Raw genomic sequence first — 57,564 nt, forward strand, 5'->3', positions numbered from 1 at the left:
TATGTGTACATATATACATATCTCTATAGATATCTGGGACATTAAACTGGATGGCACACAAATTATCGGAATGGTGCTAGGCTATTCCGATAGAAACAAAATGTATAGCCACATACACGGATATGATCTTTGCAGGTTAGTTTACAGAGAACGTCAGTCTCAGACAAGTTTCTAAACTGTGCTATATAACTAGATACAATTGAGAAACTTTCAAATGAAAAAAAACATAGTGTCGTTTCAATCAAAACAAAAAAAAAGGAAACTAAGAATGTGTCACTGTCTTAGGATAAAGCAATGGTTATGGTTTCAGTAACTACAGGAAGATGGAAGGGCTGCAGCACTCACTCTATAACAGGTTACACTGAATAGGAAGCATTTGATTTTCTCTGGTGCTTTCAGACTTGGGTCAAGTCTAATGCCTGTCAGGCACTGCTGTCCAGTGTCTGTCCCTAAAGGTTTGAGTTAGCCAGTTTGCGAAGGGGATTGCTTTCCTTTTCTGGTTTCACACATCTATACAAACACAAGACAAAGCACTGAAGAAGACCATGTGACTCCAGGATGATGAACAATGACTTCCTAGTTGAGGCAGGAGGACTTAATGCAGGAGCCCGAGGGCTGATCTCCCTTCCCTTGGCCCTCCTTCCCCAGGACCGTGTCCAAGCAGTAGCTTGTGCATGGTTTCAGCTCTTGTCAGAACTCCCCCCTGCCACCTCCTGTCTGGCCCCACCAGAAGAAACCACAAGAGTTCACAATCAGCCTCTTCCTGTTTGTCTCCATTCTCATCACTACTGCCTTCTCCATTTCATCATTCACCACATCTCTCCGCCCATTGTAGGCATCAGAAATTCCAAAATTGCAAAGCAGTTTCAGTATATTCAGTATATATGTTGAACTTTTAAAGTGGTTTGTGGCCAGAAAAGGTTCAGCACCTCCCACACCTTAAAAGAAAAACAAAACAAAAGAAGTCATGAGGCACCAGTAATGAAACATGATTCATTTAGTTCCTGAGCAAAAAAACCAAAACAACACAACACAACAAACAAACAAAAGAAAACATACAGGAAGACCAGCAGTTAGGCCTGGGCTCATGGTAGAGGCTGATTATAGCACTTTCTACTTAAGAAGGAAAAGGACTCTCTAGGGAAAGGGAGAAAGATCACTCCCCAGCAGATGATCTGATAAAGCCCAAGGAACTATGGGAGTTAGTGTGAGGGGAGCAAAGGCTGTTTCCCATAGTAACAACTCACTCACACAGACATTGGTCCATTTCCTGTTCTTGGCATCTCTGTACTTTGTTGGTCCAACTCAGACAGCAACTTTAAAATGTTCAGTGCAGCCTGTGGAATGGAAGAGAGAAGGGAGAGGAAGGATGTTTCTCATTAACTATAAGGCTTAATAACCTTCAAATAGGGAATGGTAATCACTTCAAACTGTGACTGGTCAGGTTGGGCAGCAACCACTTAAGATTAGTTTGCGAAAGAACCTTTATCACTCACCGTTTTCCAATTTAAAGGTTGTTCTACTGTGATCTTCATGGTGGTAAGGAGGTGGCCTGAGACTGTTCAAGATGGGCCATAAGCTCTGGTGGGTCTTTTGCTTTGGGATGTAGGCCTGACCAGCTCTAAGTTCAAAGAAGCTCATCCCCAGGGATTTTATCACTAGGATTTTTTCATTTTGTCACTGTTTTTGGCAGACATGTCAACTCATGAAAGCTGTCTACCAAAGTGTGGTAGGAAGGACACTCACACTAAGGAAACCACAGATTCTTCAGGCAAATTAAGTACAAAAGGGATTTCACTGGCAGCACCAGGTATTCCAGCTGATGCCACTGCTAGGAACTGACTAATTCTGGTAAGAGTTAAGAGGTTCCTAAGGGTTAACAAAGGGCTAGACACTGGTCTAGGACCATTATGACTCAAGACAACTGATTCCAAAGTCATAAATGACAGGAGAAGTAGTGTGTGGAAGGAAAAGAAACAGGTATATAAGGAGGAAACAGCAAAAAAATAGTTCTCATCCAAGTGCGAGGCTTGTACCAAGAGGAACAACTCTCCCCTCAGAAATGTTTGCATTTTAGCCAGCTCAAAAGTGGATTAATTCTGTGTAGGAAACAGAATCAGAATCTGAACAACCAACTCAGGAGGTACAGTGTCCTTGGGGTAATGTTCTGCATGAACAAGGAATCTGCAAAGAGATGGAATTATGAAGAGAATAGACTTTCAAAGTAAATGTGAGGTCAATTACTAGCTGAAATAAGTGGGATAGCACCTGGCCTTTTTAATTCACAGCTCTACACTTATTTAATATTCAATCAAAAGGGCCATCCAGAGAACAGACAAAGCCACTTAAATATTTAACATACCATATCATGGCAGGATTCCACATCCTTTCCAATTCCATGGCTGATCAGAGGTGGCTGAGAGGAGCAATTTATAAGAGAGACAAATTCATTCTTGTTGTTTTTGGGGAAGTCTTTGTATTCCACCTAAAAAGGCCAACAACAAAAAATTACTGTCATTCCTAAGGACAACTAAAAAATTACCTGTGCAGGTCTTAGCTAGTCGCACATAAGAGACTAAGAAAGATGAGACAAGTGCTTTGGGCCAGAGAGATCACAACTGCATTACTCTGGCTACATCTCCATACTGTCACTAAGGCTGACTAGGTCAGGAAGAAGTCAAGAACAAGACACAAATATTTTCACCCACCATCATATACACTATTGCAACCGTCATTAGCACCAAATCATTCCCTATAGGCTACTTTTGCTGTTGCTGAGGAGAAAGTGATTTCCTCTTCTCTTTATTCTTTTTCTCATACCACACACCTCTTCTACCATATGATTCCTTAATGCAAAAGAAATTAATGGATTTCCCATTCTTCTGATAAGGTATTTCCTTGAGTAGGAAATCTCTACATTCTTAGATGAATGTTCAAATCTATCATTTTAGGACTTAATATTTTTATACAATACTTAACTGGAAGGTATTTATTTCCTTCCTTCCTTCCTCCTCCCTCCCTCCCTTTTTTTTGATGAGGCAATTGGGGTTAAGTGACTTGCCCAGAGTCAAAGAGCTAGTGAGTGTTATGTATTTGACGCCACATTTGAATTCAGGTCCTCCTGACTTCAGGGCCAGTGCTCTATCCACTGTGCCACCTAGCTGCCCCTACTATTGGGTATTTTCAAGAATTTGTGAGCAGTTTTAACTACCTCTAAGTTTCCTATTATAGTAGGAGCTTCACTGAGAACAGTATAGCTTTGTTACTTGTTCAATAAATTAACTTTCAGTTCAATTACGCCATCTCTCCCTATGCTTAATCCTTTCTAGACATACTCTTGGTCCTCAATGAGACCTGCAATCCTTCTATACTTCCTCCCTACTTGGCCAGGCCATTACCCCTACTCTGGCTATACTCTCCTCCCTGAGAGAGTGATTTCCTCAAAGACACAATCACTCCTGGGCCTAGAAATACCTCTCAGGGATCCTAATATCTACTAATTTCTCCAAGTCTGAAAGAAGGAATCATTTCTTCATTTCAGTGAAGGAAATGTCATATGCAAACAATGTCAACATTATCAAAACTGCTCCTTTCAAAGGGCTAAGTTGTAAGAAGGCCAATAAATCAAAGGCTCAGTTTCTCCAGAAGGCCTGTCTATTTTTTCAAAGGCACTACACTCCCTCTCAGTAACCAAGTGATGTGACATTTTTCTAATTCTTTCTTTCTCAGACCCAAAGTACTTCCTCTAAAAGCTGAGCAAAAATTCTTAAGAGTCTAGGCCAAGGCAGAAGTTAAAGTTAGCTCAGCCTTTCCCCTGAAGAAAGGAATCTTTATAATAAGTCCTTGTGGTACCAAAACAGCTCCATAAACTTTAAAAAGTTCCTCTTCCCTAACAAGCTGGGAAGATAGGACAAGACAATTACATGGGGTGTGGTTCAAAAATAATTACCTGGATTCCCTGGACATTGGAAAGGTAATCCAGTTGCTCAGAGGGTCTGGTGAGTGGCCCGTGGGGGACATGGCCTGAGGAGATGTTATTCTTTAAAATGGTCTCCGCTGTGGGGGAGGTCCCCCCATACAATAGCTCTCTAGCAATCATGGCTGTGACTGTCGCCTTGGCGGGATTTGGAGCTACCCTGGTAAACTCTTTGGTATGATGTCCTTGATTGACTCCTACCGCCTGTGCCACTTCAGGCACCATGGGAAGAATCCCTGCTGGAAGTTGCTGATGACTGAGATAAGGCATCCTAAATTCATCTTCCTTATTACCTAGGGTGACACATACATAAGTTCAGAACATCCATCAAACTTGAATGCATGATAGACACACAGAAACATCAAAGTGGCAACATGCACATAAAATCATATGGAATAAAATGTATATGTGTTATCATATATAGACTGGGCACCAATAAATATCTAAGATGTTATACAAACCCAAGGATCAGCAATGCTACTTGCTTGCCAAATTGACTCACAATCTCAAATACAGATATAACAGAAACAAAGGAATGGTGGGAATGAACTCGAGAAAGAGAAGGCAACAAATCCCTGAAAAATCACTTCTTGTTCCTCTCTGAGATATAGTACATGTATGTATATATGCACATGTGTTATAGCATGTCAGAGTCTGGATGAGACCTTAGAACACAGAACTTATAATAGTATAGCTGGGGAAGAGATTCATTCATCTAATCACTTCATTTTATGGAAAATGAAGTTTGAAAAGGGAAGGGACCTGCCCAAGGTCACAGGCCAGTTAATAGGAGAGCCAGGACTAGACCTCAGGTCTTCAGATCCCTAGTGCAAGGGAAAAAAGGGTGAAAAGAAGGCAAGAAGAAACAACAGGTATTCAAACTATTCTTTACAGTATAGCATGTAAGAGAAAATGAGGATAAAGACAAAGAAAGAGGCAAAGGAGACCATTGAAACTGATGCTTAACTAAAGTATAATCAATCAATGAAGCAAAAGGTCCCAATGACAAAGGCCAGCACGAGGTGGTGAGAGTCTTGGGGGAGGGTGGGGGGTAGGGGTGGGGAGAGATAAACTTAAGTATAAATCATAAAGTAATTCTAACTGATGCTTCCTTTTTCCCCTCCACAAAATACAATATTCACATAATCAGGCCAATCCATTTCAAAATTCCAATGAGGTCACACTTACTGGTCACATTTTCATCACCAGAGTTGGGTTCAAAAAAGGTAACTTTTCTTCCATCACCTGGTTTCTTTACTGGGGTCTTAAAAAAACAAAGTCAGAAACACAAACCAATAGCATTTCTCTGTAGAATTTGACTGTACAGAGGAAAAACTAGCTTCTGGTATTTACATGTCAAAGTTTAACAATGTCCCTTGGGTTCATATTTGGAGTTTTAAATTACACAGCTCTCTGTCACCACCCAGAGATATGCAAGAGCTTAGGGTCACCACTATCATATGCAGTAAAACCCATTATAAGCCATCTCACTCTCCCACAAAATGTAAAGACCATACATGCCTTAAAACATTTTCTCAATATATTCTGCATTTCTCAAATAAATACAGAAAGCCATTAAACTCACATTTTCTTACATGTCCTCAGACATCAGAGCTATATATAAAGTAGTTTTCTCTTAACCCTGAAATGCTAAACAATGGTATTCAAAGAAAGAGCAGTAAGAAATGGACAACTTAATCTAAAGGAGCCAAAAGATAATCAAATAATGTGAAGTCACACTAATGGAAAGGAAAATTTTAGGTTGATCCTTAATTTATAAATGAAAGAACATTCTGGGACTAACATCACCATCCCAACTGAGATGAAAGTAAGATACTGTTTCAAACAGAACAAGGCAGTGTGGTGTAGTGGAAAAAGCACTGGATGGGAAGGCTAGAAATTAGGGTTCAAGTTCCAGCTATCAGTAATTTTCTGTGTGACTGGACAGGTCATTTCCCTTATAGGGGCCTCAGCTTCCTCATCTACAAAATGAAGTGATTGTACTAGATGATCTTTAGAGGCCCTTCCAGCTCTGACAGTTTATGTTCTATGACTGAATTGTCAAAGATACAGATTAAAATGCAGTCAAAATGGAAGGGCTCCCACCTTCTTGGCAATTAATGACAAATCAATCCTTACAAGTTTTGGCAGGAAATTCTTAAAAGCAAAGCCAACATTTAGATAGGGTATATTATAATAAAGCAGTTTGGGGCCTCTGTTCTTGTAAAGCAGCAGGTGATGACTGTTCTCAGAGCTGTGCAGAGCACAAGTGAACCAAAACGGTGTTTTCAGGGTCATCCTGACAAAACCATTCAAACATTTTAAAGGAGAAAACTACAGAGGTTTTCACTAGGAAGTGCAGCTTGCCCATTCCTGTGAACAACTGAAAATTTCCAGCATGACTTTATTTTCACCTGATACTTCTGAGCACCAGGCAACCTGCATTAGGGGAGAAAAATTCCACATCAAAACACTAGAAATCTGTGCCTTCTTTTCCAAATCTAACATCACACTGTATTTGTGTTCTAGAAAATCAAGTCTAGCTCATTCACTAATTTAAGCCTCACGTTAATCAGTCTCCTAAGCACACTTTCCTTTGAGGGACAGGGATTGGTACTGGACCTGTGACTTCATTGATAGAGGGAACCTCCTTTGTCAGTGCAGGACACAACCTTCTCTGCAGTTTAGTCTTAGAGAATTTCCTAGAACCATTCAAGGTTAAGTGATTCAACTAGGGTCACAAAGCTAGAGTGTGAGGTAGGACTTGAACCCAAGTCTTTCTGGCTCTGAGGCTAGTTCTTTATCCACTTTGGCATTCTACCTCTACATGTTAAGAAGAGGCTAAATCTCACACAAATTTCAAGCACAATTATCCACCACTTTACAAGCAAAGGAGAAGAATCTCTTTTAAACAACTGCCTGGTGCCTTTAAGATACTAAACAAGGATAAGAATTCATAAACAATTTTTCACAGTCAGTTTGTAGACACTTGAAAGATATCATCCTACTTCGGACTACATTCTCATGCTTGAGATGTTAAAACAACTGTTTGACCATGTTTCTGATTTTTTTTATGACTTCCTCAAGGACTTTATTTGATATTGGTCCCTACTGATAAGTCTCCTTAGAGATGGAGATTACATGTCTGTGGATGACAGAAAGAGATATCAACATACAGATGGTTACCTTTTCTTCCGTCTTTAGCGCGGGCTTGGGGGGCTGGGCTTGGGGAACTTTGAAACCTAGGATTTCTAACATATTTTCAGCTGCATTGCGCTTTGCCACCTTCTTATTTGTGCCCATTCCTTCGGCAGTGTGGCCACCAACTTTGACCTGCACAAAGTCAAGTAACATAACTGCAGTTAACTGTTTAGTGCAAAAATCAAACCATGGTTGGTTTGAGAACGAATCAAATAACCAGAGAAAGTTGAGCAGGTTTATATTTTTATCCAAGCTGTTCTCCATTTTATGAAGTCACAAACTCTAGACCACATCAAATACAGAAAAAATGAAAGAAGTGGTGGAAAAAACTTTAAGGTCCTTTCTAGTTCTAACTTTCACACTGTTCTGTGCCAAAGTCCTTTCCCACTTTGACCTTTTAAGAATGATTATTTCATTCATGGCCTATCAGCCCTACCTCTAAGTTGTTCTGGGTATAAAAACAGGGCGATTTAGAGTCTACCAAATGCCCTGGTAAAAACAGCCTGAATGACTTGCTGCTGTGGCCATGTAAGAAATGATACAACAGTTTCACCTAATCTGAAACCATGTATGGACAAAAGGCTCAAGATGGTGTGGGGGCAAAAACCTACTGAGTAAATAGTAAAGAGTGTTTAGAACTGTCAACTAAATGAGTTTCAAGAGGTATCCCTATATTGGGACTTTCAAGGAGACAACATAACATTAGAGTAAGGTGTTTCAAAAGTGAGTAAACATTTCAAAGAATGTTTTCTCCCAAAGAGTGTCTAGTCTCCAAACATAAGGTAACATTAGGCTGCCCACATGACAGAATTTCACTAAGCCCAGTGAAACCCTCCTATATACCATCAATTTCAGGAACAGGACTAGACATGCAGGGAAGCAATAAACTACTAGGTAACAAACTCTAAACAAAGACTAAGGAAAATGTAAGAGTGGTCCTTTTTAAGGGCCATGTGGCAATGGCAGCAAACCTATAAGGGACAAGATACAGATCCAAGTTGTCATCTATATGTTAAACACTTTATGAAAGACAGAAGAAAGGCACCAGGAAGAAGAATAAAGAAACCTACCTCTTCATTAACAACTTTTTCATGTATTAAAATTGGTATCCTTAGGGTAGCCAAGCCCAACCCTTCCCTTCACCTACCTGCATAACAAATTCCCTTCGCCGTGGAAGGCCTCGCTCAGTGAGAAGCATGTATTCAGGCTCCTTATCTTTTTTGGCCTGCTGGATCTGGGCGAGTCGGCTAATAGGATTCATTCCCTGACCATATTCTGGGCTTGTCTGTAGCTAAAGAAGAAATAATGTTGGGGAAACTGGCTGTCACATTATTGGTGGAAATAATTTCAGGCTCAGAGTGAATATTGATTTCAACTTAATAAATTGGTTTAAGATCTAAAAATTTTTTAAAATTTTAAAAAGGTTTGTGAATATTATGGCTTTGAAAACATGGATTAAAAATTTGCTCCTCACCAAATAACACTACTACTTTGAAACAGATAACCAATCATCATAGGAAAGTTTAATCAAACGATTTCATTGAATGCCCTTACTCACCACCTTTCACCAAAAGGCAGTATGTTTTCAGAGGAGGAACATTTAGACCAAAAGACAAGAGCCTAAGTTCAAATTTTAGCTTTGACACCAGCCACATGGATAGAGATATATCACTTAGCTTCTCTATGTCTCAAATTCTTTATCTGTAGCATAATAGAATACTTGTCCTGCTTAGTTCACAAGAGAATAATGAGGTAAGTATTTAATAAAGTACTCTAAAATGTGAACTGTTATTATAATATAAAAATGAATTTTAATAAGCCAGAGTACAAGAACACAGAGGTGGAAGACATATACAGATCATCTTATCAATATCAAACCCAAAACGTCAGGCTTTATAAAATGGACTTTTTGCACAGATGAATTTCTATATTATTGGCAGGTATACAAATTGTAATCTGTTCAACTGACATGATCAGTTCTTTATTTCGAGACTAGCACTTTGATAAATATGTGGAAGATTAACAGGATAGGAGAGAGACTTGAGGCAGAGAGCCAAATGAGAAGTTACTATAATAGTCCAGGATAGGCCTGAACTAGTGTGGTGGCTTGTGTGAGTGGAAACAAAAGAACTGGGGCAAGAAATGTTAGGGAGGCAGAATTGACAAGACTTGGCAACGGACTGGATGAGGGAGAAGGAAAAGCTGAAGATAACTCAAAGGCTTGGCTGACTTGAAGGATGGGGGCACCACTGACAGAAACAAAGAACCACAGTAAGAGGGGCTAGCTGTCTGTTTGTAGGGAGGAGAATATGATGATGAGTGAGATATATCGAGTTTGAGGTGCTGGCCAGAGATCCAAATGGAGATGCCTAGTAAGCAAAAGGGGATAATATCTAACATTTATACAGTGCTTTAAAGTTTGCAAAATGTTTTACACATATTATCTCATTTGAGCCTCAAAATAACCCTGTGAAATGGGTGCTATTCTTATCATCCCCATTTCACAAATGAGGGAAGGTAGCACACACGATATGCCACCTAGCTGCCTAGTGTGGCCCTGAAGTTCAGAAAGATTAAGAATCAGAAATATATAAATTTAGAAGCAGATAGCCTCTGTTAAGAAATCAGAACTACATACATTAGGGGTGATTTCTGCAGAGGTGATCATTGAACCCATGACAGCAGATGAATTCACCAAAGGAAGAGACTAGAAAACTTAGGATAGAGCCTTTGGGAGCACTCCTGCTTAGGGTGCAAGAGGAAGATTATAATGAATTGGAAGAGACTGAGAAAGAACAGTCATATAGGAAGAGGAAAACCAGTAAAACAATGACACGAAAGCTCCTGAAGAGAGAAATCAGGTGGAAAAGATAGTTAAAAAAAAACAACAACAAACAACTCAATATTACAGAAAGGCTGACAGGATGAGGACTGAGAAAAGGGCATTAGATTTAGTTAGTTACTGGTTGTAAGAAACAAGAAGAACAAAAAAATTAAAAGAGACTTGAAGGAAAGGTAAGACAACGCATACCTCACTACTTTCTTTGCACAGGTGCAGGGATATGAGTATAGAACACAGCATATGTATATAATGTCAAACTGGCATGACATGGCTAGTGTCGCTGAACTTTCTTTTTAGCAATCTTTCTTATTTTTTGTTGGGAAAAGGGAGCCACAAATTAGGAAATTAAAGTCATATGAAAACAAAAGATATCATCAGTAAGATTTTTAAAAAATCACTGATGACCTTTGAAAGAGACGGTTCAGAAGGAAGAACTGCAGGGGATGTAATCAACAGTTATTAAGAGCTCAGGAAGGTCGAGATGGAGGGTATATACCATTCTTTCTAGAAGAAAAGGAGTATTTATTTGGTGGTGGGTTATTTTTTATTTTATTTTGTTTTTGTGAAGGTAGGAGGAGGGAGAAGAGATGGGAAGGGCAAACTGCTGAACTAAAAACATTCTTGAAGTATATAATGAGGCAGTACCTATTTAGCATTTGCTTAGTTCCAGAGGGCAGAACAAATGGCAGAAAGTATAAGAAACAGTTTTCAGCTCAAATTTAAGAAAGAATCTGTTATTAATCAGAGCAATCAAAAAACAGGTGCCCTGTCACTGAAGGGCTTCAGAAGAGACTAGACAACCATTAGCTATCCTCTCCAATCTACCCACTGCACATATCCCAAAGTGATTATCCTAAAGCACACAACTGACGAGCATTTCTAAACTCAATGAACTCCAATGGCTTTGTTACTTTTAGGATAAAATACAAACCACTGTCATTCAAAACTTTTCATAACCTACCTTTCCAGGCTTAGTATACAAGATGACCCAAAAGTCTTATGGCAATTTTAAGATAGTAATGGAACACCTTGTATATTAACTATTTCTTCCTTTCTCACATTCCATAGTCCCCTGAACTGGTCTTGCTGATGCTCCACATGCAAACTCTTCCTCTTCTGGCGCTGTGCCTTTATAATGGTCATGCCCCATCTTTGGTATATTCTTCCTCCTCATCTCTGCTCAAAGACTCTCTAATTGCCTCCAAAGCTTAAGTCAAACACCACCTTCTACACAATGTCTTTGCTGATTCTTTCTGTTGCTAGTATCTCTGCCCATTACTTTTTATTTATTTATATGTGTGTGAGCACGTACGTGCATGTGCATGCTTCCCTGACAGGATGGAAGCTCCTTAAGAGCAGGGACTGTTTTATTTTTGTCTTTGTAATTCCAGTGCCTTGCATGCAGCAGATGCTTAGTGAATGTTTGTGGATTGTTCAAAATCACAGGATCGCAGATTTAGAGCTGGAATAGGCCTTAGCATCCTCACATGCAATGCCACTTCATTTTATAATTCACAAAACAGAGGCCCAGGGAGGCTGGGTCAATTATTCTTCTGAAATTTTTTGGACTTTGCAAAGGTTAGAGGGGATTCAGGCTTCTGACAGAGATTGAACTACATTATCTCAGAAGTTTCCTCTAGCTCTAAAATTCAGTAAATCAACTAGTCTTGTTTATGAAGGAATGGCTAAACATGTTGTGGCAAATGAACATAACGGAATATACGTTGTAAGAAATGTCAAATAGAGTAACTACAGAGAAGTTATGTGAAGATTTATATGAACTGGTAGGAGTGAGTATGGTACACCTGAATGAATGGTTAAACTGAAGTCACATGGCCCAGGTATGATTTCTGGCACTGCCTATTTACTACCCCTGTATGACCGTGGGGAAGTGACAACCCCTTGGCCTCTGTTTCCTCATCTGTAAAATGAAAAAATGAGAAAAGAGACTACGAATGTTCCTTTCTAGATCTACATTTATGATCTTATGATGCAAAGCAGAACTAAGAAAAATTTTATATATATATAAATATATATAAACATACACAATATTTTACACATATAGATTATGATAATGTAAAAAGGCAGAACAACAAAACTATCAGGTAAGGGATTATGGGCATGGAATTCTGACTGCATATAACGTCAGCCTTTTTTCTGAAGTGCTGGCTAATTTGCTGAATTGGGGTTTTTTCCCTCTTTTAAATGTTTCACTATATGGGATAGCTTTCTAAGAGGGGGAAGGAGTAGGGATATAATTTAAAATGTAGGTGATGTAATAAAACAATAGATAGCAATAAAAAACTTTTTTTAAAAAGTTAGTGGTGGGGGCACCTAGGTGGCACAGTGGATAGAACTTCAGCCTTGGAGTCAGAAGGACCTGAATTCAATTCTGGCCTCAGACATTTGACACTTACTAGCTGTGTGACCCTGGGCAAGTCACTTAACCCCAATTGCCTCACCAAAAAGCAAAAACAAAAACAGTAAAGAAAAAAAGTCAATGGGTACAAGATGATGCAAAACATAAAGAAAGGTCCTCTATTTGCAAATATCATTCACAATATCTTTTTTTTTTGTAGTAGCAAAGATTTTGAAACAAAGTAGGTACTTTTAGAGAATGCCTAAAGAAAGAGTAGTATACAAATGTAATGGAAATTATTGTGCTCTAGGAAACAACACATATGAAGAATTCAGAGAAGCATTAAGAAGACTTACATGAAGTGAAGACTTCAGTAAGCATAATTGAGAAAAAAATCCACAATGATTACAACAATGTAAATAGAATGAATGAACAGACTCAAACTGAATGCTGTATATTATAACAACCAAGCTTGCCCCCAAAAGAGTTGAGAAAATGTACCTTCCTCCTTTCATCAAAGAGGTGAGAGACTATTGGTGTGAAATACTGCATGTACTACAATAGGCATAATAAATGTGTTGGTAAGTTTCATTCATCTGCTTCTTACTGCTCTTTTTATGCTTGGTTAAAAATGCTTGCTACATAAGAGTTGGAAGGGATATTTTTAGAAATGAATGTGATGTGAAAAGTTTAAAAAAATTGAATTAATTAAATTAAATTTTTTAACATGACATTTAAAAAATTAAATCAAGCAGCAACTTAAAAGTCTTCTTCATTGGAAAGCATTTTGAATAAGTTGTAGTATATGAACTAATGCAGAGTGAAGTGAGCAGAACCAAAAGAACAATTTAAACCCTAACATCAATACTGTAAAAATGAACAATTCTGAGGAATGTTGTAAACTGATAAACAGTGAAATAAACAGAACCAGGAGCACAATTTATACATGGACAACAACATTGTAAAAGCAAGCAACTGTGAAAGCTGCAAGAACCATCATCAATAACAATGGCCATTCATGAGGCCAAAGTACTCATGATGAAGCCTGGTCTTCAAGAGAGAGAGAGAGAGAGAGAGATGACAAATTTGGGGCACAGAATATGATAGATATATTTTTGTATATAGCCACTGGATATTTGTTGAAAGAGTTTTTTTTAATGAAGTGACGCATAAGAGGGAGAGAGAATAGATTTGTTAATTTTTTTTTTAAAAGAGGGGTACTACAGATGTGAGATTGCATGCACTTTCAGATGAGGTCATTGTACTGTGGGAGTAATCTGTATATGCATGTAATGTAAAAAAAACATATCAATAAAACCACAAGTGACAAAAAAAAGAAAGTGTTCTGACCTTAACTATTGATTTTGTTTTCTTTTTTATTCGTGGCTTCATTTTTTCAACTGTTGGAAGGGGGGGTAATTTCTTTAGTTCCTCAAGGACAGCTATAGCAGCATTTTTCTTTGAAATCTTCTTGCTTTTTCCTTCACCTTCACCCATGAATTCACCAACTGATACTTTTGTCACAAAACTCTTCATGTGAGGTGGGCCACTCTCCCTGGTGACCTGTTTCAGAGGGAAAAACTGAGTGAAAGCGTGATAAACACTTATTAAAAATGGTAGGGGACACTGGTTATAGCAAAGTTCATTAACACGAAATACAGAATGGGGGTTAAAGGACAGAACTTCTAAATGAGATATATGACATCTCAAGGAAATGTATATAAAGGAACATTTTTCTCCTTGATCTTTCAAGGCTATTTTGTTGTTTTCCACCTTTTTTGTGACCCTTCACATTTGCATCTTTAAAAGCTCTCAAGAGAACTCAGTCTCACTCTACAGGTTGGCATGCAACAGCAGGGAAATTTTCCTCATTTTGCAGACAAAACAACTGAAACCAAGAAGTGACATAACTTGCCCAAAGTCACACAGTGGAGCAGCATCGTAGCACAAAAGAAACAACACTGGATATGGAGCCAGAAAACCTGAGTTCAAATCCTGCATCGGTCACTCCCTTGAGCAAATCACTTTAACATTTCAAAACCACAGCGTCTTCATCTGTATAATGAGGGGGTTGGACATGATGGCCTCTAAGGCCCCTTCTAGCTCCTCTAAAATTCTATGGACTAGACTACAGTACAAAAAGATAATAACATTCTTAGTAATTCCAAAATCACTAAAATCCAAGTATTAAACTTACCACTCTACCACATTTTATACCACAACTACCCCCAGTCGTACAGGGAACACATCAAATGTGTGATATTATCTCTTCTCCAGAGTAGATCTGGATAGCCAGAGGAGAGAGACGGAGGGCACTAAAGACAAACAAGTGACCTCACAGCAAGGCTGAGAGCCAAGCAGCTGTGGCTGCAGAGGACACTGGACATTTAATTCCTTCCTAGTATGGTTCTGCTTTGCAAATATGGCACATGTATAGAGAGATACAATATAATGTATACGACTTTATTAACTAACACAATTACTTGTAACAAAAATAATGTCTGAATATTACAACACATGGTTTGAAGAAGCAATTCATCATTAACTTCTGTGAATTTCCGATACATTTCTGCGTGTGTTTTTGTATTTCCTCTTCATCCTATCTATTTCTAGGTATCTTAAGTATTCCCCACAAATTCTATCTCAACCTCATCATGTTACCCCCAAATGATAAAAACTGAGTGGCATAATGAGACCAACAGTGCCTTCAGAATCAAAAGACTTAGGTTGGTGTTGCAGCTCTGTCATATGAGCTTGGGAAAATTCATTCCCCTCTCAGGATCTCCATTTTCACCTCTATAACATGAAGGGGTGGTGGGCTCCATCTCCAATGTCCCATCTGGCTCCATAATTCTTCTACTGTAATTTCATGGCTCCATTTGTACATCTCGGGAATATTTTCCAGTGATGTTTTATATATAATCAACTTATTACTCAAACACCAGATGCAATTTCATCATTTTGAACTTTTACTTTTTAAAAATCTCTACTGGTGACTGGTATGAACACATGACACTGTACTAATGCCCACTAGTGATCCCACCACACAATAATATCACATTTCTAACTACATTTGCAAATGTATTATGAACATTTAAACTCTGTATAAATTTTACTAAAGCACCAGATATGTAACTCTCTCTAGTCTTTCCTACCAAAATATTTTATTTAGCCTAGTTTTCTAATTTAGTCCATATTTGCATCAAAAATTAATTTAGTCAGGAAAAAACTGTCAAAGTCGTTATCAGAAATATTATAGAGTATAATGCAAATGTAAACTTTCAAATAATTACACAGAAACACTCAACACAGTACATTTTGACTTAAAAAAAGTGTTTATTTAAAAGATGTATTAACCACCGAGGGAGCTCCTACAATTTCACAAATATAAATAAAGTTAGGGTTAGAGTTAGAAGTAGAATTAGGGTTAGGGCTACATTCACAGGTAAAATACCAAATCAAGTCTGTCTATAAAAATGCTACATTTTAATGGTTAAGACCTAAGTATTTTACAAGAGAGTGAATTATAGCTATCCTGTTTAAGGGGGAAAAAATATATTCAGAAACTATACCTTTCCTTATCACTGCAATAACAAGAATTTTTTTTTGGCCCAGTATTACAGTATTTGATCAAAGTTGAGAACTCTTTTGAAAGTCTACATTAGCTGTTTTCAGTCTTAAAGGTGAAAATGGGAGAAAATGTGGAGGTATCTAGCTATAATTTCTAAAAAATAAAGCTCTGAAACTTTGTTTTTGAGACTAGTAGACAAATTGGGAAAAAGAGAAAGTATGCTTTGCACATTCAAATATGCAAATCAAAACCAAATATATTTAAAGTATCTTTGGAAAATAAAAATCCTTTTCTCTTTGCCTTCCTAAACTAATTGGATTTAGTCCTTTTCAGGTAATCCAATACAATATTGAATGTATTTGCTTTCTATTTTGGATTTCTTACAGGGAGATTTGCTTGAAGTATATGCAGTTGGAAAGGTAGGGTATAATTCTTAAAAGCAGTATATAAGTAGCTTTTAAAAACATAATTTCTCAAAAGGATCTTGGGAAACCTCTCAAAGACATCACATGAAATCCTAGAGAAATAACTAAACTCCAAGGTTAAATCAAGGGTCTCAAACTACAGAAAACTGTAGAGTTCACACTCACTTTCTCCAAAATGTATTGAGTATTTTACTAGTACTTGAGTATTTCTTAGTATAAACTTCATTCTTGCTTATTAATGAGCTTACCTCAAAATTCACAGGCAAGTTCCGTTTAAGTGCAATCTCAAACACTTGGCTTATTTCAGATTTATTGAGATTTTCATCATCTGGTTCTCTTCCATTCACCTAGAAGATTAGTCATTTAAAAACGATCACATATTAAAGCTGTCAGGAAACTTGTCTGATGAGACCACAAAACCAAAAGCCTTCAAACCTCTGCCTTATGGGTATCATTATTAAAGTGGCCAAAATAGTCACAGCCTATTAAAATCAAGTTGTATTATGCCTCAAATCCACCACCGGCAATCAACCAGGTAAGGTAAAAGTGTAAGTAAATCTCTTTGGATATTCTTGGCACTAAATTCCATTGCAGACATGTGCCACTCCTGATGAGGGCTATGGCTTGACCATTAAATCTTTAATGGGCAACAGAAAACCAAATCTTATTTTGGAAGATTCGTAATCTACTAAAAGACTGACAGGTCAACATGTGTTCAAAAATAAGCCTCTCAACACATAGAATATTAGGGTTTTGGAGGTTTTTATGGATTTGAAGTAATCTTACACTGATCTGAAAAGAGGGCATGGAGAGTACAGTGGACAAAGAGGTTGTGATGTGATGCTGACAGACTTCTTTTGCTAATGTTCTACCAGTTAACTTCGGGATGCAAACTAACACTAACCTTTTTAATTCTATACATATTTCACAAGCCTCTAGTTAAACAGAACTAATCAACAACAATGTATTATTTTTTGGGGGGAATGGGGGGGCTAGGCAATTTAAGTGACTTGCCCAGGATCACACAGCTAGTAAGTATCAAGTGTCTGAGGTCACATTTGAACTCAGTTCCTCCTGACTTTAGGGCAGGTACTCTATCCACTGTAGCACCTAGCAGTCCCCAACAACAATGTATTTTAAAAGTTTAATGATGACGTAAGAAAATGGAAAATTTAGTCTAACTGGAAAAGAGATTGAGAGAGCAATGATCTTGGAAAAGTTCGCCATCAGAGTATAAGTGTATAGTTTCCTTTACCCAGGGAAGTGATTCAGCAAAGGATTTGGAAAATGTTTGGGACTTTTGGGGACCAGAAATGTAAGAATAGAAACTCATCTGTAAAATGGTTATTTAGTTCTTATCTTAATTGCCAAGCGTAATGGCCTTTTATCAGACTTTATCCTTCTTGACTTCTCTAAACTTATACTTTTGATCATCATGTATTGCTTTAGTGGCAGGAGAATTTTAAATATTTTATAAGACCATTTTCCTTCTCTTGAAATGCTTCTAAAAGCAGAGCAGTACTGGACTAAAACCCAAGATCATAGATCTTTAAATGTGGACAGGACCATAGCATCACACAGAAGTCTGCACAGGCTGTTCAATACTGTATATGTGCTGTACATTTCACTGTGTCCATCAAGTAGACAATGAGATAATTAAAGGCCAGAGAAGTTAAACACATTGCCAACAGCAAACAAACTAGTAGCAGAGCTAGGATTAAAATTCAAGTGGATAAGGTATATCTTACCCTGAAAAAAAACAAAAGCAGCAAGTGTAAGGGTACAGCTAAATGAAAGAAATTAAATTCTAAGTAAAAAATATCACCTTAATGTTGCTGAGACCATAACCATGCCTCTAATTATGTTCTGTTATTAACTATCTAATTTCCCTCTCTTTGCTCCTAGCATTCTCATTCATATCTGATTTTCACTGTACTTTTGGCCCAGTCAAAATTATATCATATGGTATTTCTGGTAGTTTATTAACTTAAACACATGCTTGTATTTTTGTTGTTACTGTAAACTCTTAGGAGAAAGAATCTGTACAGGGTGAACGTTTTTTTTTTTAATCAGAGGAGGATGAACTCTAAGTCAAAGCTTCCTAAAGGAGCTGGGGTGGGGAGCATTAGTAGCAAAATTATTTTAGTTATCTAGAAGAAATAATTTATGAATTCTTATCTGGGCTTTAGAGAAACCATAATGAAGTTACTCTGCATAGTATTCTTTAAAAAGTCAATCAGAATTCAAAAAGAACTGGATTTGGAGTCACAGGACCTTAGTCTGAATCTCTGCTCCCTGCACCAACACTAACTTGCCATGTGACCTTACATAAGCCATTTAGTTTCTCTGGGCCTCAGTTTCCTCCTCTATACAATGAGGCAGTTGTATTAGCACTTCTTAAAACTGTGGGTCCCCCATTTGGGATCGCAACCCCAGTTTAAAAAGTGCTGAAGGGGTCACAAGTGGAAAAAGTTTAAGAAACCCTATACTAGATGACTTCTGAGTTCCATTCCAGCTCTAGATACACCAAATGTGTATGGCTCCTTATACACCAAATGATTCAGATAGATGAACAAGGCCTAATGAATATCTTTAATTCAACAAATTAACTCAATTCAACTCAACATTATTATCTACTACTTGGAAGAATCAGTGCTAGGTTATGGGAACTTAAAAGTACAGATACAACAGCAACCCTGCACTCAAAAGAGTTCACAATCTTAGATGTGGAAGTCAAGTTAACTAGCATTCGCTAAGCACCTATTAGGTGCCAGGCACTGTGCTTAGCTCCGATATACAACATACACAGAGAAACAACTATGATAAGAGAAAGAGTATGAAAGGCTATAAAAAAAAAGGCTGATAGCGTATAAAAAAAAAATTTTAAGGACAGAGAGATTGTTTTTTATCTGGGGTGACAGGGTAGAGAGCGGTCAGGGAAGATTTCATGAAAGATGTAGAATCCTGGGCTTTTAAGGGAGATGGTAGCTGTGCTTCTAGGAATGGAAGTTAGAGTGAACAAAGACAAGAGGATTAAAGAGGAAAGGATGAAAATAGGGGGCAGAGAATAATCCAGTTTAGCTGGAATGTGGGGCTGAGTGATGGAAGCTAGTGTGAGAAAAGGCTGAAAAGGTAGAACAGAAGCAGATTACAGATAGCTTTGAATGTCAGGATCAGTCTTTACCACTTATCTAATGAAACATTAGTCTCATCACAGTTCATCTATAACTAAATCCTATTCTGACTGGCCTACTTCAGCAAGAAGATGACATATCACGGGCATCTGAAAGACTTACCTGTGTCAGCAGTGAGACCCCCATGTAGACTATTTCTCTTCTACACTCTTAAAGGTAGAGTGCTGACTAGCTAAGGATAACACATTAACAATCTCAGGATAACTGCCCTCTGAGAACAGGATGGCAATTATCATCTTGAAGATGTAATCCTGTTGTAGGCACAATGATATACTGCTGATGAAGCTGTAAGGTGCTCTCACTATCCTGTATTTCAATTGGGAATTATGCAAGAAAAGTAACTAAATCGTCCATTACGCTTTATCTAGCTAGCACTCCGACAGAAACAAGATCTACTATATAGCAAAGTTTTCATGGCAGCACTTTTGGTGGTAGCAATGTCTTTCTATTGAGGACTGGCTGAAAAATGAATAAAATGCAACATTTTGTGCAGTAAGAAATGACAAATATGAGAAATGTGGGAAGTGATTCACATGAAATGATACAGAGCAAAGTAAGCAGAAGCAAAAGAACATCAAATATCATAATGTGAAGGAAAAGATCATTAAAAGATGAACTGTGAGTAATGGACAAAAAAAAAACACAAGGAAGGTCCAGGAGAAGAAATAATGAATTATACCTCCTCCTTCATGGCAGAGAGGAGGTGGGAATACTAGGACCCAATATTGTATATACTGTCTGACACAACATGCATGTTGGATGTTTTGTCTTAATTGTTTTCTTTGTCAAAAGGGAGAGCTCAGTTTGGATGGGAAATGACTATAATATAAAAACAAAAGGCATCATAAAATGTATTTTTTTAAAAAAGAAATAATCATGGTTCAACTAAAGCCAAGGATTCTGTGGAAATATGGGAATAGTGGAGAAAGCACTGGGCTAGAAGACATGAGAAGCAGCATGGTGAAGTATTAAGTGTGTTGCACATCCCACCCTATGACATAATATAGTCAGGAAGCCCATGGTTAGTCCTATGCCTTGAATTACCTGTGTGGCCCTGGGCAAATCACTTAATTTCTGAACCTTACTTCCTGCAACTCCAAAAGAATGCTGTTGGACTCCAGAATCCTTAAGGGGATTCAGCGTAGTAAAGTAGAAAAAATGCTAGATTTAAAGAAAAGAGAAAATGGGCTTAGATTCCAGTTCTACTACTTTATATATATATATATATATATATATATATATATATATATATATATATATATATATATATAAAAAACCTACATTTAACCTTTTACTTTGTTTCTTCATCTATAAATTCAGGGAGCTGAACTAAATGATTTCTAAGACACCCTTCAAGCTCTAAATATATGATCCTATGCTCCGTGACTCCATAAAAGACTCTGATTTATGGCTAAAGTTTTCTGTTTTATGCTTTTATATCTGATTATATCATCTTCCCACATCAAAAATCTATCTTAGAGGGGGCAGCTATGTAGTGCAGTGGATAGACCACCGGCCTGGGATTCAGGAGGACCTGAATTCAAATGCGGCCTCAGACACATAACACTTACTAGCTGGGCAAGTCACTTAACCCCACTGCCTAGCCAAAAAAAAAAAATCTATCTTACGCAAGGATAATGATTCAGCAGTAGGTTTTTTGACTAACAGAAGAAAGGCCAAGCCTATAGCCACTGGCAATTATTACAATTCTATCAGCAACATATGAAAACAATGGGAAGTAAATACTCTTGGCCTTCACCAATAGTCAGCTACAGTCTACCTACCTAAGTTTTCATGATTTAGCTCCACTTTTTGTTCTAAACCATTTGTCAATGTTCCCTACGGCTGTTAAGCAGCTGCCTCACTCCTCCATATAGGTAAATGTATGTGTCACATTGGTAGTTAAAGTGATCCCTTGATACAGATTAAGTTTGAAAAGTGAACAGAGAAGAAAAGTGTTAACTTCCATAATTACTAAGAGGCAGTAAGGCAGTGGACCTAGAACTGGTCCCAGAGTCAGGATAACCTGGATTTAAGTCCTGCCTCTGACACAAACTGGTTCTTGTGGTCCCGGGGCATGTCACTTAATTTCTTAGTGTCCTGAGCAACTCTCTAGCACTTATTGAATGCACAGAAGTGGCTGATCTGTATTGGTTAAAGGAGTTCCCTCACTAAGAGCTGCTTTCATCTATATCAACAAAAACACAAGCCTGGACCTCCTCCCACCAAAAAAAAATAACATATAAAAAAAATCTGTTTGTTTCTCTGAATGAATGGATCAGTGACTTAATAAAATTGGGTATCAGTGACATAACATAAATTTGAGATTTAATAAATTGAAAAATACATGAAACCATACAAATTACAAACCATATGTAAGATTCCTGCAAGTCACTAATAAAAGTGAAAAATAAAACAACTCTCAGGTTTCACCTTACACCTAGAAAACTGGCATGGATAGCAATAGCTGTAAACAGTTAATACTGGAGGGGCTTTGGGAAATCAGCACACTATATAGGGTGGAGCAATGATCCATGTCCATTGTAGAAAGCTATTTGGAATTATGTCAAAACAAAAAAAAAGTGACTGAAAATGTCAATATACTTTGACTCAGAGATCCTACAGCTAGATATATATCACAAAGAAATAAAAAACATAAAAGAAAAGTCCCATATATACCAAAATATCCATTAAGAGTGCTTTTTGTGGTAGTAAAGGACTAGCAAAATAGTGGGCACCACTGATCGAGGAATGGCTAAACAGGATGTGGTATATGAATGTTATGGGATATTACTGTGCCATGAGAAATGACAAACGTGAAGAATTCAGAGAAACATGGGAAGATTTGTTAATTAATACAAAATGAAATAATCATAACCAGGAAAACCACATACACATCTACAACAATATAAATGTAGAGAACAGTCAGGTGAAAACAGAATATGTTGTAATGATCAAGCCTAACCCAGGAAGGATTGAGAACGTATACCTTAACTTCATCACTTGGAGAAGTGAGGGGACAATAAGTGAAAGAATGCTGGCTTTGCAACAGCTGACATGCTATTTGGTTTTGTTGAACTGTTAAAAAAAATTTCTTATTGATTTTTTTTATTTTTATGTTTCTTCATCTTCAAATACATCCCTTCCCCCCAGCCTAGTTTAGCAAAACTAACCAACATAGATCAACTAAGACTGTCAGTATTTGTAACCAATTTGGCAGAAACTAGGTACAGATCAACATCTCAAACCATATACCAAGATAAGATCAAAAGGTTACATTATTTAGACATAAAGAGTGATTATCATAAGCAGATCAAGGAGCATGAAATATTTTATCTGTTACATTTATGGATAAGGGAAGAGTTCGTGCCCAGATAAGAGTTCATACTGAGACATAAAATTGATAATTTTGATTACATCAAATTTATTAATAGTGCTTTATCCACTTAAACATCTAGCTGCCATGTTGTATTTATATTTTGGTTCATACAGGGCTTTTGTCCTATCTTTAACCTCCTTGAGTTATGAGTTCTCTGGGCCAAGGGGTATGGACATTTATTTTTTAAAAATTATTGATAAATTGTTTTTACATCATTAAATTTCCTAATTTCCTCCTCCCCTACTTCACCCTGAGAGCCATTCTTTATAACAAAAAAGAAAAAAGAAAAAAAAACAGTTTAGCAAAACTAACATATTGAAAAAGTCTGATATATGTAGTGTTCCACACCTATAGTCTCCTGTTTCTTCAAAGAAGAGTGGAAGTGCCTCCTCCTATCTCTTCTGTGGGGTCAAGCTTATTACAGTTTGTTCTTATCCATTGAAGAATGGCTCTTGTTCTTCATGTATGTGCATTTATCTTGAATAGTAGATCTTTTTTAGACATCATAAGATGCAAAGATTTTTTTCCCCTAATCAACAGCTTCCACCTTTATTCTACTTCCACTGGTTTTTTCATGTAAAAGTTTTTAATTTCATGTTACAGAAATTATATATTTTATCTTTTGTAATGGATCCTAACCCTTGTTTAGTCAAGAGCTCTTCTTGGTCATATAGCTGTGAAAAGCTATCTTTTTCTCTTCTAATTTTTTAAATGGCATTACCTTTTATATTCTGGTCACATATTCATTTTGAACATACTGTGGCATGTGATAAAAGACATTGGTCTAAATTTAATTCCCACAAAACTGTTTTCCAGTTGATGTTATCTTTGTTACAAGGAAAGGTAGAGGATATATTTGGAAAAGATTATGATGTCAAAAAAAATACCAATAAAACAAAAAAATAAATTAAATGTTGTAAAAGTCCTTTATAATGCTGATGCTGGTAATAGTATATCCACTTGCCCCTTACAAACTAACTGTATTATATCAAATTTTTATTGTTATTTTACCATAAAATAGCCTACCTTTGAAAATCTATGTAGCAATAATACATATAAGAGGAACTTATCACTCTCTTGAAGGGATCTTTTCTTTAACTTTATTCAACTGCTTAATATAACCGTATAGAGAACTTTGGGTACACTCTGGAACAATTATTTTCATTAACACTCCATTAAAAATGCTCCCTTCATGAAAAGTTATACCTACTAATTTTACAAGCATAAGCCTTTATGCCATTATGATTCAATCCATAAAGCTCTTAAGGGCATAAATCAGTTTAAAATACACTCATGGTGCATATTTCATAAGCTACAAATCAGCCAATGAAATTGTAACTAAGAGAAGTATTTGCACATTAATCTTAAAGATGTTCTAGTTTGACAGGCTTACTTTCATTAAGGTTATGTCATCAGATTTAAGAGATACAAATGTACTAAAATATTTTTGCTCCTTTTTCAACAACATTGTGACATACAGATATCACAAGGAACCCTAATACACCTGCCCCAAAATACTGATTGTATTTTACATTGCTGAATTTTATTAAAATCACTCCCTAACACCATTCAAAAGAGGCTAAAAAAACACCTATTTCTTTTGAAACATAATGTTTCTACCTTTAGTCTGAACTACGTCTAGAGATTATAAAAAACAATTCTATAACACTTTACAAGTTTGCAAAGTGCTTTATATACATTATTTCATTTGGGCCTGACAACAACCCTACAAGATAGGTAGTACAGATGTTATGACCCTCATTTTACTGAGTTATATGCTAGATAAATGAAAGTCTTTCATACAAATCAGATTTGCAGTTTCTTTTGGTAAGTGTTTTTATAACCTTGTCAGGAATTATTTTTGTATAACCTAAATCCTTCCTTCTCCCGCATTAGCATCTTATTTTGTCCTCAGAAAGAAGGAAAGCAAAAAATTTCCCTAAGAACATGTCACTGAAAAATAGCAGTAACAATTGAAAAACCAACCCTGTCATATCAATCTTGTGTTTCTGCTCATCCGAGGTCTCAGTTACAGACACACAGACAGAGACAGACAGACAGACAGACAGACAGACACACACACACACACACACACACACACACACACACACACACACGCATTAGAACCATACACTGCAGCTCAAGACTTCCCATGAAGAAACTATCGGTTTCTGGTCTGGAAGTCTATTTCTTTGGAAGAAAAAACTGAAATGCTGACCAGGGGCATAATCAAGTCTTGTTTAAGTTTGACTGAAGATAAACATTTCTCTCAGTTTATCAACTATATTGTGACTGAGGTAGGTCATAAAATCTGGGTATGATCTTTTTAAGTGTGATATGAGCCTATTGCCTACTTTAGTACCATGAACTCTGAGGAATAATGTCTTTCTTCTCCTACTTCTTTAGGCAGAATGCCAGAATTGCTCAGATATTTTAAATTAAAAGCATACTTTGGTCTCATTTATACCCTTAACCCTATTATCCTGCTGACTAAGGTAAATTGCCACCTAAGTTGCATGTGCCAAAATATATCAGCAGCAGCCCCATTGAACCTGAGCCCACAACAGCATATAGGTGCTTATTTCATAAGTGCTATACTCTCATGTAGTAAGAAACAAAAGACACAGAGAAAACAAAAATGGTAAAAATAATTTTCCTACATAAAGAAAATCTTTTCTTAGACTAAATGTCAGCCTCAGAAATGTCTAAAAAAGGGGCAGCTAGGTGGCGTAGCGGATAGAGTACTGGCCTTGGAGTCACGAGGACCCGAGTTCAAATGTGACCTCGGACACTTGACACTTACTAACTGTGTGACCCTGGGCAAGTCACTTAAACCCTGACTCACCCCCCTCCAAAAAAAAGAAATATCTAAAAACATTTTTCTTTAAATAAATGTAATAGCATCACTTTAAATAAATGTAATAGCACAAAATCACAAGAGGTCCTAACAGGTAAAAACCACCTTTACTACCTAAGAATATATTAGCCATTCACAACTCTACTGTGACACACAGCAAAGATTATGCCTTAAGGTTAGAGGTCTTTCATGAAAATACTAGAAATGGTATGAAGGAAGCAAGGGGCCAGAATTTCAAAGTTTTCCATCAGTATTAGGAAGCCACTAGCATTTTTCAGAGGGCAAATGCATAACAGGGAAGCAGATGAGGAAAGATAAACAGACAAAACTGATAATGAGATCCTTACCTCTGGTTTCTCAGGCAGGGGCTCATTCTGCAAGATTTTTAGTGCCTTTGCAGCTGCATCATGTTTTGCTGCCTGTCTTGTTCGTCCCTTCCCATTAAACTGCTGTCCTCCAATGGAAAGTTCAACTTGATAAAGTAAAGGTGGGACAGGAAATGGGTAAAAGTACCTAAAGAAAAAAAAACAATCAGGAAATAGGTAAGGGAAGAGGGGGAAGGAGAGTTACATTCTGAGATTTCTATCTGACCCATATCTAAGAAAATGAAATTCAAAATACTTCATTCTTCATAGTTTCTCTAGGGTCACCAACCTGTTAAATTACTAGTAAGGATTTTACATGGATACAATACAAGACGTTAGAAGTTTAAGGTGAGGCACAACCATTAGGCAGTATGAACAGTAAGGAACTCAAGTTCAAAGCGCTTTGGAATTTAGCTAATTATTTATTCTAAAACAATATAACATGCTGACTTCTGTTTATCAGTCCTCAGTGTTTTAGGATCTAGTTACCTGAGACAAAAACCAAAGATATATGCTCCCTTGATCTCTACCACTGATCTGGTCCTTACAGGTCCTAACTTGTCTTCATTCTTAGGATCACAGAGCTAGAGCTAGAAGGGATCTCAGAGGCTATGTAGTCCAACTCCCTCCTTTTTTGTTTTTGTTTTGTAAACAGATGGGAGGAAATTGGGGCCCAGGGAGATAAATGTCACTTGCCAAGGTCATACAGTTAGTAAGCATCAGAGACTGGATTTGAACCAAATCTTCTGACTCCAGAACCACTGTATAAGGCTATGCTTTGAAGCCATATGGCATTAAAAAATAAAAAATGGGGCTAAGAATAATACCTATCTAGTATGATGCTGTGAGAATTAATGTGAAACACTTTGGAAATGGTAAGTATAAGTTGTAATTTTTTTGGAACACAGTTTTTAAAAGGGGAGTCTTGTCTCTGTAATTCTCTATTCATTACTAGATGACTTAGTTTTAGGAATCATCCTTTAAATTGGCCCAGCCTGAAGGGTGCATCAGTTACTGGCTGCTGCTTAAACTTAATGGTACTGACCCAGTCAAGTAGAAAATAATACTGCTTTTTGTTGACAATTGGAAGTTTTTGAAGTCAATCATTTTCATATTGAATTAACACTTAGATTACTCCCTGCACCCTGAGCATACCATTTAGAAATCAGAATGTGAGTAATAAGTAACAATCAAGGATTTAGTAGATGCTAAAGAGTTTTTGGTGTTCATTGAAACAGTCTTCAAATGTGACCTATGGTCATGAAAGTCAGACACAATGGAGGTGAGCTCTACACAGACTACCTAGGGCACACATGCTCGTTCCAAAGCCAGCTTTTGTAAGAATGTCAAGACAACAGTTAAAAAAACATGCAGAAAATGGATTTCAACAGAGGGCAAGCTGGGAAGGGCCAAAGCAATACTGTCTTATCTATGCTGTCTTATCTAAAGGTTTATTTTTATTTTCAAGGATGCAGCAAAAATGCCTTATCTAAAGAAACATACCGTGGGGGATAGGCACCTCCTCTCATATTATAGTTATAGGTGGACTGCATTCTTGTGTAGGGATCAACAGGCTTGTACATTGGTTTTTTTCCAAGTTTCATGCAAAGTGCATTTAGTTCCACTGTTGGGGTTACACTGTCTGTAATACAAAACACCAAGAATTATTTTTTTCAACATTAGAAAACTTCAGTTTATTAAGTCATCAAGAATGGCATGCTATACACTAATTAGATTCTTGATACAAGGTACAAGTACTTCAACCATGGTCACCCAAGTCAGGAAACAGAATAATTATACTGTGATTTCTCCACACATAGGGAGTTAATGTCAGAAAACTTTATTAGTATGTTAGCAATTTAATGTACATTGCTTACCAATTTCACAAATTAATGACAGATATACAGGGCTAGATATTATAAGCTTAAGTTCTACTGCAAGTCAAATCACATTATCAAAGTTATCACAGTATCTTAGGATTTTTCCTCATAATAACCTAAAATCTCTATTTCTATTCATCATTCTTCCCTCTGGAACCAAGCAACATAAGTTCAGTCTTTCACATCAAAGATTTGAGGAGAGTCATTACATTCTTCCAAATTCTCTTGTCTCAATGCTAAACATCACACACATGAATCTTAAATAAGTCCTCACACAGCAGTTTCAAGGCCCCCTCACCATCCTGGTTACCCTCCCCTGAACACATTCCAGTTTGTCCAGATTCCTCCCAAAATGTTGAATCTAAAAAAGAACACATTATTCGAGATGTGGGTCTGAGTAGCACATAGTACAGTGAGACTTTCACTGCTCTTGTTCTGATACTAGATGTTTATTAGTGAAGCCTAAGATTAAATTCATTTTTATAACTACCAAAAACTGTCTAAATTGTTTCGTGAATTCTAATGTAGCTGATATTATTTGAATTAATGGAGTCATCGGGGCCTTGGAAGCATGTTTGTTATATAGAGATTTTCATCTTGTGCTATTTATAATGGTATTTGACTTACAGTATTACCTTTCAGAGAAAGAAGAAAAGAAATTCTAATCACTTTTTTTATACCACAGAAGTCAGTATAATTTTAGTCAACATCAGGACTATCATCTTTGGAAATGTACACTATTCTTTTTCCAAAAACGATTCCTTTTCCAAATGACAAATATTGGAGGGGATGTGGGAAAACTGGGAAACTAATGCACGGCTGGTGGAATTGTAAACTGATTCTGAAGAGTAACTTAGAACTATGCCCAAAGGGCTATAAAAATGTGCATATATGCTTTGACCAAGAAACACCACTACTAGGTCTGTATCCAAAAGAGATTAGGGAAAAAAAAAGGAAAAGAACCTATATATACAAAAATATTTGTAGAAGCCTTTTTTGTGGTGGCAAAGAATTGGAAATTGAAAGGATGCCCATCAACTGGGAAATGGCTGAACAAGTTGTGGTATATGATTGTAATGGAATACTATTTTGCTATAAGAAATACAAGTAGGATGCTTTCTGAAAAATCTGGAAAGACTCACATGAACTGATGCAAAGTAAAGTGAGCAAAACCAGGAGAACACTGTATACAGGAACAGCAATATTGTACAATGACCAACTGTGAATGATTTAGCTAATCCCGGCCATACAAAGATCTAAGACAATTCTGACCTATGAAGAAAAATGCTATCCACCTCCAGAGGAAGAACTGATGGAATCTGAATGCAGACAGAAGAGTACTGTTATTTTGCTTTCTTTATTTTTCTTGTTTTTTTGGTCTGTGTTTCCTTTTACATGACTAATATGAAAATGTTTTGCATGACTACACACGTATAACCTTTATCAAATTGCTTGCCTTCTCAATGACAGGGGAAGAAGGGAGGAACAGTGGGAAAGAATTTGGAACTCAAAATTGTAAAAAGTCTAAAATTTGTAAAATTATAAAAAACAAAGGTTAAAAATAGTTTTTACATGTAATTTTTAAAAAGTGTTAAAATTCAAAAAGAATTTTTTTCCTTTTACAAGTTTATAAACCCCTGAGTAGTTACCAAAGAAAATAAACTTTAGACATAAAAAAATGAGTGTCTAAATCACATTTAAGAATAGCTATTTTACAACAGCCACAGAAAAACACCATCAATGACAAACATTCATTTTTTTAAAAAGAAAAAGATTCAAATCCAAAATGTACCTTCATCAAATGTTATGAGAATAAGAATGAAAATCATGGGACTGCTGAATGCAAGAGGTAATACCAATTTCAAACACAAATCCAAATTTTATACTAAATTTTAAATTCAACTACCACCCTCTTCCCCCTTTCCTGAGGTCCCAATTGGTTATTTTGTGGTTCATGCAAGTCTTGCTTGTAGGAAAAAAACTAGGTAATTTTAGTTATATCAAAACATTAGAACATACTGTGATATAAAGAGCCAATTAGTATTAAGAGTGCAGGATTCAAAGTAAAAAATAACACTGGCAAGCTTCCTTCAATTTGTTTCTATATGCAAAGAGAAAATTTATTTGATGAACTCAGGGCTTTATGTTTTACTCCTTATGCTAGTATACATATGTTCTGTATAGGAGGCCTCTAGATTAAGATGAAGGTTTCCTAAATGTGAAGTTTGCCATTGATAGGGCATAATCTGTGCTTTCAAGATCATTAGTTAAGCAACATTCATATACATACTAAATGGGTACCTCTAGACACACTTTTGAAAGGAACCTGTCTTGGCCCACGCATAATACCTGGATTCCTTCCTTCGCTACGAATAGGACGGGCTGTTGGTTTAGGAAATTTTGTTCCTTCCAAAGCTTTGGCAGCAGCTGAGTGTTGGGCTTTTTTAATACTAGTTCCTTCAGCTTCCCAGTGCTGGTCTCCAAGTGTCAGCTGCACCGTAAACACCTACACATGAAAATGGTGAGTTCTCATCCTTGATGTCTGATATAATTTTGAACATATCACCTGGACTTTACTGCCATGGCCAAAAGAACCACAAATTTTTCCATGTATCCTTCTCCCCCAACCCATTTATTTTGTAGGAAAAAAAAAATCTGGCTAAAAGAGCACAACATGCCATGAAAAAAGAACTATGCTCTTGAAAGCTAAATAAAAGGGTGGGGGAAAATTTTCTGAACAATCTCCCACGGGTTTAAATTCTAGACCCTGATCATTTAGAAGACATCAATCTTATGAATAAGTTCTTCTAAGCACCCTTTACGGCACAGAATTTCTTAACTTTATTTAGACACAGTCGTCTCAAACAATTAAGAAAATGTTTGTTTTGATGCTCTAATGCCTGTTGATCTTGGCCTGAAAATACAACCCCATCAGGACCAGGGCTTGAGCCAATCTGGGAACAAATTATAAATTTTGCTAATGCTTTCCTTAAAGACTCAGCATAAAACAAAAACAAAAAATAAAAAACAGCAGAACTGTAGCATCTACAGGTAGTTCGGATTTTCACAAAAATCAGATGCACCATAAGCAAAGTTCTCTCTTAAGACTATGACAACTTTAGTCATGAGTAGGTGCTGAAACAGCTCATCCTATCCTCTGCATGCCACGATGGTAGCAAGCTTCCTTCCTCCTTCTTTAAGTGCAAAACTGTCCCCATCATGCATACCTACTCTTTCAAATAAGGTGATGTTATTAATCTCATCACTAAATTTTACATCATGTTCAAAAATTCTTCATATATACTTCAGAATTTAACAACAACAATGAAAAATATTTCCTGATTTTTTTTCATCCCATGACTTAAAAAAAAAAACCAAAACAACAAACCCTCTTGCCTAAAACTAACTTTACGGGGCAATGCCAGTTGTAGGCCTAATGGGGTGGGGGCAACTTGCCTTCATTGTTGATTTTTCTTGCAGGTCTTAACTTCAGGATTCCCTCAGTGCAGAGCTTCCACTACCAGGGGAAAAAAATTAAAGAATCCTTCACCCCCCTTGAAACATCAGGTGTCTCCTACATATTTGCTGCAGTTCCTGAGGTCAATAATCATTTAAGTGCCAACAGCATATACTCATAATCCAGGCTGGCCTGGCAAGGCAGATAGCAGCAATCTGCAACAGCTATGAAATCCCAGGGTCATTTTGGTGATCCTTGCATGGAAAGGCATTGAAGGGGTAAGGACTAAAAAGAAAAGTTAATTTCATTAACAGTCTCATCTCTCTCCAGGACTTCCCCATCCAGCGCTGCTTCCATTCTGTTGGATTCTGTTGTTACTATAGAGATAGTTTCATCCTTGTGGTATTTCATAGCTAGTGCTGGTAGTGAATTGAAGTTTAAATCTCACTTTTGATAGAGTTAAAAGTACCTAAAACTCATTGGCCCTATTAAGGGCAAAGGCAAAACACCAAACTGTTAGAGCAGACCTGAAAAACTGGGTGTGCAAAGAATCACGTGTCTTATATGTCTTAACCAAGAATGTCCCAAAAGGTTTCTGCCCATTAACAATGGACCCCTGTCTTTTTGACAACATACATAGTATCTCCCCTCCCCACCACCCTGCCCAAAATAAGCAAAGTAGTTAATAAAGGGAATCCCAAAGTTAAAGTCTGCAAAGAAAAATCCTGTAGGAGAGACATTAGTTATATAAGCTAGCTGCCTTTCAAATATGAAGATTGAAAAAAATAAAATCATGCCCAAAAGTAGTGTTGTAACTGACTCTGTAGGAAGTGTAAATTTCCATTTTGCTTAAATGTGAAATTCCTTAGACCTGTTGTTGACAAATACCAAGAAAAACGCCGAATTTCAATAATATAATGCTTTATCTGAGGTTCTATATGTCAAGGAAATGAGGCACAGAGAGGTTAAATAACTTGCCCTAAATTATTTCAACTTTGTTGAAAAAACTAATAGCAGAAAACCAGTGTCTCAATTCTTTATCCTCTTGTTTATTCTCTCCAAATGTTAAAATGCTAAGGCCACAGAAACGGGGAAATACCTAGATGTGCATAAGTCTCAAGCCCACACAATTTATACATACTTTGAGCCAAGTATAAAAGATTAAAATACTGATAGGTAGTTATAACAAATGATTAAAATTCAAAAAGATGGTCAACTCTCCATTATTTGTGGAAATAGGGATGACATGGATACCTAAAATCCACAGATAATCGAAAATATTGACTTTTGCCAACTAGTTTCACCATTCTTCTTCAAACCTTTTATCAGAGGTGTCACCTGTTAAACAAAACTGTTTTCTTCATCACCTCCTCTCCCTTCCCTGCCTATGGTACGAGTGCTAATGAGAAATGACATGACCAAAAGGCAGGCACGCTAGTAGCAAGAGGAGGAGAGACCAAGGGCCTGGATAATCCACACTGGAAACATTGATTGCCCTTAGACAAAAAAGAATTATGGGTACTCAGAATCCTAACCACAAAGTTTATTAATTGAAACTTTCGAAAAGCCAAATGGTTCCAATCCCTAAATCAAGTATACATTTCCTTTGGCCCAACTCTGCAAGGATGAAAAAGAAAGAAACTTGTCAAAAACCCATCTAAGAAACTGCTTTATTACTTCAGTGTCACTGACACCCTCTTAACAGCTTGAAAATACTCTTGCACCACTTACAACAGTAAGAGAAAACATTCCTGGTGGTTATAAATGCACAAGCAGTATGGACAATATTTACCTTAGAGTGAGCTGGACCTTGCTCACTCAAAAGCTTATACTCAGGCTGAATCTTGTTGAAACGGGCTAACTCATTCACAAGACACATTGGGGTTTTCTCTTTGGGGTTTGCCATGTTAGAAGGAACTGAAAAATAATGTAAGAGCATTGAAGTCAACTGCTGGTATGTAAGAATGATGCTTTCCCAGGGATATGAAAATCAAGGGAAAGCAAACTGAAGTTCTGAGTATTTACAGATGAAGCAATGCAAAACCAAAAGCCCTACAGTAGGAGATATGTGGCTACTGAAGAGACTTCTGTTGTCTTTTCTGAACCAGTTAAAGATAGTTAATCTAGAAGATGTATCTTCAAAGGAGAGAGAATAGGAGTTTTAGTAGAATAACTAAAGCACACAGCAAGCAAGACATAGGATCAGCTGTTGTAACCAAACAATGGAAGAATAAGGAAGTCTTTTTAGCAAAGACTCACCACTTAGTGCATCACCTATTCTGCTGTTTCATGACAAGCAACATGCCAGTGCCATCTCTAAATTGGCACTGTGCTTGCCATTTTCCAGAAAGTTATCATTCTAGGGGCACCTCCTAGTTTTTTCCCCTAGAGGCTGCTACTCACAGATTTAGTAACTAATGCTGATAATTATATTAAGTGACACAGCCAGGGCTTGAGGAGTTTATGAAGTTAACAAGATTCAGGCACAAGAATATGTCAGAAGAGAAAGCAAAAGATGCCAAAGGCATGAAATCCTTTGTCTTTTCCTTTTAAGACCCTCTTACATGGCAAAATTTGGTGGGAACTGAATCATCTGGGGAATGTGACAAAGTCAAGAATAATAATATCTGGTGAGCTAGCTCAAGGAAGGCTAGAGCTAAAACGGAAGAAGCCATGCAGATGAGAGAGGGAGAAGGAAATTAAGGAAACACTCAGAATAGACTGATAAAGTAAAGGAATAGAGAGAGGAAGGAGGAAATGTGAGGAGAGATGCAGGATCTAAGAGACGTATTTCAAATGGCTTCTGTCATGGTAAACTGGCTCTGGTACAGAGCCACCTAGAGATACCTAGAGTTTGTCAGATTTGTTGCCCAAATATCTAACTGTAGTGTTGGGGGGTATTCTTAAGCTTTAATGTTTCAGGTGTTATTTTACCATTACATGGGTATTTTCAGCAGATTTTTTGCTTTCCTAGATCACAGAGTTGAGGGCCCTGGGAATTCTTTTTAAATTTTTTTCTTGGCCACTTTCCTCACATTCTGCTGGCTCTGCACTCTCATCTCTGAAATGCCTATCTCAGTACCTACCCTCTGCACTTAAACTTGCTTGTCTATAATCAAAATGCACATATGCCGCGAGGTGTCTCTTATTTTTTCCATAATGTGCCACAGACCCTTAGTTTGGGATAATTTCTCCCAAAAACATAAAACGGGTTCTGCTCATACACAAGAGCTCTCAATTCCAGGAAAAACTTTGTTCTGTTTTGTTTTTAAAGCAGACAAGATTTTCTATCCAATAATGAATCTCTAAAACTGTACTGTCAAATCCTTCTGGGTAACCAACCTTTTATAATGTACGGTTTCTGGTGACATTGGTTCCTTTTTTTTTTTAAACAATTTTGAAATCTTTCCTTTGGAAAGGGTCTAACAACCTAATATCTGGCCAGTATTTTACTTCAAGGATAAAGGACAGGAGGTGGCTTCTTGAAGTAACTTTTGCTACTGCTCTCTATATCTTCAAACTACTTATCAGGTCATAAAACAGGCTAAGAAAACAGTTGAAATAGAAGACACTTGGATTCATATGCTTACCTGCAGCTGCACTGGTGGATGTAATAGATGCAGAGGGTAAAGCAGAGTTTTGAATAGGTCTACCTGCATTTTCAGAGGGCAGAGAGCTAGTAGTAGAAGGAATACTCATCAAAGGCTGTGAGATAGTAGACTGGTTCTTGTTCAGTATTTGGCTCCCTGAGAGAGCAGCTGATGGGTTCTGAACTTGAACTTGAGACATGTTCACTTTCAACAAAAGTGAACAACTGCAGGTAAACAGCTTTCAGTGCAGGTTAATTCAGTGCTATGAAGTCTAAAGTTCTACCTAAAAGTTGTAAGGAAAAGAAAATAAAAAGATAAATTATAGAGGAGATATGTAATTGCTAATATCCAGATAAAATTGGTGTTACCTACCCAACAAGGAAAATAGCCCAATTTTAGCCTGTGACTGGGCTACTCCATTAAAAAAAATGTGTTTAAACATTTTAATTGGCTGATGTTTTGTTCCTACGTGATATACAGTAAGCTGCCTGTATTTGCAGCCTTCTCACAGTTGAAAAATAAAAGATTTTCAATGCCCACATGTTCTTCAATGACAGATCTTTGCTTATTTTACTATTAGACTCAGGGAAGTACAGTAATTTGCATTGGTGCATATTAGAGAATTGTAAACTGTCCACATACTTCCTAAATCCTCACAATGCAAATTTTAATTACTGAAATTACTATTCTTAAGATTTGTAAGAAGCTGAGAGCAAATTGAGTTGTCACAGCTATTAACAGGTGTATCAACACTTTCAATTCTAAGAATCTTGTGCTCAGATATGAACCCTTCACCACTGTAAGCTGACAGAGGACACAGAGCAAGTCTCAACTTAAGCTGTTTCTTTTCCTTGATGATGTCAGAACAAGTCTCAACAATCTGAGCTCATAAGCACGTTCTCTTAAGATTAGTTTGGTTTATTCACTGCAAGCAAAGTGTTATGCACGTTTCAATGTACAACATCATGAGAAATAGATTGGAACAGATTATTCAAAAGGAATGTTATCAAAAGTAGAAGTGGTGCTGGAGGAGAAGAGAAGAACAGGAATAGATATAAGGTTTTGGAGTTTGGCTGTTATTTGGGTGGTTTAGAATTAAAGAGATCTTCATCTGATAAGGAAAGAGTACTTTGAAAATGTTATGTTACTTTTGATCAAATTAGAATTCATTCATTAAAAAAAATACAAGGACAATGCTGCTTATTTTTGGTGGCCTTCCAGCTAAATAATGAACATAGTCTAAATACTCAAAAGGTCTTACAATAACTAGCAGTCACACACACACACACTCACACTCTTTCTCTCTCTCTCTCTTTCTCTCTCTCTCTCCCTAAAGATATGGCAAACAGTTCAGACAGTTCAGCTCACAGATTGCTAAGGAACAAATCTGGACATCTGGGCTATGGAGCTTACACAGGAAATTGCTATTAGCAAATTAATTGAATGGTTCTATGGTGAGGAATAAAATTATGTACTAACTTTATAAAAATGTCCAGAATCTTTATTCTCTTTCCTTGATTAAAGACAGGAAGCAAGTAGCAAGACAAATACTATGCAATTCACAAACACTTGTGTATTTCAACTAATTATATCTTACAGTCATCCAAGACTGAAAAATTAAGGATATCTCTGTTGAAATGAATTACAATAAAAGTGTAAACATGACCTTATTGAAAGTTCTAAGGGCCGCTACATGGCACAATGGATAGAGCACTGGCCCTGAAGTCAGGAGGACCTGAGTTCAAATCTGGCCTCATACCAAGCACTTGACACATACTAGCTGTGAGACCCTGGGCAAGTCACTTAACCCCAAATGCCTCAAAAGTAAAAAAAAAAAAGTTCTAATAAGAAGGATCTTGTTTACTTATAGACACATATAAAAGCATAACACAGCCCCTTAGGTCACAGATATGAACAACAATCTCTCTTAAAGACTGTCATTGTAATAGTTTCAAACATTGGCCTTGAGTCCTAAGGTGTTTTTCTCTTTACCTGCCAAAATAAAACTTTCACTTTCTCAAGAAAACCTGTTAAGTATATTTTTCTTTGGAAACAAAAATCAACTTCACAGACGGAATGAGTCCTTAGTACCACATGCAGAACACATGCTTAAAATAAAACGAAGGCAAAGTTATCTGCTCTAGAATCTAGCCACGTTATTAACAATTGAACTACCACTGTCAGTAGCCCAAAGAGGGAATCTCTAAATTAACCTGGACTGAAGATAACCATTTTAGCTAATGTTGATCAAAGCCAACCTCCTAGCACTAACAAAGCACCTCCATACATATGAAAACCTCACTAAGGGTTGAGGAAGGACAATGAACATTTTAATAGCTGACTAGAATTTTTAAACCTAAACTACTCTGAAGCTAAGTTGTTCTTTCCAAAGCGGAACTTTCTAATAGATGGTAACCTTGGAAAATCTGAAATCCTCAACAGGACTAACTAAAATGAAAGATACAAAACCTGCTGAGTTTAACTTTATTTGTTAGCAATTTAATATATGTAGGTCTTTTAAAGTCTGAAAATGAAACCCAAAGGCTTTTCCTCACTCTCTCAATAGGATTCATTCCTACTCTAACTAGTTTCAAACATAAAAGTACTACTCCTCATAAAGAAATTCATAGTAATTTAATTGATAAATTCCAGAAAAGAGTATTTCCTTTTCATCCATAAAAGGCTACCAAATAGTCTAAAACACAATCAGATCCATGAAAATTTTCATGGATTTGAGTGGAAACTCTCCCCTGACACACACACACACTACTTAGCAACATCTTCAAATAAAGGGTATCTACTATTGCTCTTTGATTCCATGCAAATTTGCAAATACGTAGACTCCAGATGTATTATGAAATTTTAAATTTATTATTCAAGTAAATTTAGATAGTTCTGAAACTTAAAACTTTCCATGCAAACTTTAGATCCCCACCCCCATCAATTTTCAAGACTCATGCTACCTCACGACATATGATTTTGAACCAGCAAAATGACTCAGCAGACACACAAACATAGCCTGAGATTTTCTGAGAGCTTAACAGGTCCTAGAGAGACTAGAGTAAAATGAGGAATTGGCAACTGCAAGATTCTAAAATTTTTATGTAAACATATAAATGCAAAAACCTTTAACATGCTCTGAACACTTCATTCTAATTAAAAATTAAAAAAACTTATCAAGCCTATAATACTACGATACCCTTCTGATTTCTTCCTATTTGGACAGCTTTAGTCATCCAATGGCTGAGGAAAAGAAGACTAATGTTATTTCAAAGTTCTATACGTTACGTACAATCTTTGTACTGATAAAAGGGGATGTACTTCCCCCTGAAAATGCTTGTAAGTCAGTCAAGGCTTTCCCAACTAACATTAAATTCAGTTTCACAGAATTTTCTTTAAAAAAAAATCACAATGGCTGGCTGCTTTAATTTTACAAGTGTTTTTAGTTGAAAGGAGAAGAAAGTCAAAGTTCATGAGTTCCACAAAAACTTTATTTTAGAATAAAAAATAGAATGTGCTTCCAAATACAGATATGCTGGATGCCTAAAGAACACTACATCAATTAAGAACCAAACGTATTTTGTTGATATTATGAACAATATGTACTGAATAACCGTGAACACAGAAGTTAGGCACAACTTTTCTCAAGAGATTGTAGAAGTATCTTTAACCACACCCACACAAATACAATGCTTCATTCACCTTCAAGTGTCAAAGCAGTTTCAATCTTTGTAGTAAAGGAATATGTCTGTAGACATGGGCAAAATATCTAATTTTTAAATTATATCGACATAAAAGACTAACACAAAGTCACTTATAAAAATGGTTAATTGTGACTCATCAACAATACCACCCTACTGTCCTTTACAAAATACCTGATATTTTTCTAGACTCCGCTTCGAAAGAAAAGCAATCACAACTTATGTCAAGCTACCCCTCTGACTCAGCCACAACAATTTACCAAGTTTTACTCTTCTTGAATGCTCTACCATTTTATGGAGATAATGGTGTGCATGGGGAAGCCAAGTGTTAAGAAGAAAAACTCTAACCCAGAAACATATTAGATACACAAAGATAAAAAGTATTAAGGATCATTTCCCCTGTAGAACACTAACAATGTTATCCATCTTGTGACCTACAAGAAACACAAATTGTTCTTGCTTTACTTTGGAAGAATTAACCTGGTGTAAACATTACTCACAGAAATAAGTACTTTACTTTTAAAGATAAGTTACACAGGTTACATATGGAACAACTGAAGCCTTAAACACTAAATAAACATTACCTATTAGTCTGAAGAAGAGAGCAATACCCTATGAATAGTTGGAAATTTTTGAAAGGCACATTTTGGCTCAATATAAGCGCAAACTTGGTAGTAATTTGATACGTATAAAAATGGAACGGACTGTTGAGAAGCTGTTTTTTAGCTATCACCAGCAACTTTCAAAGAGAATTTGGACAACCACCTGTCACACAGGTAACAGAGACTGAATCCTGCACAGGGTGGTTTCTTCCATCTCAAAAAGCCTATTACAGGTTTTGGGAGATTCCATCCGCCCAAAGCTACCTCTGACAACAATAAAAAATTTAAGTTAAAATCTTCCCCACCATATAGAAAGAACCCTATCCTATATTTCCCACTTTCATTCTATCAGGTAGGTGGGTCAGTGGATAGAACATTGTACCTGGAGTCAGGAAGACCTGAGTCCAAATGTGACCTCAGATATTTACTAGCTGTGTGACCCTGGACAAGGCACTTAATCTCTCAGCTCAGTTTCTCCATCTATAAAATGGAGATAAATAATAGCATCTACCTCCAAGGGCTACTGTTCAGTTCAAATGAGATTTTTAGTGTTACAAACCTTAAAGGTCCCCCTTTCCATCCATAACACCCCCAACAGATTTTGTTACATTTCCCTTAAAATGTAGTCTTCACAGTACCTAAGAGTATTGAACTCATAGTTATGTCCATGGTCAATACTGGTTGAATAGATTAAAAACAGCTCCAATAAATTCTGTGGCAATTTCTAAAAAGGAAACTTAACTTCCTAATTATCCCCACTCTCTCCACGTTCTGGGATTTCTTTCTAGGTGTAATAAAGATTTGGGTATTTTACAAATCCTTTTCCAGATTACTGGAAATCAGTAGTATCATCCATTTCTATATTTACCAGACATGGAAACAATGATAAGCCCCAAACATTAGCCTAGCCTTTACGGATAAAACAGCAGCAATGAAAAAACAAAAACAATTCCACCATGATCCACCTTATATAGTGACTTCCTAAAGCATTTGCTATGAAAGTTGTAGCATCAAGGAAAGAATGTCTAGTAGCAGGGTTATATACCAAAATTGAAAAACAAAGTATACCTACTTAAACACTCTTAAACCAGAAATTTGCTCCCCTTAAAGATAAAGTTGCTTTATTTGGAAGATGCTTGCTACAAATACCAGCACATACTTAGTAATTCAAACATACGATGAAAAATACAGAAAAAGCTGCACTAAAGAAGTAATCACAGGAAAACATTAACAAAAATAATGACTGGAAGTGAACTACACTGTTTAAGACTTTTACATCAGGCCCAACAGACTAAATGTGCTCTCATGTAAAACTAATTTAATGCCAGGTATTTGATATAGAATTTTATCTTTTCTAGATTAGTTATCATTGGGTAATCTACTAACAACATCAACAACAATCCATCACCACTTTTAAGAATGCTTTATTTTACTTGGGCCAATCTAGAAAACGACTATATCATACTCTGCACTAAATTTAAAGAAAACATACCTCTTTTGCCTAAAAGTCTGAATACTTTATTTTCTTTTCTAATCTTTTTTTTTCAAGTTTCTCATTTTCACCTTCTTCCAATTCAACTCTTTAGAAAGTAACACTGAAAGAAACTGTCCATCCTGCAACAAATGTTTTAACCAAGTGATGCATACATTTTCACTACACAATATTTATGATTTACTTGGATACTAAAGTAGCATACTGCATACATAGTATATTACTGCCTAAGAAGAGACTGGTATCAATGTAACAATTATTAGCCATTTTGCCCCCACAGAAAAGAAACTTCAGGACATATGCCACCTACTCAGAAACATTATTGCCTTAGCCACAATATTCTTCAACATGAGCAACTATTGGGATCCTGTTTATAAGAAACCAGTCCTAGTGAAAAGTAGTAACCAACAAAGCCGAATCAGAAAAACAAGATTAATCTGCAGGAATATGGATCTCTCTGTCAGCTCTACTTCAATAACTCTTGGCAATTAACTTCTCTGTGCCTCAGTTTCCCTTCAGCTGCCAAATGGCCACAAATAATATTGTGATAAAAATTTCAAAGGGCTTGAACTGTTTATTGCAGCCTAGTAAATTAAAATACGAGTAGCAGGCTATGATAATATAAAAGCACTCTAAATTTTTTGAAGAAAGGTATTAGACAAATCCAAAGCATAAATTTTACATATATAATTCACTCCCTCCCTCCACCCAATCCATTTTCTTGGAGCTCTGTGCAACTTCCCTAACCAATCTGTCTCAGTCTTCTGGGAAAGGCAGCATGATATAGTTGAAAGAGACCTGGACCTAATCATTACAAGACCTGAACCTGAGTCTCAACTCTGTTACTTATTAGGCATATGACCCTGAGCAAGTCACTTTACCTCTGGATCCTCTATCTCTTCTTTTGTAAAATGAGTAAAACATGAGTACTACTCACATCACTTATGAGAAAAGCACTTTTTAAGCTATAGCGCTCTATAGTAATGTGAGCTATCAGTATTTCCTCATCCTCAAGGAGGGTATTTGTCCCCTATCATAGGGAAACTAAATTGTGAAATTTAGTTAGGCAAAAGAGAAAGAACTTTTAGCACTTGGAATGAAAGTGCTTAAAAAAAAAGCTTTTACAAAGCATTCCTGTTAATCAAAGCATGTAAAGAGCTTTAGGGTCCACAGAAAAGAGATATGATATAAATGAAGTATTTTTAAAAGTCATGCAAATTCTTGCAAAATTCTTTTCTTTTTGATAATCAGAAGCTGCCAGTGATAAATGAGAGTTGATTTTCAATCACATCAAGACAAATTCAACACTGTTCTAAAGTTTTGAAAAACAAGCTTCAACGGCGAAATCAAAGTCTCAAGTAGAAAAACTCCCCAAATCCTTAAATCAATTTAATCAATAGATATACTCATTAAACAATCCGTGTTTAATTGCAATATCTGTGGTCAAATTTTCATGTCTTTATGTTAAAAGTATGTGGAAGTACTGGCTAAAGGTTCTTATATTCTAGTCATCAATTTTTCTTGCAATTAATTTTTAATTAAATTTTAAGACATTAACTCAGACAAAAATAACTGCATATGATTCATTCCACTTTTATAATATTACAAAACACCACTAGAATTAAGATATCTGCTTACCAAACACCAGAAAAATGAGTGATCCCTTCAATGAAGAATAGGATTACAATTTCAGAGTGAATGTAAATTTCTGGTACCTTGAAAAGAGGGCGCTCCAGGACAGTGTAGTTTTGATTTCGGTTCGATGATGCTATGAGTTAGAGATGCCTGGCAAGAGAGACATAACATGAATAATTTTCTTGAGTATATTTTCCCCCATTAAGAGCAGGAAAACACTGCTAGACACAAAGGTAGAGGCAAAAAACAAATAGGGAAATTTTCTGAAAATATATTTCTCAGTGCAGAACTCTGCAAAGGCTCTACAACAGGCCCAATTACCTGGAAATTTTGTATAGTATTCTCTGAAAGGAAATGAAAATTCTACAGATGTTAAGAGACAACCTAACTTTTTAATTTTCAACTCTTTCCAGCAAAAGGTATTTAGGAAAACTGAGAATTAATTCTAAATGAAAAACACACTTATAAAAAAACAACTAGACATCATATACTACCCAATCATAAAATCCTAATTTTCAAACACAGATAATTTTCAAAAATATATACAAATGTTTTCATTTTACAAAAGTACTTTCTACTTGTCTAAATGCAAATGCAATCATTAGATAAAAATGTACCCCAAACTACTTGTGTAAATGTTCTATAAAATGCCCCCAAAGGTTGTTTTTTTTTGGGGGGGCATTAAGTATAACAGATTACCAATAGTGAATCTAAGCCAGTAGGATGACATCAGAGAATATGAATTCTCAAATTTTCAGGTATGGATTTCTATATGGGTAGTCTCCCCATTCACCTTAAATGACTGTACTTAACGTCTAAAAGAATTTCTCACACTGAGATCATTATTACATTATTTACAACTTCTATTAATATAATTCCTAATATTTTTATTACTCTCATGTCCTGATAGTAGAGAAAATGAAGTATCTGTCCAATTTGTTGATTTTAGTATAACCAATGGTCCAGTGCCTCAGACTCTTGACAAAGACCGGCTTCAATCTTGAGGGTCCTCCTTCTCCATAATAACATAAAAACATTTTGGTTTGTGCCTCCCCCCATCAAAGTCTACTCTGGATAAATCTCTGGCTAAGCTCATATCTGGGTTTCTCTTCAGTTTTGGATAGGTCTATTCTGCTCCCAGACATCCTTTATTTCACTATAAATTTTTTTAAAAAGACTCAACAGCCTATAAACAATGCATAAAAGGGTCAGAGTACATAGTCCATAATCAATATACTCCTTCCACTTTTCATAGATTCCTAAAGTCCTTCCAACTCAAAGCTCTGCCTAGAAATTTGGACTTCATTATGCTATAAGAAAAATATTCCCAACAAAATCAAAATGTTTTTACAACATTTAGAAAGAGAAACAAAGTTGGAGATGCTAGAAACACATTCTATAAGTCCCAATTTAACTCTACAGAGATATGTACTTATGTATAAAATCTTATAGCACTACTGTGAGGCCCTAGATTCCTCCAGAAGGGAAACAAGCTTGGGGCTGGCTAGTAGATAGGTAGCAACCTTTCCCCATCATATCACCCAAACACCATCTGAATATTTCGTGGCAATAAAAAAGTGCAAAATCCAGGTTCCATGCTCTCTCATACTAAGGTATTTAGCCCTTTGCTGCTCTTCTAGCTTTGGGGGCTTTCTCTCTTCAAAAGAGTACCTTTGGGGGCAGCTAGGTGGCGAAGTGGATAGCATAGTCAAGAGGACCTGAGTTCAAATCTGACCGCAGACCAAACACTTAACACTTACTAGCTGTGTGACCCTGGGCAAGTCACTTAACCCCAATTGCCTTGCAAAAAAAAAAAAGACTTCTTAGAACAGACTCTAAACACTCCCCCATAAACTGGGGTGAGGAACTCTGATTACTTCAACTATGTTTCCATAGCTGCTACATAGGTGACAGCACAAGTTCCTCTGCAACCAACTTCTCCAAGGCTCATACTCAACAATCAACCATTGCCCAACTGCTGATGTCTTTTGGGATAAGAGGGCATCATCTCTGGGGCGACTGACCATATGGCTCCTCCCATGGGTCTTGTCTCAAGGCAGCCATTAATGGATAGGAAACAGTGGTACAGAAATCCCTCAAGATCCTGGTCTAATCCTGCTCCTAGCATAAGGACTCCTTTTATAAGCCAGCACAGAGGGAAGTCCACAATGTCTAACCTAGAGGAATATGAGCCAACCAATTAGTTATCAATCACTGAGATGTTCTCCAGGGGATGCCATGGGGCAAATCTATATCCTTCATAGGAAAATACAATTAAGTTTCACCTCCCCATAAATTCATCAGATTGATCAGACAACTCCCCAGATTCTCCCATGGTAACTCAGGGATGAATATTTTTATTGAAGGTTTTCCAACTATACTGCTGTTAGACAGAGTACTGCTATATCTTACCACTAGGAAATCAGCTGAAAATCGGGAAGGAAACAAAACAGCCAACACTGCTATCACAAATTCATAAATTTTACTCATAAAAGGGTCCCTCAAGCCTTGACTCAGGGTCTATCTTTATTTTATACACAGTTCTAGCTAGTTTAGTTATTTGTATTCCAAAACCGCTGATCAGAAACAGCAGATCAGTGCTAAAGACAGGCATGATGACCAATGAGAAAAGATAGTGCATAACAAGGGTTAAGAAAAACTACAAAGAGCAGACAGAAGAACTCAGAGACCATTTTATTTAACATAGGAGCAACTAACCTTAAACAGCTCAATAAGCCTAGAAGGTATCACAGTAATTGAGTTTCAAAATGATGACTTTGTGTCATTAAAAAAGATACTAAGTTAGGGTTGATGTGCCCTTTGGGGAAGAAAGGATCTAAAAATAACAGATTTTTGAAAAATTTCTTTGAAATAAGTGGAAAATTTTAAAAAGAAATGTGGGCCCTTAAAAGTGTCAATTCTCAACTATGTAGGAAACTCAACTATTTAGAAAGGTGAATTCATCCCTGAGGGCACCAGAGGACTGAGGTCCTACTTGAAAGGCAACTTATTGCAATGCAATATGACATATAGGAATGCAAATGACATACAGGAAAAGGTCAAAGAAGTTCAAAGATGGAATCAGAGCAAGTTACCTCAACTGTAGAACAAAGCACATAGCATAAGCCACCAGATAATAAGACCTTATCATACACACACATGATTTTTTATGGTGAAAAGCCATTCCAAGTAGAATCATAATAGCAATGGCATGACAATACTGTATATAAGATAGAAAATTCACAGGATAGGGGATTTTAACTTATAAGCATAAGGACAGATAAAACCTGTTAAATCATAACGCTAATTCCATGACGGAAAGAAAACATAGAGACAACCTAAACAGCATTACCTATTCCATTTAGAAACCTAAAACTTTCAACATCCTTTCTGATATTAATGAGCTATACTTACGTCATTATAGACCAAACAGGTTATCCCGAAGTACAGACAGCATGAAATCTCATATGCATGTGCAATCTCACTGAAACTAAAAATCTAAATATATTTAATCCATTTAGTCAAATATTATTATAAACTGACTACTCATTTGGAGTAAGCCTCTTTCTTGAATACTTTCATATCAAATTAGAAAGGACTGATTCAGAGGCACCTAACTACCCAACCAAAATATCCTATCAATCTCATTTCATCAGACCATAAAGGAATGGCACAAAGTAACATAAAGATAAAAGAGGGAAAATAAATTAGAGCAACATAAAAGAATGAATAGGAAGGACAAAGGGCAATTATTATCAAACACTGTACAGCTAATTATGAGCCAAGACCTGGAACTAGAAATTTTACTTTTTCTTAGAAGGAACACAGAATTGCAGTTTAATACTATTTATCTCCTGACAGAGGTGATAGGCTCAGAGTGCAGATTAAGACATATTTTTTACTGGACACAGCCAATGAGGGAATTTATTTTGGTTGATTATGTATATTTGTTATGAGAATTTTGTTTTTCTTTTTTTTTTCAAAGAGGAAAAGATGAGGGAGAAAAATAGGCTTTTGTTCATTGAAAAAATTATATTTTTTAAAATGTAGTTCATAAGTTCATTTTAATGGGACTTACTAACAAAAGTTAAGTCATCAAAACATTAAGCACCTATTCTAAGCATGACTCTATGACTCTACTGTAAGGACCCAAACAGGACAAGAACATGGTTCTTGCCTTTATGAGGCTTACGGTCTAGTAAGGGAGAAATAAAATGCACATAAATTAACTATAACTCAAGGTGCAATGTGGAAGTAGATTAAAAGAGACACAAAGTGTTAAGAAAGCTAGGAGAGAGCATAAAGATATGCTTCCCAAAGAGATGGTATTTGAGCTGAAATAATAAATACTACCACAAACAAAAGTACTATCAACATATTAATTTCTGCCCTTTTGTATGTCAAACAAATCTTAAAGAGGAGAAAGTTTAAAACATAGGGAGATTAGAGGAGCATGGAATAGTTTGCCTGTCAGATATAAGGATAAGGGAAGAATTTATGACCAAACAAGAGACAGAAAGCATTACAGGATGTAAAATGGATTAATTTTTGATTACATTAAATTAAAAATGGTTTGCACAAATAAAACCAATGCAGCCAAGATTAGAAGGAAAGCAGAAAACTGGGGAAACAAATTTAACAGCAAGTTTCTCTGACATATAGAGAATCTCAAATATATAGAGAACTCAGTTAAATTTCATAGAATACAATTCATTCCTCAACTGATAAATGGTTAAAGCACATGAATAAACAGTTTTCAGGCGAAGAAAAGAAAGCTTTCTATAGCCATATGAAAAAATGCTTTAAATCACTATTGATTAGAGAAATGAAAATTAAAACAACTTTGAGGTACCACCTCATACCCTTCAGACAGTCTAACATGACAGAAAAGGAAAATGACAAACGTTGAAGGGGATATGGAAAAACTGGGACACTAATGAACTGTTCATGGAGTTGTGAACTGATCCAATCATTATGCAGAGCAATTTGGAACTATTTTGAAAGGGCTATAAAACTGTGCATTACCCTTTGACCCAGTAATTCTACTACCAAGTCTCTATCACAGAGAAATTCAAAAAGGAAAAAAGAAAAAAAAGGACCTGCATGTACAAAAATATTTATAACAGCTCTTTTTTTGCAGTGGCTAAGAACTGGAAATCAAAGGGATGCTGATCAACTGGAGAATAGCTAAATAAATTGTGGTATATGACTGTGATGGAATACCTATATGTGCCTACAAGAAAGAAGCAGGATGTTCTCAGAAAAACCTAGAAAGACTTACATGAACTGATGCAAGGTGAAAAGAGCAAAACCAAAAAACATTGTACACTGTAACAGCAACATTGTACAATGAAGAATTGTGAATAGCTTAGTTATTCTCAGCAATACAGTGCTCCAAGACAATCCCAAAGCAGTAAATGATGAAGCATACTATCCACCTCCAGATAAAGAAGTGATTGTCTGAATAGAGACTGACTGCAGGCTACTTTTCACTTTCTTTCGCTCTCTCTTTCTTTTTTTAAGGAGTCTTCTTATACAAAATTACTAACATGGAAATGTTTTACATGATTGCATGTGTATAACCTACATCTGATTGCTTACCATCTCACAAAGGCGGGGAAGGGAAAGAGGGATAGAATTGGGAACTCAAAACTTAAAATGTTAAAAAATTGTTTTAACATGTAAATGGGGGGGGCATATTACATATTAAAAAAAAAACAAACAACCATAGAGGGGCAGCTAAGTTGTGCAGTGGATAGAGTAACAGCCCTGGAGTCAAGAGGACCTAAGTTCAAATCCAGCCTCAGACATTTACTAGCTGTGTGACCCTGGGCAAATCACTTAACTCCAACTGCCTCCAAAAATAAAAATTAAAAACAAACAAAATAGAACAGGGCAATAATATTTATCAGCACATTCTAAAATATTTGAATCATTGGTCAAATCACTAATCAATGAAAACATAAACAAAATGGCTCCTATCTCATTCAAAATAAATTCCAGTGACAAAAGAAAAAAAAAAGGGAGAATCAACCATGAAAGCACTGATAGCAAATTTATTTAATCTGCAGTAGTTGACATGAAGCTAGGAAGGAGAGCTAACGTGTCAGACGTTTTTGAGTGCAAAAAGATCCCAACAAGATAGAACAATGGAAAGAACCACTGACATATTACAGAGTTAAATGTAAAGCCTTACATTCAGGTTCAAAACATCAAGTACAGAATGGGAGACATGGCTAGACAATGTATGATGGAAAAGACCTAGAGGTTTAAATTTACTGCAAGGTCAACAAGTAAATTTTATGACATGGCAACCAAAAAAACCTAATGACATCTTAGGCTGTATGAATAGAGGCATAATGACCAGAATGAAAGAGGTTATAATAGTCCCACTGCATTCTGCCTTGCTCTGACCACAGCTAGAGTATTATATTTAATTCTAGGTACCATACTAGACTAGAAGAATACTGACAACTAAGAGAAAACATGAAGGGAAATGGGGAACAGTATTTGCTTAGCTTTCTGGTTGAAGAGGGAATGTACTTGTTCTATTTTACTCCAGAAGACAGAGCAAGGACCTCCTCGTGGGTAGCGATTACAGTAGGACAAGTATTATCTAAAGAAAAATTTCCTAGCCCTTAAAAGTTGTTCCAAAGGTGAAAGGGCTTTCTCAAGCAGAGTGGGATGGCCACTTGTTAGGGACAACAGAGTAGTGGTGTTAAACTCAAATAGAAATCGATCCCTGAGATCTCTGCAGGCTGTATGTTGACTTAGAAAACCACAAACTGACATTATCCATGTTTTATTCCATTTTTATTTATTTTGTTATTGTTCAGGCAACACTCAGGAGTTCTGCTGGACATTATACCCCCTGGGAGTTTAACACTTCTGTTGTAGAGGTGTTCTTGCTCAGAGATGACTTGGACTATCTGATGATTTCTGAAGGACCTTCCAACAATAAGATTCTATGATTCTACAGAAGTAGAGAAACATATTTAGGTAATGATGTGGTTTGACCTTAAAAAATCCTATTTTAAAGTCTTTGGGTTGGAAGGGTCCTCAACTCTCTGATTTTACAGATAAAGAAGGAGTTGGAACAGGGACTGAACTTATAAATTCACTGGGCACTCTAAGGTGAAGAAATATCCTCTACCAATGCACTTCAATACCTCTGAGGTGTTGAAAAAATTGCCTAGAACACTGAAACTAACCTTGACCAGTCATAAAACAGGTATGTATCAGAGATGGGACTTGAACTAAGTCTTCCTGGCGTTAAGGTCAGTTCTCTATACACTACAACATGACACAGATGAAGACACTAATACTAACTCAGGCTCCCTAATTCAAAAGTCAGTGCTATCTTCTTTTCTTCATCAAATGATCCTCATGCAATAATTTTAAAGCAAAATGAAAATGTATTGAACCTTAATACTTTTATTTTTTTAAAGACCCATATATCAGTCTACATTAAAGTACAATAGAAAAATATGCAAACAAGGAAAGTATGATGCCCTCAACCAGGGTACATAATTGACATCACTCCTGCACCTGTAGCCAGAGATCCTAGAAAGAGACCTAAGTTCATCAGTGACCTCCCATCATATGTTATAAATACAAACTGTATTAGTCTAATAAATTTTTTAATCACTATAATTTGGCTCAGTGAATTAAACAAACCCCTTGGATAACTAGATATAGGGTTAAAACAACATAGTTTAATTTGTATTATTAAAAAACCTACAAATTCACACTTATTGCACCTACAAAATTAGTGACTTGATTAAATAAATTTTGCATTACATTTGAGTTACAAAGTGACAAAAAGTCTAATTAAAAATACTTTCCTCAATTTTTTTTATCCCAGTTTTTAGGAATTATATCTTGTACAAGCGTACTGAACAAAACCATTAAAGAAACAAACAAAAAAAATGAATGCACTGATTCATAATAAGAGTAGATATAGTCTCCAGTGATTTTGTAGATCTACAGCTATATTATCTATACAATCAAAGATGGGATATCACCAATCTTATTAAGTTGTGCTGGAACTTTAATATATACAAAGTGAATTAAACTACTTGCAATAAGTTTTGCTTTGGCAGTGGTGGAGTTTTTGGCTCACAGCATTCAATAAAATTGACCATCTGAGACATCTTTGCAACCTCTGGTACACAATAACATTAACAAATAATCTTACACACAGTGTTTTCTTGAAAATATGGTTTGCTGGTCTAAACTGTATCTTTTAGGATAAACTTATTATTCAACTACACATTTCACTGGCAGCAGAGTACAACAGAAAGCTAGCACTAATGTGCTAGCCTCAGAAAACCTAGGTTCAAGCCCTGGTTCAGTCACTAGCACTAGGAGCACCCTCAACCTCTCTGAGTCTCAATTTCCTCATCTGTAAAATAAGGATAAAAATGGCCACTCCACCTTGTCTCACATGATATTATGATCACGAGTACAAAGGATATGGTCAGTACTAACTAACCAAGCTTCTTTAATATCCTTCCTTAAAGGTAGCTTGATTAGATGGAATTCAATTCAACAGATATTTATAGATGTTCATTAAGCAATTTGTCAAAAGTAACAGTCAACATTAATCTTGGTATAAAAAAAACACAACTTGGTTCTCACTCTTCTATTTCTATAACTAATCAAACTCTTCTCTCAACATATCCCTAAGACCATATAAATCCATCTTAGTTAAAAATTAACTTTAATAACTAGCACATCTTCTTAGAGAGTTGAAACTTTAGTTTGCAATTTCATCTTTTTTAGAATTGCCCTAGTGCTATGACTTGAACCATAATAAAAGATTTACTTAAAGAGATCAGGAGAAAATTAAGAATAGAAAACTTTTTATTTTCAAAGGCTCCTGTCACCAAGAAACTTAATTCAAGAAACACATTAAATATCTATTCTATAATTTTTTTTTAAATTGACTATTATCTGTAAGGCACCATGCTAGGTGATATAAACAGACAAAAAAAAAGAGTCTGGGCCCCTCAATGTTTACATTCTACTGGGGGAAGGGGAGGTGAGAAATCTCTAAAACAACCTCTGGTAAGTCTGGTATAAACCAAAAATTACAGTAAAATGTTATAGCAATTTCAGTGACCAACATTACAATTACCACCCAAACTCATTCAGATACCTTAACCAGTTAAAGTAATTCCTATATTTAATGTGACAGAAGGATTTATAATGTCTAGATTAAGCAATACTTCATCATTCTACTAGATTCTAAGCATGACATCAAATACTATATGACATGATCCAGTTTAGAGATTCACACAAGAACATTAATGAGGCCTCAGGCATTGACTCTTGTCAGGTTTGTTGTTGAAATATCCATTAAGTCACACTGTATATTTAGTAAAAGCAATAATTCTTTGTCAAATTGAAAAGTTGTATTAGTGCTACTGGGTTTAGTTCCAAATAAGGAAATATTCTTGATCATATCAAAGAATATAGGAGAAGAAAAGGAAATGGGCAAAAATCTACTAGTTCCACTTACTTCGTGCTTCGATGTATTAAGTATTTTTGGCCTACTGTGACTATGTCCTGGTTGCAGAGGCTTGTCTTTTCATTTTCCATTACTGGTTGCATGACACTTTAGAGGTGGAATCCTGCCTCCAAAATAGTTCTACAAGTTTTTGTTCGTTCCATAACTTGACATCTATATACAAATGTGCTTTTTCTGGCTGTATCCTGAAAGGGGCCAAAATTGATTCAGAAGGGAGTACTGTTTATGACAGCAACAATAAATACTAAAATACTGATACTGATAAATACTAAAAAAATACCAGAAAGCTTGAAGCATTTTTCAAAATAAAATATAATCTATTCCTTTTCTAGAGTGGGGGTTCAAAAACTACAGTCTTTCTCATTTGCCATGTTTTGGTGACTAAAACAAAACACAAAATTTCCAGTGCCTCTAAGGACAGACAACTGGAATACTAACAATACATATATACAACAGAAAAATTTTGAAAGCAATGTTTACACTGTACATTGAATAATTCTAGTAACTGACGCAAATTAAATATTCTTGTTAACAACTTCCCTAAATGACAGACATGTCTTTTAAAATTACAGAGGACAGTATTTGCCTGTCATCTACAGTTATGTTAGTATTACATGTCTACTAAAAGCAAGAAAGTTTCAAAATGACTAAATTTACTATTAAAAAGTACAGTGGGTGATAAGGATTTTTTTTAATCCTCCACAATAGAATTCAAAGTTTCTAATCAGAATATTCTTTACTTAATTCTTAACCCAAAATTACATCAGCATATTTGCACAACCACTGTAAAGAACCTTTCAAAGTTTTCATCACATAACTTATTAACCATAGTTTAACTTTGACACAAAAAGTTATTTTCCATTAAAGATGGTTTAACAAATACCCATTAGAACAGGAAGAAAAATCCAACAGTTTGATATTTTTAAAAATTAGTATCACAGAGAGAAAAACGACTGCTGTTTCATATGCAAATAATATAGAAATAATATAGCTTATAATCTAAGAAAAAACTGATCTAATACTGTTCCACATCTAATTCACCAAAACCTCCATTTTAGCCATAAAAATGTATATTACAATAATTTCTACTCCACAAAATAAAATCATTACCATTTGTAAATTGCTAAGTGAAAGATAACTTAATATATTCATTAGAAAAATAAGTAATTTGAGAGAATAACGGCTTGAGAAAAATTAGCTAAGTTCTAAGTCAATTTTAAAATACTATAGTTTGTTGTGGCACTGTACTTTAAAAAAGGCAACAGGTAATCTGTTTGACTCATAGTTTAAACATTTAGGAAACTTATAGCTACTTTAAATACACTAAAGTGGACAATAAGAACTTACAAATGTATCAAACTATAATAGGCAAGTGTCCAATTTGTGTACTTCATAAAATTAAGCAAAAGATGTTTCTAAGACATGGTATAAATCAAATATTTCTAATTAAGGGAATCTATCTAAAAAATTTAAAACAATATAAAAGAGTATTTTTTATGAAACAAACAAGTATCTCCTAATCTTTTTTGCAAATCAGGGTTTTCATAACTCAGTTTGCTTAATACAAGATATATATACCAGTATATCTAACTTCTGAATTAAAAACAAACTTAGCATGCAGAACGAACCTGCCACACTAAAATCTCACCTGTCACCACTAAAATTACTCTCTGCAATCCAACTACTTTAACTTTTACATCAATAACTCTTACTATAATTTATCTCACTTTGATTACCTAAAGATAACCCAAGCAACTTAAATAAGCTTTCTCCTGCATACTCACAACTAAGACAATTTGACAGCATAAGAAAAAAGAACAAAGAAGTCCCTGAGACCTTAAAGCTTTTCCCCATGCCAAAAAAACCATAGATGACTGGGCTGCCATACACATTTGGCCTTATTGAAGGGATTCTCTTACATACACGACTAATATTGCAACATGGTTAAGTGCACAGATTTATAATAGGGATCAGTAAACGGGGGCAGAGGAGCTGGCAAAAAGGTATGGTATTGGAAGCTTGGACTATATAGTAGAAAACGCCTAAATTTGGAGTAAGGACAAGGACAGAAATAAACTATTGAATACACCTATTTACTAAATACGGGGTGGCAATACTACCTTTCTTTTACATGGTTGTAATGATAAATGAATCAGCTAGTTCCACATACTTTATACCGAACGGAAGATGAATCTCTCACATCTGAACCAGTTGCTATGGATCAGTATCAACTGAAATACTCTTTTCCTTAACACAACTGCCTGCAGAAAAATGTATTTCCCCTCCAAATGCACAGGTGTATGAGGGCTGCAGCTAAGGAACTTTGATATCACCACTGTGTCTTTCCCTCCAAAGAACCAGAACCATACATAACTTCATGCCTAATACGAAAGGCATATTTGGTATAGAAAAGCTCAGAGGATTAAAAAAACAAAAACAAAACAGTCAATCTTTTCCCATAGGATAATGAATATCGGGACATCGAACAATTAAAAAACTGCTGGAGCTTCAACAATTTAATTCAACGAACATTCCATGGACAGTCTGGCAGACAGCGGAGTAGGGAAAAGGGTCAGAATAAATTCCTTTCGGCATCTGAGTTCAGAGATAAATACTCTAGCTTTAGAACTGGGCTAAAAAAAAAAAGCCGAACTGGGTTTGGGGGGTGTGTGTGCAAAATCATGAATAGAGGAGCTAACTCTTGGCTCCTGCCTTAAAGGGCCTGATCTTCCCCTCCGTGGCAAAGAACAGGTTAAAAAGGCTGTTGCGCGTCCCTCAGGCCGAGAAGGTGCAGGGAGAGGAAGGGGACTGCTGGGAGGAGGAGAAGACACTGGTCCCCAGCAAGGTGGGGGCTGCAGCAAACCCCATTCCTCTGGGGAAAAGGTGGGGAGGGACACCAGGCAGAAATAGACTAAGGATGGAGAAGGAGCGGCGGAGAAACCTGCGCCTTTCGAGCCCCCATGCCCCGGGAGGGAGGCGAGGGCTGGGACAGGAGGGGAAGGCTGAGGGCTCTTCTCCCAGAATAGGCCTGATCCCCGCCCCGGGAAGGGCGGAGGGACTGAGGCCTTTCTTGGGCTAGGGGGTGGCTGCAGCCCCTCCCCACTCAGGCCAGGGAGGGAGGCTGACTCCCTCAGAGGCCTAGTGTTCCCAGCCTTGTCCGCCGAGCCACGCTGGGAGCGGCGGGGTGCCTCGCTTCCTCAGGCCAAGCTAGGCCGGGGTGGCTCAGGGGAGCGGTCTCCCGTCCCCTTCGCCTCTCCCTCACCCACCCGCCATCCCAGGCCCTTCCCCCAAGCTGCAACGGGCTGGGCCGAAGCGCCTCACCTGGATTCCCGGGACTCGTCCCCCGCCGAAGGATCGGTTAGGCGGTGGTTGTGAGGAGGGGAGGGGAGGCGGAATGGCCTGTGGGGGGGCGGGCGCCGGGGATCGGGGAGGGAGGGAGGGGGGAGCCGAGCCAGACGCTGCGGCCACAGGGCAAACACTAAAGAGAATGAGCCGCTCGGGCTCCCGCAGCCAGGCAGGAAGTGACGGGGGGAGGGACAGGGCCCGACCCCCTCCTTCCCCAGTCCCCTCCCCCCCATTACAGAAACTACAATTCCCGGCAGGTTCAGCGCAGCTCCAGCTACGGAGACTACAATTCCCGGCAGGCACTGCATGAAACCTTCCACATTACCCTCCACGTTGGGAATCAAAATTGTCTTTCGCGAGCAAGCTGAGGCGTGGCCCTTTGTTGGGGGCTATCCCAGCCTATCCCTTCTTGCGCTAGACTGATGGGAGTTGTAGTTCGCATACGGGGCATAGGCCCAAATTCAGGGACGGCGGGCAGAAAGTGGCACACTTTTAAAAGCATAAGCTGGGGTTACCTCTGGTTGGTATTATTCACTTAGACTTCAGAAAACACGCACCATCCTTCTCATGGGCTTCAGTGGCACATTCTCTCAGCCCCCTAGAACCCCAAAGGGCCAATTTACATTGTCTTTGTTTCCCCACCTGCATTCTTTCCATTCCTCCTTCTCTTCCTTCCTTCCTTCCTTCCTTCCTTCCTTCCTTCCTTCCTTCCTTCCTTTCCTTCCTTCCTTCCTTCCTTCCTTCCTTCCTTCCTTCCTTCCTTCCTTCCTTCCTTCTTTCCTTCCTTTTATCTCCAAATAGAGAAGCAGGAATTAACATAAATAGTTTTATATCCAGAATCCTCCAGGCCACCAAGAAAAAGCGAGCTATAAATAAAAATGCTCTGTAGTTTATTCCAGCCTTAACTTACACATTGTCTTTAACCAAGGTTTTCTAGCAGTACACCCTGAAATTATTATTCTCCAACCTTGGTGTTTCTAAGCTCCATACCATCACCTTTCTATTTACGCTTATCTTTTTTCATATACTCTCATTTGTAATTTTTTATAAAAAGATAAAAATACATTATTTGCATTCTTTTTCCTTTATGTGATTCTTAGGCATATCTTCCCATAATTCCTCCCTAAAGGATCTATCCAATGTACTATGGACGTTCCTTCTGTATGGATTTTTGTATTTCATAATTCTAATGCAACGCTTGAGTATACCTCAACTCTAAATACATGACTAGCCTACCTCATTATTTTCATGTGCTAAGAATCCTATTCATTAAAATCCATTTTTTTAGTGTAAAGAATATGATTTATCATTTATCATCACAGCAATCAATCAACAAGTGTTTATTAAGCACCTGTTATGTACTAGGCAGTATACTAGGTGCTAGGGATACAAAAACATCAAAACAAGTCTCTTTGGGGCAGCTAGTAGTGGATAGAGCGCTGGCTCTGGAGTCAGGAGGACCTGAGTTCAGATTCCACCTCAGACACATAACGCTAGCTGTGTGATTCTGGGCAAAGTCACTTAGCCCCAATTGCCCTCACCAGAAAAAAAAAAACAAGTCTCTTCCCTCAAGGAGCTTACATTTTAACCTGGAGACAATATGAACATATGTACTAAACTGTACATTTTATGTGTATAAAACACATACAAAACAGATTCAAGGTAATCTTGAAGGGAGAGCATCTGGGGGACCAGGAAAGGCCTCACACAGAAGGTGGCACACTTGGCATAGTGCTATGGTGGTCAATTCATGTTAATTACTTTTAAATTGGATGTCAACAGGAAACAGTCAAGTAATGTTCAAATTCAATGATGTAGATCCTACTTTGAATTAGCTGACCTGGCTGACACTCAGATTAATAAAAGTTCTATTTTGATGTCTCATTGAGAACCCAGGGTGATTTTTGGTACCTCAGGAATGACACAATTTTCTGTTCATGTTTTGTTGGTTTGATTTCAGGGTTTTCAAACTTCAGTTGCATCAAAAACACACAGTACTTCTCTTGTCTCCCATCCCACAAAAAACCTTTTATGTTTAAAAAGAAACATTTGGTTTATAAGCTATATGGTGTTTTGTGGGACTTAAACTATATTTTGTTTTGTATATTGCTATTAAAGCATAATTTGGAATTCTGCAATGCACGTGTCTAAAATGTTAGAG

At 36.7% G+C, this 57,564-nt stretch overlaps 1 protein-coding gene across 15 annotated transcripts; it reads right to left on the reverse strand.

The window, feature by feature from the left end:
* Positions 1–582: 582 nt before the first annotated feature.
* Positions 583–55,506, reverse strand: STAU1 (staufen double-stranded RNA binding protein 1). 15 transcript variants are annotated; one of them, XM_020984172.2, is made up of 18 exons: positions 55,380–55,506; positions 52,050–52,243; positions 42,607–42,676; positions 35,097–35,379; positions 33,299–33,423; positions 30,351–30,555; positions 27,673–27,811; positions 26,152–26,317; positions 20,613–20,729; positions 16,623–16,721; positions 13,729–13,959; positions 8,325–8,468; positions 7,163–7,309; positions 5,165–5,240; positions 3,950–4,269; positions 2,363–2,485; positions 1,252–1,337; positions 583–938 (listed from the first exon to the last, which is right to left on the reverse strand). In XM_020984172.2, exons 4-18 carry the CDS (start codon positions 35,293–35,295, stop codon positions 923–925), a joined length of 2,193 nt encoding a protein of 730 aa, XP_020839831.1. In that variant the 5' UTR covers positions 35,296–35,379; positions 42,607–42,676; positions 52,050–52,243; positions 55,380–55,506; the 3' UTR covers positions 583–922. The 15 variants fall into 15 exon arrangements, with proteins under 15 accessions (XP_020839831.1, XP_020839830.1, XP_020839833.1 ...); XM_020984171.2 differs by lacking the exon at positions 52,050–52,243; XM_020984174.2 differs by lacking the exon at positions 52,050–52,243 and having other exon boundaries at positions 30,399–30,555; positions 55,380–55,505.
* Positions 55,507–57,564: the final 2,058 nt, after the last annotated feature.

Source organism: Phascolarctos cinereus, unplaced genomic scaffold (assembly GCF_003287225.1).
Source record: "Phascolarctos cinereus isolate Bilbo 61053 unplaced genomic scaffold, phaCin_HiC Scaffold_2;HRSCAF=192, whole genome shotgun sequence".
Classification (NCBI taxonomy): Eukaryota; Metazoa; Chordata; class Mammalia; order Diprotodontia; family Phascolarctidae; genus Phascolarctos; species Phascolarctos cinereus.

What these genes read in the sequence shown, in the direction of transcription:
- STAU1 (XM_020984171.2), bottom strand. Translation starts at nt 35,295, where the DNA reads ATGTCTCAAGTTCAAGTTCAGAACCCATCAGCTGCTCTCTCAGGGAGC. An exon ending in CGCTAAAGACGGAAGAAAAG is followed by an intron (nt 5,241 to 7,162) that starts GTAACCATCTGT and finishes TGTTTTTTTAAG; the next exon opens with ACCCCAGTAAAGAAACCAGG. An exon ending in CCAATGTCCAGGGAATCCAG is followed by an intron (nt 2,486 to 3,949) that starts GTAATTATTTTT and finishes TGGCCTTTTTAG; the next exon opens with GTGGAATACAAAGACTTCCC.